The sequence below is a fragment of the Nicotiana tabacum genome, chromosome 17, assembly GCF_000715075.1.
Source record: "Nicotiana tabacum cultivar K326 chromosome 17, ASM71507v2, whole genome shotgun sequence".
Classification (NCBI taxonomy): domain Eukaryota; kingdom Viridiplantae; phylum Streptophyta; class Magnoliopsida; order Solanales; family Solanaceae; genus Nicotiana; species Nicotiana tabacum.
The window spans coordinates 62,359,437-62,431,525 of NC_134096.1; the positions used below are offsets into that span (position 1 = coordinate 62,359,437).

Sequence of the window (72,089 nt, forward strand, 5' to 3'; positions counted from 1 at the left end):
AACCAGTTGGTCATAAATGGGTTTTTGTGCGAAAAAGAAATGACAAAAATGAAGTTGAAAGGTACAAGGCTCGCCTTGTCGCACAAGGATACTCACAACGACCTGGAGTCGATTATGAAGAAACATATTCACCCATTATGGATGCCATAACATTTCGATATCTTGTCAGTTTAGCCTTACGTAAAAGTCTTGAAATACATTTAATCGATGTGGTTACAGCTTATCTGTACGGGTCACTTGATAATGAGATTTACATGAAAATCTCTAAAGGATTTAAAATGCCTGAAGCATATTCAAAATATCGGGAAATATACTCAATCAGATTACAAAGATCTTTGTACGGTTTAAAGCAATCTGGGCGCATGTGGTATAATCGCCTCAGTGAATATTTGTTGAAAGGGGGTTACATAGCAGACGAAATCTTTATCCATCAATTTGCCTATACAGAAAGGATCTTAAAACGCTTTTACATGGACAAAGCGCACCCATTGAGTACACCAATGGTTGTTCAATCACTTGAAGTGAATAAGGACCCGTTCCGACATCCAGAAGAGGAAGAGGAACTCCTTGGTCCTGAAACGCCATATCTCAGTGTAATTAGTGCACTTATGTATCTTGCTAATGCTACAAGACCTGACATAGCATTTTCTATTAATTTACTAGCAAGATATAGCTCTTCTCCTACAAAGAGACATTGGAATGAGATTAATCATATTTTGCGATATTTAAAGGGAACTCTTGATATGGGTTTATTTTATGCTAACAAAGATAGTGCAGATATTATTGGTTATGCAGATGCAGGTTATTTATCTAATCCCCATAAAGCTCGATCTCAAACCGTGTACGTGTTTACATGTGGAGGTATTGTCATATCATGGCGCTCCACGAAGCAATCTATTGTTGCTACTTCTTCAAATCATGCTGAGATAATAGCTATTCATTAAGCAAGTAGGGAATGCATATGGTTGAGATCAGTGATTCATTTTATTTAAGAAAAATGTGGTTTGGAATGTGATAAAAGATCCATATTTTTATATGAAGACAATGTTGCATGCATAGCCCAATTGAAGGGAGGATTTATAAAAGGAGATAGAACGAAGCACATTTCATCAAAATTATTCTACACACACGATCTTCAGAAAAAAGGTGACATTAATGTGCAACAAATCCGTTCAAGTGACAATCCGACAGATTTATTCACTAAATCTTTGCCAACTTCAACTTTTGAGAAGATGGTATACAAGATTGGAATGCGGAGACTCAAATATTTGAAATAAGATTTTCATGAGGGGGAGTAAAATACGCGATATACTTTTTTTCTTACTAAGGTTTTTCCCACAGGGTTTTCCTTATAAGGTTTTTAATGAGGCAACTAGCAATGCGTATTACTAAATATGTGTACTCTTTTTCCTTCACTAGAATTTTTTTCCCACGGGGTTTTTTCTAGTAAGGTTTTAATGAGGCATATTATCTTTTAACGAACATCCAAAGGGGAGTGTTATAAATATATTATATTATGGATGTTCATTTACTCCGTTGTAAATAAGCTTCCTGAAGAAATTTATCCATATGAGACTCAGCCGTACATATGTTTATCTATTTAGTACTATATTCCTGAAGAAGCTTATCATTTTGGTACTCTGTTATGTATAAACATGACCCCCGGTAGAAAACTATCTATATCTGGTACAGTAGCAGCTTACAAGCAGCTTGCAGTACTAGCTTACACAGCAGCTTGCAGTAGCAGCTTACGCAACAACTTCCTTTCTTCTATAAATAGAGGAGTTTTCAGTTCATCATGTGCAGAAGTTTGAAGTTTGAATAATATATCAGTTTCTCTCTATACTTTTATAACATAAATTACATATATATAATTATACAAATTGTATATATTATTTGTCGGATATTTTTTTTCTTAACGAAACTAAATCAACTAAAAAATCGGTTTGTTTAATCAATTTTTCATTGAACCGTGAACACATATAATCCCAACTTACATTACCTTTCTCTCTATGGCTTATTTTGGTAAATATTGCACGGGGCGCCTATTTGGTCGCCCCCATTTAACTTATACCCACTTTTTAAAAAAGTTTTAACTTGTACCCACGTTTAAATAACTTCAGGCATCTTTCTCCTCCTCTTTCGTCCTTTTCTTCTTCGGGTGACAATGATTTTATATGGTGGTTGTGAATATATTTTAATGTTGTTTATAATGTTTTACAATGGCGAGCCATTATGACGCTTTATTTATTACTATTGCTTAGGTTTTTTCTTCTTTTTCTTAATTGCAAAATGGGTTCATTAGATTTATTGATATTTTGACAAATTGATGATTGGGGTTTGTTCCTGATGATATTTGGAGGTTATGTTTCAAATTTGAGCTCATTTGGAGTAGATTTAGGTATTAAATCGTATATTGAATTGTTATAATTCGAAGAATAATATTCTATTTCTGGGCAATTTGCACTTTAGGTCAAATCACTTCAGGCCTACTTGGCCTAAAGTGCATAAAACGTTAGTTGCACTTCAGACCTTTTGGCCTTAAGTGCATCTGAAGTGTAATTTTTTACTTCAGACTTATTGATCTTAAGTGTAGCAAAACGTTTGTTGCACTTCAGACCTTTTGACCTTAAGTGCATCTGAAGTGCACCTCAGACTTATTGGACTTAAGTGAAGCAAAATGTTTGTTGCACTTTATACCTTTTGGCCTTAAGTGCATCTGAAGTGCAATTTGTCACTTCAGACTTATTGGCCTTAAGTGCATGAAACAATTGATTATACTTCAGACCTATTTGGCCTTAAGTGCATCTGAAGTGCAAATTTTCACTTCAGACTTATTGGCCTTAAGTGAATGAAAACATTTGTTGCACTTCAGACTTTTTGGCCTTAAGTGCATGAAACTATTGGTTACACTTCAGACCTATTTGGCCTTAAGTGCATCTAAAGTGCAAATTTTCACTCAGACTTATTGGCCTTAAGTAAATGAAAACGTTTGTTGCACTTCAAACTTTTTGGCCTTAAGTGCATCTGAAGTGCAAATTTTTACTTCACACTTATTGGCCTTAAGTGCATCTGAAGTGCAATTTTTCATTTCAGACCTATTTGGCCTTAAGTGCATTTGAAGTGCAATTGTTTTACTTCTGACTAATAACTTTAGGCCCGATAAGTCTGAAGTTGATCGTAATGTGGGTACGCATGCAAACGTTTTTGCAAAGTGGGTATAGGTTCAATTGTGACCCCAAAACTGGGTATAGATGCAAAATCCCCCTTATTTTGGTGTTAGCTAATTCGCTACCCGAAATTTAATAATTCTTCTAAGAAGTTTTTCACTTATGATATTCAAACTCGAAACTGTTGGTTACAGGCAGAAAATTCTAACTATTTCACTACACCCTTTGGTGTAACTATCTATAATATTTTACTTTTGTATCCCTTAAATTTCTTACAATTTATCTATTTATCTATATATCTACAACAACAATAATAACAACAAACTCAGCTTAATCTCATACACGGGGTCTAAGAAGAGTAGTGTATACGCAATTTTACTTCTACCCTATAAAGACAGTGGTTATTTTCGATAAACATCTGACTTAAGGAACAATAAAATAAAGCAACAAGCAATAATAATAGTATTGTGATGTGGTAATAGAAGCAAATGACATAATAAATAATCAAAAACCATGAATAAGAGAATACAAGAATAGTATTAGTACTACTGTAAATGTAGGAGAAACTCACAACTACCTATCAACCTACCACCTTAATCCTCGACCTCCACACCTTCCTATCGTGAGTCATGTCCTCGGTAAGGTGAAGCAATGACATGTCATGCCTAAATATAAAGAGTACTTCTCTGGCCTACCCATGCCCTTCCTCAAGTCCGCCATGGTTAACCTCTCACACCTCTTAATCGGCGCATCTATGTCTCTCATCTTCACATGCCCGAACCATCGCAATCTTGATTCCCGCAACTTGTCCTCCACATAGTCCACCCCCACCTTGTCCCTAATAACTTCATTCGTAATCTTGTTTTCCTGGTATGTTCGCACATCCATTTTAACATCCTTATTTCAGCTACTTTCATCTTCTGGACATGAGACTTCTTGACGGGCCAACACTCAGCTTCATACAATATAGTCGGTCTAACCACCATCTTGTAGAACTTGCCTTTAAGTCTAGGCGGCATATTCTTATCACATAAAATCCCTGAAGCTAGCCTCTATCTCATCCAACCCTGCTCTAATGCTATGAGTAACATCCTTGTCAATATCTTCGTTGTCTTGGATTATAGACCCAAGATACTTGAAACTATCTATTTGGGGAATGACTTGAGCATCAGTCTTCACTTCCACTTCTGCTTCATACCTCCCATCAGTGAACTTGCACTCTAAGTATTCAGTTTTCAACCTACTCAACTTGAAATCTTTAGACTCTAGCGTCTGTCTCCAAACTTCCAACCTAGCGCTAATATCAATTTGCGTCTCGTTAATCAGTACTATGTCATCAACAAATAGCTTACCTCATGGTACCCCCCATGTATGTGTCGTGTCACCAAATCCAATGATATGATAAACAAAAATGGGCTAAGGGCCGATCCGTGATGCAACCATATCTCTTACTGGAAAATATTCTAAGTCTTTTCCCACAGTCCTCACCTAAGTCTTACTTCCCTCGTACATGTCCTTAATCATCCTAATATACGTTACCGAGACATTGTTAACCTCCAAACATCTCCATAGCACCTACATCGGGTCTTTGTCATAGGCCTTCTCAAGGCCAATGAACACCATGTGCAAACCCTTTTTTCCTTTGCCTATATTGCTCCACCAATCATCTCACAAGATGAATGGCTTCTGTAGTTGACCGTCCCGGCATAATTTTGAATTGGTTATCAGAAATAGATACACCTGTAGAAGGTCCACCATTTTATATCAAAAGCTTAATGAGTATTTTATAGCAATAACAATAAAACCAGTATATTTCCACAGGTGGGGCCTAGGGAGGGTAGTGTGTATACAGACCTTACCTCTAACTAGTAAAGGTAGAGAGGTTGTTTTTAGTAAACCCTCGGCTCAGAAGAACAAGAAGAAGAATGAGAAGAAAGAGAGGAAGAGAAGGAATGAGGAGAAAAAGCATGAGAAGGAAGGGAAAAAAATAAGTAGTACCAAATAGTAATAATAGGAAAATATGATAACTGAAACGAACTAAACAACATGACGTAATATAAATCTAAGAATATAAAGGGACATGAGTGTTACTAGTGCTACATGTAAGAAAAGGAGAAACTATCAACTACTTACCAGCCTTCTACCATAATTCTCGACATCCACACCTTCCTATTAAGGGTCATGTCCTCAGTAAGGTGGAGCAAAACCATTTCCTACCTAATCACCTATCCCTATTATTTCTTTGGCATACATAGATGTCACGACCCAAACTGATGGGCCGCGACGGGCACCTTGTGCCTTACCTAACCGAGTACCAACGTAACATATTTTTCTTATTATACCGTCATGGGTAAATGGGCCAAAAGGGTCGTCATGATATAATCAGAATAAAATATAATGGAATACTCGACATAGGACGACCTAACATGATATAGAAACTTATACATGTGACATACGGGCCTATAAGGCCGACATGATCATTTGTATACACAAAACATAGGCCGACAAGGCCATACAAGTATCCATATACATGACATCTGTCTACAAGCCTCTACGAGTACATAAATGTCATAAAGTTCAAGATATGACCCCGCCATACTAATCAATACATGTCCAAATCATACTGACTAGATAGGCAACTCCGGACCAAGTGGAGTGTACCATCACCTTCCGCTAAGCTGATAGCCTACTAGGAGGACTCTCAACCTATCTATTGGCCCATGTGGGCATGAAACACAACGTCCCCAGGTAAAAGGAATGTCAGTACAAATAAAGTACCGAATATGTAAGGCATAACAATAATATATAAAAGACATGAAAAAAACATGGAGTAAAGAACTCAACCTGTAATTCTGAATAGCTCTGTGAATCATGAAAAATTTATAATGTCATGCATGTGCATATAAATGACATACCATGCATAGGTATATGTGTACATAACATCATCAAAGCCTATGATGGTCTCTCATCATATCATCTCAGCCACTTTGGGCGAAATCATCAATGTATACCACATGATCAGGTGGTGGTGCATATATAATGCCGTAACATTTTCCCATATCCTATATACATATAATATACGCGTATATAACGCCATCTGGTCATGGGTCAATGTACATATATAAATGAATGCAATGCAAAATGAAGTAAGTAAATAAGATCTCTCAATTAACGAGGAAGAGTGGTCATCACTTCACTCATAAATACACAAAAGTGACAAATTGTTTGGACCAAGTCAAATTAAGGTGGATTGGGGAGAGGCTTGACAAGTCAAACAAGGCCGGAGAAGGAACAGTCAAATGTCCAGCATGCGAAGCTTCTTTTTTGAAAATGGGGACAAGAATGAGTAACATTGTAAATTATTTGACATACAATGTTACTAGTAATTAGATGTACGGATTAACAATAACAACAAATTCAGTATAACCTATTTGTATAACCCAAAATTTAGATCTATATTTTTATACAATTAGATTTATAGAAAAAAAAGTGTTAATCCAAATTAATATTAATATCCAACTAGCAAATCTAGTGTTTTTATGAAGAGTATTAGATGTGTGCTACTAGATAAAAATGTTTTAGAGCAATAAATGGAACAAGGTTCACCCAACAAGGGTAAGATTTTTCACTGAGCTTTCTGACAATGATGAATGATAAGCAATTGAATATTCCGATTATTCTTGGATCGGGAGAGAAAGATAGAGGAAAAGAGTATAAAGGTAAACTTTGAATATATTCAATAAAGAGAGAATCTTCACAGAGAATGTTAATGTTGTTCTTTACAAATATGTTCGATCTCCTTCTAGAACTACATCTCTTCCTATTTATAAGGGTACATGGGTCACAAAACTCTAGATAGTATAATAGAAAGGAATATTCGTTAGAATATTCTCTAGGGAACCTAAATCTTTAAATTAGTCGTTACCGCATGCCGAGGTCGGATGCTCGTCCTCGTATTTTATTAGGCTACCTCGACATCGACGATAATTTGCCTTTTTCTTATGACCTCAACCTTTTGGGGTCAGATTAATACGTCACAATGTCGACGCGTCACAGCCTCCAAAGGCTTTATCTTTATTGACCAGGTCAAATGCATGACATAAAGTTTTTCGCCTATACAATTAGTCCCTCCGCTTGTCGAGGTCATCCTCGTGGATGGGCTCAATAAGCGGATAATAATGGTCGTGGTCATCATAAGAGGCGGATGATGTAGCGCTTTGAAAGTCACATATTTCGAACTCTTAATCTTCCCGGGTAACATACCTTCGGATAAACCTTATCAACTATGTGTTTTCTGAGACCCATGAATAGAAGATATATTAATAAAACACATGGGGAATCAACAATATAGGTACCCCTAGTACTTCTATGAATAAAGGCATTTATAAAAGTTGTGTGTTTGCCTGTTTTATTTGTATCATATGGATCATGCCAAAAGGAAAAAATTAGTAGCCTTAACATACCTTAACTCCATTGAGTCCTTAATACCTTCCAAGAAATTCTTCAAACAACTCAACTAAATCTACCATAGCATAAGAAGATTCAAAATCAGTGTTGAGTAAAGGCTAAGTCCGCAACTTAAACTAGTAGCTCGTTTATGTAAATTTGGGCGACATCTCCCCTGTAACAAGAGCCTCCTCCAATGCCATATACCAACAACAAGGAACATAGAAATCCAGCAATATATAATTATCAATAACAAGACACCATATAACAACAACAAGTCACAACTACTTCACGACGAGCTACAAGCCCAATTGGAATCTGTATACCCCATAACACCCCTTATAAACTTCCTACTTTAACTTACTAGTATCATTAATATGATAATGAAGTCATTCATCGATGATTCCAGCCTTATACCATATATTTATAATAAAGAAAATAATCCACAACTCCAATTATCCTCAATTAACAACTTTATTTGCTAGTTCATGCCTAGTCCATCCATTTAACTTAATAAATGTCAAGATAACCTTAATCACATGCAAGAACACAATATACATACCTCCTACAGTAACTTCAAGTCGAAATACATGTTATATTTAGCTTACAACATCCCTCAATGCCAGTACAACACCATTGAAGTGACTTAAGCTAATATTCACTTCTAATCTCAAGTTTCGTATGCTTCTTTCACCAATTCACTTGATAAACATATAGACATGCATAACAACAGAAACCATATCATAATCAAGTTATTTTTCCCATTTTCCAGCCATTTATAGTTCATGGAAATAACCTTTCCTAAACAGTCCATTAAAACCCATAACATCTCAAATTATTTCAAGTCTCCTCTTGTAGTATTTTGCTCAAATAATGCAACCAACACATAAATAACTTCAAGTGCATGTAGTAGGATTTTATACTCACCTTAAGTAGTAGAAAAAACATGAAATTTCATCCAAGCACAGCCCACAACTATCCTCAATAACACCACAACACTATAGGTGTTGTATTCTCTTCTTGAATCAACTTTTGGTGTTCAAGCTCGTGTGTAAACACTTGTAGTTCGCCTAGAAAATCTAATATATATGAAGGAGGGACTGATTATTACCTTAATAAAAAAGAACAACACGAAAACTAAGGTTACTTACCTTTGAAAAACCCTCCAAAACAGCCATAAGACAAAGAACTACGATCTAGCAAGCACCACGGAATTTCTAGCGTTGGATTCATATTTTCATCTTAGGTTCTCACCCTAGAATCATGGAGGAACCATTGGAGAGCATTTAGGAGGATTTAGGAACTATTTTGGACCATAAAAATGAGTTAAAATGACGGAGAATTGACTTAAATACAAGCTGAAATTTTCCCCCGACTTTGTGGGTCCCATGGGTGCTGCTTGCGCAGTCTCGCGAAAACGTGAATATCTCTTTACTCCGCTATCATATTGATGAACGATTATATGCGTTAGAAACTAGACTCAAAGACCTTCATTTATTTATATAATATGTCCCAACAGACATCATGAAGCTTACCAAATATATTGCTCAAAAAACTTCATTACAAGAAAAATCCTTAGTCGATTTTTCCGCAACTTAAATTCGATTTTTCCCAAATTTTATATTTCATATCCAAACATCATATATAGTTATATCATGACTTTAAACTCATTTAAATTATGATCAACATGTCTCATATTCATCTTAACTTACTTAAAATTTCGGTAAACCTTCCTTATCCTTGTAGAATGATTTCGTCCTTTTTGAGCTTATATTAGATAATCTTATAATGACAGTGACGTCTGAAGTACATGGTGTAATAACATGTCACCTTAGAAATATTTGTCCCCAAATGATAACTCTTAAAGGCTTGCGAAAATGGGATGTAACATCATTAAATAACTTTATATACTTTCAAAGAGGCTCTCATTTTCAAACTTACATCAATTGACTTACGACGTACTTTCACATATAAAAACATGAGGTGTAACATCATTTCCCCCTTTGGAATATTTGTCCTTGAATATTGACTGATGTGCTTATCATTCTTATAACCTATGGCTCTTATGAATACTTTAATATTGTTCTTTGCCATCTAGGCAACTGTTCTATGAATAAATCCAAAGGCCAAGGCATTCCCCCATTTGGGCCTCTTTCTCACGCCACGACTCGTGGTCAGAATTCTTCCAATCTCGTAACTATTTCTACCTTCTATCATGCAGTTTGTACGACTTTGTCCTTGTATGTGCGCCTATGCGACTTTTCTCTCATTTTCCTCCAGCTTTTAGCCAATCTCTAGGCTTACTTTATGAACATATACAGGACTACGACAAGCTATCCCTCTGGGCTTCTATTGGTATACTAAAGTTCTTCGTTTGGTACTTTGTTGAATGTACCATTATTGCTATATTTTGTTTCCTAGCCTTGTTTATCTGTCCTTATGGCTTTAGTGCATCTAGGTAGGTCATACCATACTATAACACTTACTTCGGTTTATTATTACCGAGGTATGCTACCCAAATCTAGGTTACTCTCTTACTGCTTGTCCCATATGTATGAATCTAAGTCCTTTAATGCTTCCTTATTACTGTTTATCTAAAGAATAGCATCATAACATCCTCTTATACTTTGGAATTTTTATCCATCGATTGTTGATTCACCTTAATGTTGATCTATATCTACCATTGATAACTTGAGACCTCTTACATAATACATAGTCCCTAGGGCTCACATCTCATCGGGGAACATCTGAAGTGATTTTTTCTGATCCACCTAGGGACAATACTATACTTCAATAACCGTATTTCATAGCATCCCAACGTGATTCATCATATGGGTTCTAATCCCGTGCAACTCATGAAATCCTTTTTCTCAAAATTGTTACTTAATCAAAGGACTAAACGACATCCTCTTATTTATCATCACTACACTCTTATTCTACTACCAGGGCAGCATTCCATCTCTTCTAACTACTACTAGTCTTAGACTCTTTTGCATTCATTAAGGCTATAATGAGCTTTCTATAACTTACAGAAACCATCAACCCTCTTGTTTTGTTGGGCTTAATCTCGAGGCCTTACCTGTTATCGCCACCTTCTCACTCATATTTTCATATCCTTACTCTTATCTACCTAAAACCTTGTCGCTTTATCATACTTTAGCTTACGACCTTCTACTCGCAATCTTCATTTAAATTGCTAGAACCATAGATTTTCTTACGTGCCTTCTCAATTGCATTTAAACATAAGCAATTACTTTTCCTAGTCGTTCTATCACTTGTTGCATGAATACATGGCTTATCTTATTGCCTACGAATGTTGGAATTTCCTGTACCTCATATGATCTCAAATATCACATTTTAATTTTTTTCTTCTTCCCGTTCATTAGCCACGATAGGTACTACTTTCTTATGGAGTACATACAATGTTGTAGTGAGACAGTTGGTACAAGACCATTTCTTCTTTATGTCATTATGCTTAAGTTGAAGCATTTTTCCTTATTTCCTCAGCTAGTCTTTCTTTGTAGTACTTAAGGGAGACCCTTTGACACCTGTAAAGCTACAAGCTTATTACATCGTATACCCGAAAGAATTTTTGGTGTTCTTACTCGCCTATAATTATCCTTAGTTACTTACCTCTGCGCCCTTGCTCTTGTAAGGTTGCTTCTGAACTGAAATTTTTGATTGTCTTCTCAATGACACCATCTTTTATTTTCGTAACACTTATATGGTACCTTTAACAACCCTAGCTCCTATCTGCATATTTCTCAAGGATCACGATGGCATCACATTTGCGAGACTGAATTCCCTATGTTGGGTTTCACTATGTTTATCTTGCACAATCTGTTGATTTGTCTGTATCTTCTTGTCTAGCCATAACTAGACTCTTCGTGAATCAACTACTAACTACTCGTTGGTCTATTCTCATATCTATATTCCTCGTAATCTCCCTTGGGATATGTCCCTTGTTTAAACTTACCTCTCGTATTGGCTCCTTATGTATCAAGTGTTTATTCGCACTTATTTATCAATAACATCGGGTGCGGAACCCTTACTGCTTCTCCTCGGCATCATGCTTGCATAATGTTCTGGAGTCATATCATATCTGTAGGATCTGAATAAATGCAATCTCATTCTTTTCACCTTTTTACCGTATTTTTCCTTTACTATTCCATAGTTTCCTCTTCATCTTTGGCATTTTCCCCCACATATTCACTGATATCTTACTCGTCTTGCGGTAACCCTTCTATACCAGGGATAATTGAATTTCTTACGCATAAGGGTGACACTTAGTGTAACTGGAATTAGTCCCTTAAGCTTAAGTCTACTCACCGTGCTTGCTTTTGGGAAGCGTATTCTTGAATGACTTTAAAGGTTATTCTTTTGTTGTCCATTCTATTATTATCGGGATGCTATCTCTGAAATTCTCACGATGCCGACTATTATAAAATTCTTCGGTCCCTAATTCATGTTCAATTTATCTTGTTCACCAGCCCATATTGATTTCTATTACTCCGAGGGTCTAACTTTTCCTTCTGGTTATCACGTTGGAGTCACCAACTCATTTCTCAAAATGGGGATATGACTTTATGGCTTATACTCTTTTATTGCCTCAAGGCCTGTCACCTATTGTCTTTTCCTTCACTTGACTATACACTATATCATCCTGTCATATTTTGATTTACCGTTATCACTCATTTATCACATCTTACTCATGATACTTTATTTACTCTCTTCTTATTCTCTGGCTAATATTTTTGTCCATCACTTTATTATGAAAACTTCAACAAAATGTTCTTTCACTTTTAGCTCCCCTTCCTTCATCTCACTGACTCTTCGGGATGCCTAACATTCTCTTTTTTTTTTTACTAGGGGTTGGAGTCATACTAAGGTAAATATTTATCTCTTCTAGGATTCCACTGCCTATCTTCTGAAATTTTTGAACATTCTGGTATTCATATATGACTATACAATTCTAGAGTGCACCATCTGGATGTCTGGCAAGGAGAACTATTACCATATTTTGCACTATCCTTCAGAAATGTTAGCTAATGATAACAATCCATCCACCATTTTTGAGTTACTCTAACCCCAACATGATCCTTATATCCTATCCTTCTATTAAACTATATTTGTTGGCTCCCATAGGACATAATTGAGATGGGTGTGGTAAATTGTATATACCTCTGTTACTGTTAAAGGTAACTCAAAATGCTTATATTTCTCTGTCTGAATTGCAAATACTAATAATCTTCATTAACTAGTTACTCGTGCCCTCATTCATCTTGCTTCTTTTACTTGCCGAAACTTGTACCTACCTTCTGATTCTCTTATTTCTTTTTACCATATGGGTGGATAGATATTCTTGACTTAGGGCTCCTTATCAAGAAGCATACACATCTTAGTATACACATGATCTGCTGAAGACCTCACATTTACTCATCATAAATATGATACAAAATCGAGTTCCTCTTACTCAACTCTTCCACAGCCGCATTCAATCTCTTACCAACTGTCTTTCTGGATGTAGGTATCGTTGTATTACGAATAAAATAATATTTAGGAGTTTGAATTCTTACAACTGGGCTCTACCACACTATCTAGAGTAAGAAGAAGGAGTGACAGTCTTAAATGCCCTGTAGCCTCCTTTTTATAAGTGCGGTGCACAACACACCCATAAATAAGACTCTAATAGACACGGCTTATAGACTCCCTAGAAAAGAACTGCTATGATACCACTTTTGTCACGACCCAAACTAATGGGCCACGACGGGCACCTGGTTCCTTACCCAACCGAGCACCAACATAACATATCTTCCTTATTATACCATCATAGGTAAATGGGCCAGAAGGGCCGTCATGATATAAACAGAGTAAAATATAATGGAATACTCGACATAGGACGACCCAACATGATATAGAAACTTATACATGTGACATACGGGCCTATAAGGCCGATATGATCATTTGTATACTCAAAATATAGGCCGACAAGGCCATACCAGTATCCATATACATGACATTTGTTTACAAGCCTCTACGAGTACATAAATGTCATAAAGTTGGAGACATGGCCCCGGCATACCAATCATACATGTCCAAATTAAACTGACCAGATAGGAATCTCCGGAGCAAGTGGAGTGCACCAACACCTTCTGCTGAGATGGTAGCCTACTAGGAGGACTCTCAACCTATCTATCAGGACCTGCGGGCATGAAACGTAACGTCCCCAAGCAAAAGGGACGTCGGTACAAATAAAGTACCGAGTATGTAAGGCATGACAGTAGTATATAAAATACATAAAAGAAATATGGAGTAAAGAACTCAACCTGTAATTCTGAATAGCTCTGTGAATCATGAAATATTTACAATGGCATGCATGTGCATATAAATGTCATACCATGCATAGGTATATGCGTACATAACATCATCAAAGCCTATGGGGACTCGCGTCATATCATCTCAGCTACTGTGGGCAGAATCATCAATGTATACCAGTTGATCAGGTGGTGGTATATATATAATGTTGTAACCTTTTCCCATATACATTTAATATACGTGTATATAACGTCATCTGGTCATGGGTCAATGTACATATATAAATGAATATAATACAAAATGAAGTAATTCAATAATATCTCTCAGAATGTCATAAGATCAATATACCTTCAGATAAACCTCATCAACTACGTATTTTTCGGAGACCCAAGAACAGAAGATATAATAATAAGACACATGGGGAATCAACAATATAGGTACCCTTAGTGCTTCTATCAATAGAGACATTTATAAAAGTGGTATTTTTGCCTGTTTCGTTTGTATCGTATGAATCATGCCAAAAGGAAAGAATTAATAACCTTAACATATCTTAACTCCATTGAGTCCTTAATACCTTTCAAGTAATATTTCAAAAAAACTCAACTCAATCTACCATAGCATAAGGAGATTCAAAATCAGTGTTGAGTAAAGGCTAAGTCCGCAACTTAAACTAGTAGCTCGTTTATGTAAATTTGGGCGGCATCTCCCCTGTAACAAGAGCCTCCTCCAATGCCATATACCAACAACAAGGAACATAGAAATCCAGCAATATATAATTATCAATAACAAGATACCATATAACAACAACAAGTCACAACTACTTCACGACGAGCTACAGGCCCAATTGGAATCTGTATACCCCATAACACCCCTTATAAACTTCCTACTTTAACTTACTAGTATCATTAACATGATAATGAAGTTATTCATCGATGATTCCAGCCTTATACCATATATGTATAATAAAGAAAATAATCCACAACTCCAATTATCCTCAATTAACAACTTTATTTGCTAGTTCATGTCTACGTTCATCTTTTGCACATGATAGGTTTTGACTGGCCAGTATTGAACCCCATACAACATAGTAGGTTGGACCACCACTTTGGAAAATTTACCCTTAAGTCTTGGCGGTATTTAATGAGTATATTACCTTTCACTTATATACTACACATTTAAAAGTATGCACTACACATTGGGTAAGCTTGACGAGAGCCCAAATTCAGACATAGGTATGAAGTTAGGCTTTAGCGGAGAAAATTCAAGTACGGCTATTTGTGCAGTTGTCCTTAACTTCAGAACTCATATATGAATTGAAATGTGTTCAAATTCAAACGTGTAATATGGCAAAAATTTTATGACATTTTTCATGACATAATACCCATTATAACAAAATTTGTGGATCATGATATTTTCCATGACATAATATCCATTATCAGGCCAAGGATTTCTTGCTATAAATTGAGGAGCTTCTCCTCATTTGCAAACACGCAAATTCAAGAGCTTTTCACTCTTGTCTTTCTTTCTCCTCCTTTATTTCATTATAGAGTATTTTGTAAGAGAGTGAGTGTTGGAAAATACTTGTGTGAACCCTTTCTTTGGAGTGATCTTGTAAGGTTATTCTCTCGGATATTTGGGATTAATTAGAGTATTTACTCTAATTTTGTACTCTCTTTTGTACTTTTGTTGGTATAGTAAAATTGCTCCTCTCTGCTTGTGGACGTAGGTCACCTTGACCGAATCACGTTAAATTTGTGTCTTCTTTATCTTCTTTAATTACCGTTATTATCAACTTACATTGTCTTTGTTATTGTCATTATAACATTGTTTGGCTAAATTTCTCACTATCCGGTAACCCAATCCTAAAAAATTGGTATCAGAGCCAGATTTAACCGGGTTAGTTTAAATAGCCAAAATGACTCTAACAAAGTCTTATGTTGAGAAATTTGACCGAAGTACAAACTTCGAAATGCGGCAATGAAAGATGGAAGCTATCCTAATTTAGGATGGCATAGATTTGACACTGCAAGGAAAGGAGAAGATGCCGAATAAAATGACAGACGAGGAGTTTGCCGTCATAGACAAAAGGGCAAAAGCAAGTATTATTTTAAACCTTTCAAATGAGGTTTTGCGTGAAGTTGCAGCAGAAAGCTCAGCCAAAGGCATATGGTAAAAACTTAAAACCCTATATATGAAAAAAAAAATAGTAGAAAACAGGCCTTACCTAAAGCAAAAACTCTACACTTTTCGTATGGCTGAAGGTACCTCTATACTTACACATCTTGATACTTTTGATTCTCTTCTTATGGATTTAAGTAACATAGATGCTGAAATCAAAGATGAGGATCAAGTTGAGTTATTGCTTGTTTCCTTACCCCAATCGTTTAAACATATAAGAGATAATATGCTTTATGGAAAGGATAATATCTCTTATAAAGATATCAAATCTATTTTGAAATCAAAAGAACAAATAGATAGAGATATTACTGGGGAAACTAGTGGGAACCAATGGGAAGGCTTATTTATAAGAGGTAGATCCAATAACAAAGATTCAAGTAGTGAGAAACCTAAATCAAGGTCAAAATCTAGATACAGAAATGTCATGTGCAAATATTGTCATAAGAAATGTCACATTATTTCTGAATGCTTTAAATTGAAAAACAAAGAAAAGCATACAGAAAATAAAAATGAGCACAAAAATACTGACACTGCCGAAGCAAGTGTAGTTGCTGATGAGACTGAGGGAATTATTTTTTTAGTAACTAATAATAGTTTCAAATCTAACAATGAGTGGATTTTAGATTCGGGTTGTTCTTATCATATGTGTACCAGTCGGGATTTATTTACCACATATGAATCAATTGGAGGTGGAGTTGTCTTGATGGGCAACAATGCTGCCTGCAAAGTTATTGGAAAAGGTACAGTCCGAATCAAAATGCACGATAGTGTGGTGAGAACTCTCACCGATGTTAGACATGTTCCTGACTTGAAGAAAAATCTCATCTATTTGGACACTCTAGAATCTCTTGGGTGCAAGTACACATGTGAAGGTGGAGTTCTGAAAATTTCTCATGGTGCTCTTATGATCATGAAAGCACGCAGATCTGGTACGTTGTATACTCTTTTGGGATCTATGGTTACAGGTGCTGCTGCAGTTTCAATATCAGATAAATCAGATTCTGATATCACCAAATTGTGGCATATGCGATTAGGGCATATGAGTGAAAAACGTCTTTCCATCCTCAGCAAAAGAGGTCTCTTGTGTGGCCAAAGTACCGGAAATATGGAGTTCTGTGAACATTGTGTGTTCGGAAAGCAGAAAAGAGTCAGCTTTAAATCTCCAGCAATTCATAGAACAAAAGGTACTTTGGATTACATTCATTCAGATCTTTGGGGTCCTTCACGTACCCTAACAAAAGGTGGTGCTAGATATATGTTAACTTTCATTGATGATTATTCAAGAAAAGTTTGGATTTATTTCCTGAAAAATAAAAGTGATGTTTTCTTAAATTTCAAACAATGGAAAGTTTTGATTGAGAAGCAAACAGGAAAACAGGTTAAGCGGCTTAGAACAAATAATGGCTTAGAATTTTGTAATGATGAATTCAATGAATTTTGCAAGAATGAAGGAATTGCTCGACATCGTACTGTGAGAATGACACCTCAGTAAAATGGTGTGGCAGAAAGGATGAATAGAACTCTTTTGGAAATGGCTCGTTGTATGATTTCAAATGCTGGGTTGACAAACGCCTTTTGGGCAGAAGCTATCTCTACAGCTTGTTATATTGTCAACCGAGCTCCTTCTGCACCTTTGAACTTTAAAACTCTAGAGGAAATGTGGTCAGGTACTCCTGCTAATTATTCTGATTTTAAGATATTTGGTTGCCATGCATATGATGGAAAATTAGAGCCAAGGGCTAAAATGTGCATTTTCCTTGGGTATGCATCTGGGGTGAAAGGATACCGACTATGGTATCCTGATCCCACAACACCAAAATTTATAATTAGCAGAGATGTAACCTTTGATGAATACTCTATGTTACATTCTAGAAAAGAGTCTTCTAGTTCTTGTAATACAGATAAAGGAAAGAGTACACAGAACCGGGTAGAGATTGAGATTGGCATTCCTTCTGAGCCAATCTTATCAACTTTGGAGCAAAATACAGTTGAAACTTCTGAAATTGAGACAAAAGCTGAAATTCCTAAAGTTGAGACTCCTGAAGTTGAACCAGAAGAAGATGAGTATTATATAGCCAAACATAGACCAAGAAGAGAAGGTAAACAACCATTAAGGTTTGGAGATTATGTTGCATTTGCTTTTTCAGTTGCACAGGAAACTAAAAAAATTGGAGAACCATCAAAATATTCAGAAGCAGTTTCTGGTGCTGACTCAGCCAAGTGGCTGATTGCAATGAATGAAGAAATTGACTCTCTCCACAAGAATGGTACTTGGTCTCTTGTGAAGTCGCCATCAGGAAAAAGAATTGTTGGTTGCAAATAGGTCTTCAAGAAAAAGGATGGCATTCCAGGGGTTGAAGATGCGAGGTATAAGGCACGATTAGTTGCAAGGGCTATAGTCAGGTACAAGGAGTTGATTTTAATGATATTTTCTCACATATCATTAAACATAGCTCTATTCATGTCTTGCTTGCCTTCGTTGCCATGTATGATTTGGAATTAGAACAACTTGATGTTAAGATAGTTTTCTTACATGGCGAACTTGAGGAACAAATATGCATGCATCAACCCGAAGGATTTGAAATTGAAGGAAAAGAAAATCATGTTTGCTTGTTGAAGAAATCCTTGTACATATTAAAGCAGTCTCCAAGACAATGGTATAAAATGTTTGATTCCTTTATATTGGGTCATGGTTATTCGAGGAGCATGTATGATAGTTGTGTTTACTTTCGAAAGTTAAATGATGGTTCATTCGTGTACCTATTATTATATATTGATGACATGCTCATTGCTGTTAAGGATTTAACAGAAATTCACAATTTGAAAAGTGAATTTGAGATGAAAGATTTGGGAGCAGCTAAGAAAATCATTGGCATGGAGATCAAAAGAGATCGAAAAGCCAACAGGTTATTTCTGACCTAGAAGAAGTACTTGGAGAGGTTTGGCATGAAAGATGCTAAACCAGTTAGTACCCCTCTTGCTGCTCATTTTAAGTTATCAGCTGCTCAGTCCCCACAGTCAGAGGAAAAAGAGAGGTACATGACACATGTTCCTTATTCAAGTACAATCGGCAGTATTATGTATGCAATGGTTTGTACACGTCCAGACATTTCACAAGCAGCGAGCGTGGTAAGCCGGTATATGACTTGCCCTAGTAAAGCACATTGGCATGCTGTGAAATGGATTCTCAGATACTTGCGAGGTACTTCAAATACATGTTTGGAGTTTGGGAGAAATACTAACACCTTGGTTGGTTTTGTAGACTCAAATTATGCAGGTGATCTTGACAAAAGAAGATCACTGACAGGTTATGTATTTTGCATAGGTGGTTGCGCTATTAGCTGGAAAGCTACATTACAACACGTAGTAGCTTTATCTACTATCGAAGCAGAATATATGACAATGACCGAGGCGATCAAAGAAGCTTTATGGTTGAAGGGTCTATTTGCGGAACTCAGTTTACACCAAGGTGGTATTACCATTTTCTGTGATAGTCAAAGTGCCATTCACTTGACTAAAGATCAAATGTATCATGAGATGACGAAGCACACTGATATAAAGTATCATTTCATCCGAGAAACCATTGTTGAAGGAAAAGTCTCTGTTCAGAAGATTAACACTAGAGACAATCCTGCTGACATGTTCACAAAACCTCTTCCAGTGTCCAAGTTCAAGCTTTGTCTGAACTTGATTGGCATTTATGAAGAATGATTTTGCCCATTGAGGCTTTTACGGAGAAGGTGGATCAAATTTACTATATATAAGCCGAAATTAGGACAAGGTGGAGATTTATAATATGGCCAAATTTTTATGAAATTTGTCATGACATAATATCCATTATAACAAAATTTGTGGATCGTGACATTTGCCATGACATAATATCCACTATTAGGCCAAGGATTTCTTGCTATAAATAGAAGAGCTTCTTCTCATTTGCAAACACACAAATTTAAGAGCTTTTCACTCTTGTCTTTCTTTCTCCTCCTTTATTGCATTATAGAGTATTTTGTAAGAGAGTGAGTGTTGGGAAATACTTGTGTGAACCCTTTCTTTGGAGTGATCTTGTGAGGTTATTCTCTTGGGGTATTTGGGATTAATTAGAGTATTTACTCTAATTTTGTACTCTCTTTTGTACTCTTGTTGGTATAGTAAAATTGCTCTTCTCCGCTTGTGGACGTAGGTCACCTTGACCGAGCCACGTTAAATTTGTGTCTTCTTTATCTTCTTTAATTGACGTTATTATCAACTTGCATTGTCTTTGTTATTGTCATTATAACGTTGTTTGGCTAAATTCTGCACTATCCGATAACCCGATCCTAACAAAACGTGAGGTCTAAAGTTAGAAATTTTACCTGGGATTGCAACTTTAGACTCGCACGTCAGAGATGATTAAACTTTATGTGCATTTTATTCAACGAGATTTATAGCTTTGAATGATTTCAAAATTGCAGTATTTTTATTAATTGTACCTATTATTTAAAAATTCGAAATCAACTTATCTTTTACCTCTACAATTTCAAGATGAATAATTTTATGCTTGAAGGAATAGGAACGAGACAGAAGATAGAATGTATTCTACCTAAGTTGTAATTAAATATTGTTCTTTCATTTCATCTTCTACTATTCCCTAATTACATGATAAAATCAATGATAAATTAGTGAAATTTAATCAAAATCGAGTTAAAAACTCTTACCCCAACAATCCTGTCACGATCCAAAATCCATTATAGGTCGTGATGGCGTCTAACGCCGCCGTTAGGCAAGCCAACGATGATTTGTCAATTTATTTACCCATTTTATTACTTTATTGTTATTAATTGTACCTAATGTTTAGAAATTGGAAATCAACTTATCTTTTACCTCTACAATTTCAAGATGAATAATTTTATGCTTGAAGGAATAGGAACGAGACAGAAGATAGAATGTATTCTACCTAAGTTGTAATTAAATATTGTACTTTCATTTCATCTTCTATTATTAATGACTATTATTTAATATTTAATTATTTTGAGAATTTATCTCTACACAGTATTTTATTCAATCTTTTTAAAAATTTCTTTATTCCCCCAAAATAAGTCTTCAACCATTAACACTCTATCAGATGTACTATTTTCTATTTGATGTTTACAATTGTTCATTATTGTTAACTTCTCTTGATTTCTCTTAGGAAACTTTTTTTTTTCAAATTGCCCAATCCGGTCATTCGATGGAGTAACTACGCGTTTGGTAAAATTAAAAGTGTTTATAAGTTAAGTGCTTATAAGCCAAAAAATAAGCCAAAAGCCATAAGTTGATCTCCCACAATTTATCAAATTTCAGCTTATAAGCACTTTAGGTTTGACCAAAATATTTACTATTCTATCCCTAAAATACTTCTTTTTAAAACAAAACTCCTCGTATAGTTTTACTCTATCCCAGTTCTTCAAAACCTAAACAGTCGTTGCCTCTGCAATTTTCCGGTCGTGCCTCTGCAACAGTAGAGGGGTTGATCTTATTTCTTCCTCTGTTACGTGGAATTCCCTTCTTTCGTTGTTCTCTGCTCGTGGGTTGTCCATTGGTGACTTTGATTCTTGCGCTCTCATTGTTGAAGGAAAGCTCTCTAAATATCTCCAGTCGTGCCTCTGCAACTATCATAAATATCTTGTGGTAACGAAATTCACTTGTCTTCTTAAGGCTGCTTTGTTTCAACAGTACTGATTGTTGTGGTAATGCTACTGGATATTGACAGTAATAAGGCTACTTTGTTTCAACAGTGATTGCTATGTTAAATAGGACATACAGTTGTGTTATATTTTTAAGCAACTTTGAAAAATCATACATATAGTCAAAGATGATGATTAAATACAATCAAATCGGATATCATTAATGTTAAGATCAACAATTATTTTGAAAAATACAAAAGGTAATTTGTAAACTTTTATTGCCACCTAAATTACATACTAGCAAGAATGAAGTAAGGCCTCTTTTTGTATCCTCTAAGTGGGAAGAGTATCAGTTAAAAGGCCCCAAAGAGGCTTCACAATCCAAGAAAGTTGAATTTATTTTGTAATACGTATTAACTTCTTGTATATTTATTTTTCTCATGACTTCTTGTTTAGAGTTGAGTATATTCTGATTAATGTTATAAAGAGGTAGGCAACACGTATCCCCTCATTCATATATTTTGTTTTGGATATTAATGTTCGAAGTAGGGCTCAAACCCTAACCACGGGCACCTAGACGTTGATTCCAGAAATTAAAGAACCTTTCTTGGTTGACTTTGATTTCAACATTTTGGATTCTAAATAAACATATGTATGGTCGACTTGATCCTGAACTGCATTGACGAAGACCAACAAACATATTTTGGATGTAATACGAAAGATACCTAGTTGTACATAAAGTTTCTTGCTTGTGAAATCTATTTACGGTCACAATACATGAAGAGAAAGAAGAAGCCGAGTAGGAACATAAATTTATTGGAAGCTACAACCCTCTGAATTTAAAATATAACAAAATATGATTTCTCTTATTTTGTTAGTCACTTGAAGTTTAAGATATTTGGTCTCATTATAATATTGAAGATTTTTTCTACTTCAAAATTATATGACATACAAAAATAAGAAGGTGTTCTTTTGAACTTTGTTGATTTTGAGTTGTGCATAAATATTATTACATGTGTACGTTTATAGTTAAATCTTGTAATCTCTTCAGATTGTTAACATTCAATTATGGGGGAACGACATAATGCTAAGTGGGATGAATATATACATATTAAATTCATTGAATTGTGTGAGCAAGAAGTTAGAAAAGAAAATAGGCCAAACACTTACTTGTCTAAAGATGGATGGAAGAATATGGTAAATGAGTTCAATAAGAAGACGGGACTACAATATACTAGAAAACAAATGAAAAATCATTGGGATCACATGAAAGCATAGTGAACTTTTTTTAAGGAGTTGATGAGAGGTGACACAGGTTTAGGATGGGATCCCACAAGAAAAATAATTATTGTAGATGATGATTGGTGAGAGCAAAAAATTAAGGTACATTGCCCTTTTCTATAATTATTTCATAACTTTTTTAATTGTTAGTTTCATTTGTTTGCTGTCACGACCCAATTTTTCCCTCCGTATGACGTCGTGACGACACCTAATCTCTATGACTAGGTAAGCCTAACATTTGCGGAATATTGAAATAAAAAATATATAAATTTAACAACTAACTGTATACCATGCCACTTGGCATGTATAATAACCAACTCCTCAATATACTACACAGCATTCCCAAAACCCGGAACATCGTGAATCACAAACTACATAAGGAAAATCTAGTATTTTTATACATTAGAATCTATCAAAAGAAAATACAGAAGATAATGGACATGGAAAAGAGTAGAAGGGGACTCCGAGGTCTGCGGACACGGCAGATATACCTTGAAGTCTCCAAAGTTGTCCCGGCTCACTGATAGTGCGACTGATAAGGAGTACCTGGGTCTGCACATGAAAAATATGTGCAGAAGAGGGCGTGAGTACACCACAACGGTACCCAGTAAGTGCCAAGTCTAACCTCGGTCAAGTAGTGACGAGATCAGGTCAGGGCCCTGCTAGTATATATATAATAAACTAGGACATAATGAAATATTACAGTAAAAATAAGTATTGAAATTTAACAAGAATGAAATCATAGCAAGTTAACAGCTCAATACACAAAAATACAACATGGGATATACCGGAATACCGTTCCGTAGTCCCAAAGTAAATATGCAGAGCATGGGATCTACCGTAGTCCCAAAGTAAATATGCAAAGCAGGGGGGATCTACCGGAATACCGTTCTGTAGTCCCAAAGTAAATATGCAGAGTAGGGGGATCTACCGGAATACCGTTCCATAGTCCCAAAGTAAATATTCAGTGCAAACAATAAAAATACAAGTACATCACAAAATCTTACGATTTAGACTAAGTACCAGTCAAGGAAGAAGCGAAAAATTCACTAAGCATGCTGCATAGAGTTCACATAAGCAATTAAGACACGTAGACATGTTGTTCTAGACTAAACATGATAAATTCATATGCTAGTGTAGTTCATTTAAAGGAATACATGTATTTTACTAAATGAAAACGGGGTTTTTTGCAATAATAGCTCGTGTACGCACTCGTCACCTCACGTACGCAGACACTCATATAACAAAAATACCAAATCCTAAGGGAGTTCCCCCACACAAGGTTAGGCAAGCCACTTACCTCGAACCAAGCTCAACCAATTGGTAAGAATGCCTTTTATACGAATATCTGACTCTGAATGGCCCAAATCTAGCAAAAAACAATTACATATCATGAATACAACCATAATAGACTCATCTAATTAATGAAATCAATATTTTAACAAAGATTTCGAAATTCGCCCTAAAAGGTCGACCTAGGCCTGCATCTCGAAATCGGGCAAAAATTATAAAATCCGAAAGCCCATTCACTCACGAGCCCAACCATACCAAATTTATCAAAATCCGACCTCAAATGATCACTCAAAACCCCAAATCAAACTCTTCAAATCCCTAGCCTCCAACTCCCAATTTTCACCTTAAATACACATTAACTATGTAGAAAAATAAATGGGGAAGTAAGATTATTGATCAAAAATAAGGACAAGGGACTTACCTCAAGAAACCCCTCAAAATACTCCCAAGAAATTGCCAAACCCGAGTTCAAAATGAGCAAAAATCGCTAACCTTTGCATTTAAGTGTTCTGTCCAGAAATCTCGCACCTGCGGACTCTCTGTCGCATATGTGATGCCGCACCTGCGAAAATGCCATCGCAGGTGCAGATTCCACTTAGAATCCCAGGTTCCGCTCCTGCGGCTATGCGACCGCATCTGCGATTATCGCAGGTGCGGAAATGCATCGCACATGCGGCTTCCCCTCGCACCTGCGCCCAACTGCCTGCATCTGCGACTCTCACAGGTGCGGGAAGATTTTCGTACATGCAGTTCCTGCCCAGCTCCTTCTTGGCCGCATTTGCGGCTCCTCCTTCGCACATGCGATCCCGCACCTGCGGTCTCCCCTCTGCAGGTGCGAAAATACCAGAAGCCAGAAAATCTTCACCAACTAGCCTAAGTCCAAATTCAATCCGTTAAGCATCCGAAACACACCCGAGGTCCCTGGGACCTCAAACAAATATACCAACAAATCCTAAAATACAATACAAACTTAGTTGATCCCTTAAATCACATCAAGCAATACTAAAAATATGAATCACCCTCCGATTCAATTTTAATGAACTTAAAACTTTAAACTTCTACAACCGATGCCGAAACCTATCAAATCACGTCCGATTGACCTCAAATTTTGCACACAAGTTATACTCAACATTATGGACCTACTCTAACTTTTGAAATTGGAATCCGACCCTGATATCAAAATTTTCACTACCGGTCTAAAATCTCCAAAAATTCAACTTTCGCCATTTCAAGACTAATTGGGCTACGAGCCTCTAAAACACAATCCGGACACGCCCCTAAGCCCAAAATTATCCAACGGAGCTAACGAAATTGACGAAACTCTATTCAAGAGTCGTCTTCATATAGTTCCAACTACGGTCAAAATCCTAAGTCTTAAACTCCCATTTTATGGACTAAGTATTCCGAAACACTCCTAAAATAAAAATGAAGCCTCCCGACAAGTCACAATAGCATAAATAGATGGGGAAAATAATAAATAGGAGATCAGGGCTATTACTTTCAAAACGACCGGTCGGGTCGTTACATTTGCTTAGAGTAATTTTAAATTCTTTTTCACATGAGAATTCTAAATACAAAAAAATTAGGAACAAAGATCTTTCGCTGATATGGTTCCGTTACGATGCTTTATTTACTGATATCATTGCCACCGGAGAGAGAGCGCGTGCAGCAAATCAAGAACAAGAGTCGGAAGTTGAGTTAGATCAAGATGATGATGGAACAAATAATTTTTATGATAATGACATAGAACAATGGAATGAGAAAGGAGCGATGAAAGTCATAACTTGCAGAATATGGATTCAATTACGTTTTCTGAGCCATCACTTAGAAAGCAAAAGTCAATAGATGGCAGTGGCAGTAGCAGTCAAGTGAAAAAGTGCAAGATAAAAAATAATTCATTATCGCTAAAAGATGAGATACACTCCCTAATTGAGTTCATGTCTAACAGAAGCACATCTATATCTTCAGAGCCCACCATTGAGAAGTGCATGGACATTTTAGATATTCTTGGTATTCTTGGAGGGAGTGATATTTTAATTGTGCTGTGAACTTATTGATACAGAAAGAGATGCGACATGTATTTTTGAAGTTGTCTACTGATGAAGCTAGGAGATCTTGATTGGAGTACAACCACCGACGATCCTTCGTGCCGAATAATCCATCTAATCCAATCTAATAAGTTGTTGATGATGCCTTACCCATATTACATTAGCATTAGACATTTTAACTTGCCCTTTAAAGTATGTGAAGAAGGTTATATTTTCTTAATGTTTTCTTTCCTGTTTAGACATAATGGTGGTTTAATCATTTCTTATTTAGACATTACGTGTTTTATTTTAATAGATGACTATACTATCAACTTTGAAGTTAGCATTTGCCATTTTTAATTTGTAAGAGTTTGTATGTCTGTTTCATTTCAGTTTAATAGAATGCTGGAATAATGACTTATTAAATGGCGAAAATGAAGAAGAGGAAACTCAAGAAAATAAGGAATAGATGGCACTATGTCGAATAGCATGTAAGAGTATATTGATATATTATGAGAAATACATTTACAAGGAACCATGTCGTACATCTAAATGCACTGGGAATATATTTATCTAAGAGATATTACATGGAAATGAGACTCGGTGTTATAAAAATTTCCGATTGAGGAAGTCAGTGTTTCTTGATTTAAGCAAAGATCTAACTGGTAAATATGGTCTTAAACCCACGCGTGGGATGTCTGTCTATGAGGAGTTAGGTATGTTCTTGATGATTTGTGCACATGGTGTCGGAAATCGATGGGTACAAGAGATTTCTCAACATTCAAGAGAAACAATTCATAGACATTTTCATAGTGTTCTAAAGGCCATTGGTAAGCTTGCAAGAGACATAATTCAACCACATCCAAGTTATAATGATGGTGCAGGAGATCACAAGTCATGTAATCAACGATATCTTCCTTTTTTAAAAGTAAGTGACATTACTTAATAATTATATTATTATATTTTTACATTTTAACTCAAAAAATTATCTAGTGTAAACTTATATTTAGTTTATGCATGTATATATTTTTAGGATTGTATTGGAGCACTTGATGGCACACATGTGAAAGCAAGATTGTCTCAAGGTTAAGAGACACCATATATTGGGCGTAAAGGTTATCCTACTCAAAATATTCTTGTTGTTGTCGACTTTAATATGTGTTTTACATTTGCATGGGCTGGGTGGAAAGGAGTAGCTCATGATAACCGTATATTTGGTGAGGCACTTCGTAGACCCGAACTGAATTTTTCACATCCATTCGAGGATAAATATTATCTTGTTGATGCAGGATATTCACACATAAAGGGATATATGGCTCCATATAAAGGGGATAATGTGAGATACCACCTTGCAGAATTTCGTCGAGGTGCGACACGACACTTGCGAGCACCAAATGGACATAAAGAAATGTTCAATTATTTGCATTCTTCTTGTAGAAACATATTAGAGCGAGCATTTGGGGTATGAAAGGTAATGTGGTCTATTTTGCGAGATATGTTTTTTTTATTTATCATATTGGCACTCAAAGAGATATCGTATTGGCTACAATGGCGATTCACAATTACATTAGAAAGAAATGTAAGGTGGACAATGCATTCCAAGAAGCTGAGAATGAAAGATATGTGCCACGTGTTGATCATGATGTTGGAAAATCCACAAGAGTCAACGTTGCAAATGAAGAAAATGTAGAAAATCAAGGAGATAATAATATTTGGATGGAAATTCGTGATCTGATTTCTCAAGATATTTATGATAGTTGAATGTTTTAATCTTATTTATTACAAACAATACATATTAAGTGCTTGTTTCTTCTCTACAAACACTGTGTGCATTATTTAACGTTTTTTTCTTAACTTTTGTTAATTTATACTCCACCCCTTTTAATTTATGATTGTATACTTATTATAGCATAAATTATATTTATAAAAAAGACATTATCTAATTATTTTTATAATTAAAATAACATGATAAATAGGTAGAATTTATGTAGAATCTAAAATTTTGAAGAAACTAACGTTTTTAGTAGTGTAAATTATTATAAGGTCATTTAAGTTATTTTAACATAAAAAGAGCTTATCATCACTTTTTAATCAAACAGTTTCAGCTGCTTATTATTAATTTCAACACTTTTATCCAAACACGTAACTGCTTATTTTTTAAATCAACTTCAGCACTTAAAAATGCTTTTCAACACCTAATGCTTATCAGCTACTCTAAATCAGCTAAGCCAAACAGGCTCTAAGACTAAGAAAACAAAAATAATAGTTTTTGCTAGCAACAAGAAATTTTATTTTAGAATTTAAATATCGTGGATCCTTATGTCGGCCTTATTTGCCACGACAAGAACTCAAAGGTAAAGAATAAAACTTAACATTATACGATAGGAATTTATTTGATAAAATTAATTAAATGGATCCAAAGTTAACTTTATTTTTGTTATTTTTATTTTATAACTCAATTATAAAATTGTAAATATAATTTAATTTTTTTAAAAAAAAATTGTTTTCATTTATATGGGTACACGCGCGATGCGCGTACCCCAAGACTAGTTTACATCTATATTTATCTATATCTATCTATATATATATATATCTATATTATATTAAAAATACAAAAGCCCTTAGCGAAATGTCGTTCGCCTTTTTATCCTTTTAAAATAAAGTTCACATTAGATAAAAATAGTCATTTAATTATTTTTTTAATATTTAAGAATAGTCATTTAATTATTTTCTCAATATATAGGCATTAAAAATTAAAATAAATTTTATGTATTAAATTTTCCTTATTTGCATTATGTGATATACCATATTTGTAAAAGAAAAGAACACCAAACATATTCAAAATAGGAAACCTACGCCTTAGAGTTCCTACTTCTAGGAGTCTTTATTCTTTATTATAAAAAGTTAATTAATAATAGCAATATTACTAATTCCACCATATTATCCCCACAAAATTAATATGCAAGGGGCGCAACCACAATTATTCAGTGTTTGTATCAATCGAGCAGGTTTGTCTAATTGCACTAATGTGTATAGTTCTAAATTTTCTTATTCATATGACGAATGTTTGATGTAAGTTTCTTATCTGCTTCCAGTGGCGGAGGTAGAGTAGAAGCTACGAGTTCGGTCGAACCCAGTAAATTTGGTCCAAACCATGTAATTGTCTTAAAAATTTCATTGAATATGTATAAATTATTAATTTTGAACTCAGTAACTTAAAAAATTTAAAATTTTGAACCCATAAATTTTAAATTATGACTTCGCCTCTGTATGCTTCCCTATCTTATTGATTTTAAACACTTATCTTGACGCCCCCATCTACTTCTATCAAGATTAAGTTTCCCAAAACCTAACGTTCTTGGATTCTTTAATCTTTGGAAGCATGGTTATTTGGCTCCAACTTAGTTTTTGGTTTCAAACTTCCAGTGATAGCGACATGAACTCTATGTTGTAATATTTAGGATTTTGAAAATTTTAATATTTAGGATTTAAAATTAAATTTTCTTTTTAAAAAAATCCTTCCAAAGATTTAACAATTTATAATTAACTAAGATTTTATAGACAAATTTGTATTAGTGGAATTTCATTGAATAATTGTGTTTGCAAAAGAATCTTTTTTCTAAATAAATTTCAATTTGAATAGAAGTAAATGTATTGGACAGTCTTCGTCTCACAAGTAAAGCATATGTTGACAGTGATGAGGAAGGGACAGCGAAGAATCTGAAGATGATTTTCATTAATGATACCAAATTTTACTCTGATTCGAACGAAAAAGAAAAAAATATTTTCCACCAATATCACCTTATTTATTTACATATTATGAAAGACCAAGATAAAGTACTGACAAGTTTGAGAAGAGAGATGAAATATGGTGGAAAATTTAAGCATAAATTTTAGGAAGAGAGGTTGCAAATTGAACGATGAAATAATCATTAAATGATAATTAATACTTATGCGATTAAATAAGGAAGCTTATATAAAAATTATAGATATATATGTAATATAGAGTCCTAAAATGAAGACACACTCATTTTTTGTCATAATAATAAGATTAATGAACATAATCCAAAGGAATCAAATTAACAATAAATTTTTGACCATTTAACACAGCTAAATATGAAATAAACTATCCACTTTAAAAACTATTTTTCATTTCAAATTTGATCTTTATCCAAAAAATTATTTTCCAGTAGTCCATAAAAGACGTGTTAATTACTATGATGAATATCATATAAAATTCTTCGTTTTCTGTTGCGTGATTTTTGTTAAAAGAATGATCAAAGTAATGAGGCTCAAATTAGATATAAGTTCGTGCATTTTTATAATCTTTATTTGAGTTGAATAAATTATGTCATTAGCCTTGTTATGAACATTTTTTTTTTTACATTCGGGAGAAACAAACACAAATCAAGAAAAAGATTTGCCTAAATTTCAATGTTAAAAGAAATTAGAATTTAGTGAGATTTAAACATAAGCCAACATGCAAGATATTAAAATACAATAAGTTTTACCCGTAAAACGTAACTGTGGTTTTTTGTCGAGATAGTTCTTACTAAAATTAGAATATTTAAATTAAATTCATTAGTTTTAAATATAATATTTTATAGATTTATATTCATGTAATTTTCTAAAATATTATAGTCATTTAGGTAGGGTACACTCGCAATGCGTGTACCACAAAACTAATAATTTTATAAACCTAGATTACTCTTTAAGCATGGGTCCTAAAAATGGCTATTTGTACACTTGTCACCTAAGTTAAGACCTCGTATCTCAATGAATTGCGTTCAAATTCAGAAGTGAGGTTTGAAGGTAAAAATTACATGGAGCGTCATATTTGATCGCTCATTTTTAATTTATACCCATTTTTTTTTTCTGTTTGAACCTGTAATCATTTTTTAAAATTAAAAACGTTTTAAAAAGATGATTTTGTCCTTCTTTAATAAAAGATTATTGACAAAACTGTAGACTACACGGCAAAACTTCAGTATGTTTTGGTATGAAATTTTAGCAAATGAACTAAATAACTTCATCATGCATTAAAAAAAATAATTAAAAAATTACATACTGCAAGACAAAAACTTAAGCAGGTTCAGTCTGAAGTTTTAGCAAATGAACTAAAAAAAACTTCAGCTTGTTTAGATTGGAGTTTCGGATAAAACTCATGACAAAACTGTAGACTTCATGACAAAATTTCAACATGTTTTGGTATGAAATTTTAGCAAATGAACTAAATAACTTCAGCATGCATTAGCAAAAACTCATTAGAAAATTACATATTGCAAGACAAAAACTTAAGCATGTTTAATCTGAAGTTTTAGCAAATGAACTAAAAAAAACTTCAGCTTGTTTAGATTGGAGTTTCGGATAAAACTCATGACAAAACTGTAGACTTCATGACAAAATTTCAACATGTTTTGGTATGAAATTTTAGCAAATGAACTAAATAACTTCAGCATGCATTAGCAAAAACTCATTAGAAAATTACATATTGCAAGACAAAAACTTAAGCATGTTTAATCTGAAGTTTTAGCAAATGAACTAAATAACTTAAGCATGTTTAGTCTGAAATTTTAGCAAATGAGCTAAAAAACTTAAGCATGTTTAGTCTAAAGTTTTAGCAAATGAACTAAATAACTTCAGCAAGTTTAGTCTCAAGTTTTAGCAAATGAACTAAATAATTTCAACATGCATTAGCAAAAACTCATTAGAAAATTACATTCTGCAAGACAAAAACTTAAGCATGTTTAGTCTGAAATTTTAGCAAAAGAACTAAATAACTTAAGCATATTTAGTCTGAAGTTTTAGCAAATAAACTAAATAACTTAAGTATGTTTAGTCTGAAGTTTTAGCAAATGAACTAAATAACTTAAGCATGTTTAGTCTGAAGTTTTAGCAAATGATCTAAAAAACTTAAGCATGTTTAGTCTGAAATTTTAGCAAATGAACTAAATAACTTCAGCATGTTTAGACTGAAGTTTCGGATAAAACTCGTGACAAAACTGTAGACTGCAGGATAAATAACTTCAGCATGCATTAACATGAAGTTTTAGCTTCAATGTGAAACAACTTCATGCTTTATTAGCATGAAGTTTTAGCTTCAACATGAAACAACTTCATGCTATATTAGCATGAAGTTTTAGCTTCAAGGTGAGAGGAGATGAGGATATCTCACACGATTAATGTGTGATGCATGTTTTATATCTTTTGTCAGGGGTGTAATTGTCATATTATTACTGATTTTTTGTCAGCTGGCTACCAAATCAATAATTTTTAAAAATAGGGTACAAGTTAAAATGTGACAAATATAGGGTACGACTACAAATGCTCCGGTTTGAAGTTAGAAACTTTTGACCCGCGATTTTAATTTTAAAGTCGCATGTCGGAAGTTGATTAAGTGATGATTAAACTTTAAATTTTTTGTAAACTCGGACTACTCTTTAAACACGGTGTCCTAGAAATGGCTATTTGTGCACTTGTCCCCATTTAAGCCACTTTCCAATTTACAGGCCTGAATAAAAGATCCATCCGTTGACATAGAATCCAGCCCAGATTTCTTCTGGCAGTTATGGGCCTATGGCGCACGAATTCCATATTTGGACCCAAAATTGAGATTCCTGCCCGTCATTCTAAAACGACAGCACTGTCGATTGCGCCACCATCACTCTTCCTCGGCCGCGAAATTCTTGTGATCTCCTTCTCCGGCGAACTTCTTGCGATCTTCTTCTCCGGCAAATATAGTTTGTACGCTCCTCTATTTTCTATTCTCATTCTATATCTCCATTCTTTTCTAACTTCCAGCTACATGTTTCTCATGTGACCAAAAAACCCTACTTTCTGTTTCATATGATTTGTAATACTAGAATAGAAATTGTATGGTTTGAGTTGCTTCATGTTAGCTCCAGCTGTACTAAATAAAGGCTCAAAATTTGATATCTGTAGCTCTTTGTTTTGCCTGCATGTTAATTTGCATTCTCATTTGTTTTCATGTGACAATTGCTACAAAGTTGTGACCTTTTATTGATCTGCTCCTAAATATTTGTAATCAATTTTATGAATATTACTCTCACGAAAGGTCAAAGTGAACAAGGCCTTAAAATATGAATTGTTAAAATTTATATTCTAACGTTTGCTAAATCCTTCAAATGTTGACTGCCAGTTTATATGTCGGTATTTGACTGGTGTCTAAATGTTGATTTGGCTTTTACATTATATTTGTGATAGTGGAAAAAATATTGAAGTATTGGTTGAAAAGTTAGGTTAGATAGAGTAAACATCACGCCACATTTACTTTCAGTACTTGAATGTTGTGAATGAGTATCATATAATTTGGACAGAGGGAATTATCACCAACCATTTATAATTTGTGTCTTGAAGTAAAAGGGGGTTGAGGGCATTGGATGGACATTTACCTGTCTTTCCAATTACCCACACCACATATTTCAAAGTTCCACCTTTTATTATTGAAGTTATCAAGATCAACTGATCTAAGGTACCACTTAAATCCCGAAACAGACTGACCAATCAAAATTTGCACCTAAGATAGAAGTTCATGCAATTAGTGCATGAAGTGTCACATATCCCTTTTTCTTGAGCTCAGGGTCAAACATGTGCAGGGTTACCGTACGTCGATTTTCCATTTCGAAATTTACATATCTCCTTTTTATAATTTTTTTTTTCATAACTTGTGGTTTGTGGCTCCCGATTAATACTCAATATCTAATCAATCAACTGCTCTCATTGTCAATCCACCTTATGTGTAATGCGCTTGAATGAAAGTTGGAGGTCTTTAAATAACTGACTCACTCTGGCTTGTTGTTGTTAGTGATCCACCAGGTGCTCTCATTAAAAGTTTCTGCATATCTAAATGGACGCAAGTTCAACTGAAGCTTCTGTTACGAAGAGTGCAGAATTGTTATTAAAGAGGAAAAGAAAAAGGGCAAGGAAGAAGGCTAACAGAAAAGAAAGACAGCAAAGGTTGGATGAAATGCTGCAAAATCTGGATGCTCCTAGAAATGAAGAAAGTTCCATTGAAGACATGGCTAGTTTAGAGAATTTTAGCGCACAATTGCTTCCTCTAGGACATCTAAAAATACAAACGGAATCGGCCACAACTCTTTTGGAAAAGAGTGCTGGTAGGAAAAAGAGAAGGAAGAAGAGAAGTGTGATGAAAGCGATAAACCAAAAGGGTGAGCCATGTAGCATGGTTCAGACCGATGTTCCCTCAAATCCAAGCCTGTTGGATAGTAAGCATGGAGAAGTAGAAAATGGCCTACTCAATCCAAACATTTCAACTCATGACTCCGTATCTTCCGAGAGGAAAGCAACTGAGGCATTGTGTATGGCTGATGTAAACTTGTCTCTTTCTGCTCCTTCATCTGATTTAGTGAATGAACAGGACGAGCCAGAGTTGCCTAATCGTGGCGGCATTGCGTTATCATCAAATGTACTGAATGTTTTCAGTGACAATTTTCATGCTAATATATCAGAAGGGGGGCTTGACTCTCTGACGGGAGTCCGGAAAAAGGAAGTGAACACAGTTGCTCGAAAAAAAAAACATGATTATTTTGCTGAGCGAGCTAAAAGAGATAATGCTAAGGTTGCAAATGATGCAATTGAAGGAGAAGTTTCATTATTTGAAGCTGGAAGAATTTCGGCGGAAAGCTGTAGTGAAAGGACTCAACTCACCGACAATTCAGGGTTAATCATGCATTTTCATTCAGCTCCCGTTAGGCCAGGTGATTTCCGCATGATTGGAGGTCCTCGTTTGAGGAGAAAGCTTCTCATCCTTGATGTTAATGGGCTACTTGCAGATGTAGTCAATCCACCGCCAAAAGATTGTAATCCTGATGCATGTTTCTCAAGACGGGCAAGTGAGACTTGATAATTTGCTTTTTATTTTATTCTGTTATCGATCTTTCAATCTTACTTCATTCACAAGATGAACAACGCATTGTTCTTACATAGAAGTACTTGTCACTTTTGTTTGCAGTATTCAAGAGACCCTACTGTGATGATTTTCTGAAATTTTGCTTTGAAAGATTTGACGTGGGCATCTGGTCTTCTAGATCCAAGTAATCGTCGATTTTAAGTGCTTATTTGAATTTCTGTCATCTTCCTGACTTGACCTTTTGTATTTTAGCCCGTTAATGATATAAGTTTTTCTAATGCATTTTATGGTTCACTTGAGCATTGGAATATATGTTTGTGCAGGAAGATCATTGTGAAGGTGGTTGATTATTTGTTGGGAAACATGAAGCACAAGTTGTTATTTTGTTGGGTAAGCGTTCTTCCTTCCACAAATAGTTCCATATCCCTCCTCCTAGTTGCACCCTTAAACAAAAGAGAAGCAAGAATAAGGAGTATGGTTTTTCCTACCATTTTCTTTCTTTGCTTGGGGGAAACATCAATTTCCTATGTGATCTTTTGGCCATTTTCTACACTGATGCATAAGGAATTCTTTGTGGTCAACCAGATTGTCAGGACTCTGATGGGTCATTGTGATTTTAAAAAGCCTTCACGAACATGGGAAAAACAGTATCAACTGCATGAACACATGGGCTGTCTTTCCCAACTTTGGACCTGTTTTTTCCCTTTTTGGAAAAGAAAAAAGGGGAGGGAAAATTATATTTGACTTCCTTCTCGTGACTATATTGACCCTACTTCATTTGTATTGCCCGTCTACGCACTTTGCCGGTTACGTTGCTTGACCATGCCCTTGTCTTGGAAAGGATATCCAATTGTGAAAGAAGCCACCTTTATTGTAAGGTAGGAGAGGAGGTTGCTGGTGAAAATTTACCTTCCTATGTTGTGTTAACTTTCTTAACTAAAGTTTAGTTCATTCTTTTCTTCCCTCTCAGCCCCACCATTAAGAAAGGTAAAAGAAAAGACAAAGAAGAAAATATGAGATTGCAGTCACAGGTTGATGCTTCTCTGTGACCATTGATGTGTGTGTGTCTGTTTAGATAGTTTGGTATATTTCATTTATTGTTATTTCCTTCCCTCTTAGAAGAATAAGCAGTTTCTATTTACTAAATTTCGCAGGATATGTCGCATAGCACTCAGACAATGTTCAAGACACTTGATAACAAGCATAAGCCCTTGGTTTGCAAGGAGCTGAGCAAGGTGTGGGACAGATATGATCCGAATCTACCCTGGGAAAGAGGGGATTATGATGAATCAAATACTTTACTATTGGATGATTCTCCGTACAAGGCCTTGCTAAATCCTGTAAGCTTGACACCACCCTCTTTTTGGCCTCAAGACTGACCCTCAAATGACCCCTTCTGACTTGGTATTTCTTCTCGTGATTGTAACTACTTTATGCATGATCTTCCTCAGGCGCACACTGCAATATTTCCTCATTCTTACAACTTCAAGGTCGAGAATGATGATTCACTAGGTGAGACCCCTATGTCTGGCACTGCTTAATACTTGATAATTGTTTTCCTTTTCATGTTTGATGTGCACCTTTTAGTGGCTATTTGAACTGATTCCCACCATCTGACTAGTGTGAGCCGCAGTGGGTTTGGACACACTTGTCGCTTGATTTCTTTCCTTGCTTGATGATGTTAGGTGTGATGCATATGAGCAACACACGAAGTTAGATTAACATAGATGGACATATGCAAGCAACAATCTGCTAGTGGTGATTCATTTGCTATGATTACTTGTAATACTAAAAGCCATTACTCTTAAAGCGGTGAAGCGGGGGTTATCGCTTCATTGGTGAAGCCATGTGCTTCAAAGAAGTGTGTGCTTGCAAAGTTATCCAAATGGAGAGCAACGATTCTTTTTGATCAGCAAAAGATAATTACTAAAAAAATGTTAGGCAAGTGTTTGCATAATTTGTTACTTTGGTGTAAGAGTAGTCTAATTGATAGTATTCATCAGACATGACCAGAAGGTGTGAATGTTGAAAATTAAGGTAGAGGGTTAGGACAGGTAGCCGAGCGTTATCCTTGTCGGTAACAGTAGCTTTAGTACGTGATTTAGTGTTATTTGTGTATTTTCGTATCTCTTGACTTCTGTGATTACTTGTTATTGCTTTTGTGTCGGCTTTCTGATTGCAGTACCTAGTGTATTCAGCTCGGTATTTTTTCTTCGGTTTTCTAATTGGTACTTGTTGTTGTTGCCCTTTCCCTTTACCTATCCTAAGCCGAGGGTCTTCCGGAAACAACCTCTCTGCCTTCTTGAAGGTAGGGGTAATATCTGCGTACACACTACCCTCTCCAGACCCTACTTGTGGTATTACACTGGGTTTGTTGTTGTTGTTTGTTGTTGATCACTACTTGGACTTCCTGGTGTTGTTAGGAAAATGTTGTAATTAACTGCATGGATATTCCTTGCATTGTTTTGTTTCTTTTTGGTACCATCTTGGTACTCAGTACCTTATCAAGAAAAAAAGATGTTAGGCTGTACCAAGATGGTACTGAAGCATTACAAAAGGTGTAAATAGCGGTGGTTTCTTTGGATCTCAACTTTGAGGAGTTGGAATAATATTGGTATTATGGTATATTGGATGCTGAAATTAGTTAGACCAAATACATAGATGGTCCCTTAAAATTTACTTTTGAGATGGTCCCTTAAAGTTGTCACTACTTTTCATTCAGATACCTCAATTGAGGCCTTTATCTATTGAGCACACCTGAGTTTGGCAGATATGTGCTATTAGGCCATCAACTAACAATTAATAAAAAAACTAGGAGCGTAAGAGCAAACGCGATTACGTGGGAAAAAGAAACCAATAACACGACACCTAGCTTTAACCCAAATTAAAAAAAATGGAACCAAGAGAAACAGAACAACCCAGTGGAACCATTTTTTTTAGGCCCATTGGAACCATTTTGATACATCATTAGTGATCACAACAAGCCACCAGCTATCTTCTTCACTTTGCATCTCCACCACCACCTCTGTGCGACCTACTCCATCCACCACCATCTACCACCTTTTGTTTCTTTTACAGACCTTTCCACAATTACCTAACATGCATTCATTTTCAAACCTCCAATATTCTTCCAGCATTCATTTTCAAACCTCCAATATTCTTCCTCCTGAGCAGCCTGTCACTGCTAGAGTGGCAGCCAGTCAACAGCTTGCCATTCTTTAAATCTCCACCTTCTCCTGTATCTCAATAAGATCCATTTCAACTCCTTGATTTCACTCGAAAATACCATCGTTGCTGCGCACAGACCACAACTGTGCACTATCTCATCTCTGTATTATTATGTCTTACCAGTTTCTTATAGCGAGGTTGTCTTTGTTTCCAAGAAGTTGAAGAGTTACGTTTACAAAGTTAATAGCTTTCGGTTAATTTTTGCAATTAGGAGCTCTTTTGAGTTATGGGGGTTTCATAGGACATAGGTTTTTCAAAGAAGCACCAAATGGTACGAAACAAAGAAGTGTAGGTAATTGTTGGAACTACTATTCTACCTCCTTTGAGATCAATTTCTACGAAACAAAAAGAGGAGTCTGAACATGATGAAAAGTGTTCAACAACTCTAACAGCGAGAGATCCAAGGATACCATAAAGATTGGAAGACAAATCTGCGCCACCATTGCCGATGTCTTTTTAAGCTCCTTTTTGAAGCCATGATCAGACTACATAAATGGGTCTCACTATCTGTTTCCTTTTGTGTGGATTTTGGTGTCTATTCGATCTTCAAAGTGAATAGAAGGTGGGAGGAGCAAAGAGAGAAATATTTATAGAAAATACACTGTATTTTGGTGACCTTGTCAGCAATTTAGTAAACTTACGTGCCCACTACCAAGTGTAAAATGCCCAATATGTCATGTCAACACTTAAGATTCAGTAGACACATATCTGGCAAGTTGAAGTGTTCAATAGGTAAAGACCTCAGTTGAAGTGTAAATGAAAAGTGGTGTCAACTTTAAGGGATGGTCTATGTATTTGGCCAATTAGTTGCTCAATTGCAATTTATTATAGTACTAAATTCATGTATGTTTGGCAATTTTTTATTTTTCATATATTGTGCGCTTCTCGTGTCTCACTTCAAGCATCATGGACCTATACACCTTTTGCTTTTAAAAACACCGATAATTGCTAATGAGTTTTTCTTAGAAACTTGTACTATATGTTGGTATAAAATTATGGAGATTATGAATCTTGAAAAGTTGCACAATGTTGTAGGCCCTGGAGGTGATTTGCGAATTTATTTGGAAGAGTTATTAAAAGCCGAACATGTACAGAAGTACGTAGAACAACATCCATTTGGTCAGCGGGCAATCGATGATACAAGCTCAGATTGGAAATTTTACTCTGATGTTCTTTGCAGTCTGCTTGGTCAATCAAGCTAGAATTCTTGATATGCTCTTGTATAATTTGCATGTGAGAGACATATTGTGATTCCAGACACCATATGAACAGAGGCTTGCTTTCAGACTTTTGACAATTTTGAAAACAGATAAACTGGTCCGAGCTGTGTAGTAATCACAATAATGTGGAATGTGGTGGCTGAAATTTCTTTGTACTCATCAACGGTCTTCCCTTTGAAGGAGTTGATTGATTATTTGCCTGTTATTTTTGAACTGTATCATGTTAACATTCTTGATTTTCTTCCTCCCTCCTTTTTTGGGGAACGTTTAGTTGCTTAGGCTTCTTTCTCCTGTTGATTATGTAATATTATCTGCTTACTTTCATGATCCATCTGTCTGCTTTCAGGGTGATGATGTTTTTGCAGTTTAGGCTTTCCTTTAGCAGCTTGTTTGGATAGTTGTTACCCATTGTATTATATTGTGTTGTTATTTTATATTCAATAGTTATTTTGGTTGTTACTTAAATATTATTATATTGTATTGTTAAAATCTGTTTTTACGTAACGATGAAAAGAGTCAATTTATATAATTAGTTTTACGTGTAAGCCGTGTCTATTAATAATAAAATTGTATGTAACAAGAATAAATTACGTATAATAGCAGTTGGCGTTTGAATAGATACAACATGCATTTAATTCTACTGATGCAATAGGTGAATTCAAGATTGTCTAAACGCGCAAACATGAACAATTTAATTAGTCAAGTTAGTTATATAGCATTTGTATATATTGTATTATATGATATAAAAGCATACACTAATGCTTGTATTATGGCAGACTATTAATATCTCTTGAGGTGCGATTTTTTCTGAACTCTGCATGAATGTGGAATAACTTATGCACCGGACTGCCCCTATGAGATAAAAGCATGTTATGTTATTATATCTTTTTACAAAAGATGTTCTTGGTGTATGTTATCTAGCTATTTTTTACCTTATCACCCCTTTTAATCTAGTTGATGGACCTCAGGAGGTTTATTTAAATAGCCTGTTAATTTGATATGTCCAAACTCATGCACGTGTCCCATGTTTATTGTGTTTCAAAAGGACTGAACCAATAGAATAAATATTATATAAGCTAAAGCAGTTAAAGTAGCCTATAATTCAAATATATTGATATTTCGAAAAACCTTAATCTCAGAGCTCAACGAGTTAAAAAAGAAAAATCGTAGCTACACTTTAACAAAGGCATATAACTTTCAAAACGTAATAAAGTCTTTTGGTGTGCAATACAATTATATTTTTAGCTTAATTTTCAAATTGTAAGTGATAACAAAAAAATAGACTGCACATTAAAGTGATTCTATAGTGATTATTTTTTATGAGATAAGGGGAATTGTTTACCTGAATCGATGAAACTGTTTACTATTCCTAAATAAATTATTTAAAAATAATAAAGGTAATCAAGTTTATCTCATACAAAATATGAGCAACTTGAATTGTTATGCAATTAGTAATTATCACTACAAAGCATTGTTTTTTCCCATTATAAAGCATAATTAAAAATTAATTTTGAATTAATAAGGTCTTTAATTGATATGAGTTAGAATGCCAAACTAATTTATTCAAACAACCTATTCAAAATTTGTAAATAAGTTAATTTTACACTGATAATCGTATATGTGATATTGTAAATAAAAATCAGAAATTTTAATTTGGAATTGTTTATCAAGAATGCATGAACTTCTATTATCACATAACTTCAAGAATAGATACATGCATGCGAGAAAGTGTAGCTCAAATCACAAGCAAAATATATTACATGTGCATACGTTGATACTGTAAGAGTTTCTGATAAAGAATATAGCATAATGGCTTCCTTTATAAAACTGGTCAGCTCCTCGTTATTCTATCAAATATTTGAGAGAAACTATGCCAATTGATTTACAAAATAACCAATAAATTTAAAAAATCTAAGTATCTAACCCTATACCTAAAGAAATACATAACATAAAGAATGTAAACAAAGAAAAACCTAAAGACTGAGAGTCCTGAACCTAAAGGAAAGTCACACGTCAGTAAAGAATTCTAATCCTAAACAAAGAAAAACCTAATCCTAAACCCTAATACAGGATTTTTTTTATATAAAAATATTATTAATGATTATAATTATAATTATATCCAATATAAAAGGTACCTATGAAGGGTAAAAAAGTGAATAACTTTTTGATATAAATATGAAAAACGAAGTCTGCTTTCACATTATGTAATTAAAGTTTATCCCAAAAAGGTGTTAACCTTTAACAAAGGATTTTTCTTTTTTGAGTTAAAAGGCATGGTATTAGGAACAACATTAGCAAACCGCAATTAAGGCGAAGTTAACAAAATAATATAAAAGGGATAAAGTTGATCAATGTACTAAATTGAATGGCAACCGAAAACATCAGAGACCTGGGCTTAACTCCAGAGCCACAACCAATCCACTATTCCACAAATTGACACAACTGGATTCGAGGGCGGTAGTGCCCAAATTCTCCTCAAAATGTTCTGATTTCCTCTTTTTTCGATCCTTCTTAGAGTCTACATCATATCTTTTGGCATTGACTATTACCGTCAGACCTCTTTATAACAAAATTCCTATATAACAACTATTCACTATAAAAGTCAAGTTTTTCTCAGAATCGATTTATTAAGTTATATTTACTTCTCTATTAACAGCAACAACTAAATTTATAGCAGAACGTTCTTCGTAAAATTACACTTCTATAACATCCATATATAATCTTTAAGATTACGAATAATCATTTTAAAAATATGCACTAATATTTTCCATTAAACAAAATTTCTATCTAGTATAAGATTTAAGATTTGAAGATTTGCACGTAATATATTTTCCATTGAATAAATTCCAAAAAATATTTAGATAGAAAATTAACTTTTAAGTTCTTAGATTGTTTTCAAGGAAATACCTTTTTGCTGAAAATTTAGACACAAATCTTTCCCAATTCAAGCATTATATCGCTAGTAAGAGAATGAAATCTACGAAACAAGCTACAATTACAAAGTTCTTCTATCATCTTGAAAACAATTATTTGTTTAGGTAACTTTAAAATGTCTGCCTTAGAGTTTAAATCTTTATACTTTTAGTTATGAATGTGAATACCTAATTTTTGCACTATTTTAATACCTCCTAAAGTCATTAGTGTATTGTTATTTTAATTATTTTTTCATTTTTTGTGTCTTTAATTGCATATTTCCTATCATAAAAATACCACAATTTTTTTTTCCATTTGTGCATTTTAGGAATTAACTAAGTATTCAATTAGTGAATTAATTTAGATAATTGATCATTTGAATAAGTTATTTAATTAATTAATTTATTTGTGTAAATTTAGTTTATGAAGTTTGATTAAGGGAATTAGGCCAAATTTGAAAGAGAAAGTGACCAAGAGTGCAAGATAAGGGGCTGCCACTGAAAGGGTCTGAAACGACGTAATTTTGCCTCAAAACTACGTCGTTTCATTAAGTGACCCAAGATCAAATCTCACCCCTTGATCTAATGGTCCATATTTGATCTCTCAAGAGTTATTTAAAGCCTAAAAAATGTAAAAATTGCCCTCATTTCCCCCATAATTCTTTTCTTCTTCCTCTCTCTTCTCTCTCCCATATCCACCCCCACCACCGCTGCCACCGCCGGAAATCGCCCACCGGTGGCGGACCACCTCCAAACACCCCCAAATTCACACCATGTAATCTCCACAACCTCCTCTTTCCATATCTCCAAACCAAATCCTTCAAAATCCCCTCAAACTCCTTGAATTTTAGATCTAGAAAACTTTAGCCGCCATTTTTAACCCAAATTCTTGAAGTTTCGGCCACTACCACCCCCACAATACCTACATCAACGGATAACGCTCATCAAGACCTATCTATTGATGTCAATTTTATCCCGAAAATCCGGCAACTAAAAATCCGGCTAAATTCCGGCGACCACCCCGAACGCCCTCATTTGTTATACCCCTATTCTTGTTTCCTTTGTCTATTTTTTCTAATTGTATTGTAGTTAGTTTATGTCTAGCATAATTTATGATTTTAATTTTAATTTTATTATTATTATTTATATTATTTATATTTTTATTATTAGTTGTGTTTAATCTATGTTAGCTTAGTCGTTCATAGTTATTAATCACTGATAATTAGTTATTCATTAGCTTTGAAATAGCTATTCGCTTAGTCATGATAGTTTATAATAAAAGTTTCAAGTGCTTAATGAATTTGTTTTTATTGAATTTGAGTATTTGAATTTTGTGTTGATAAAAGCTGAAATTAAAGAAGGAATAGTACACGTTTGGTTGTTTTTACTGTGCAAACACTTTGGTACAAAACTCAAAATTCATTGTGTGGTGACAAATACAATAATTTTTTTACAACTATTGAACAGTGTTTAGCACACAAAGTCAGTCTTTTGGACAGGCTTTTGGTGATCCAAAATATGTCCAAAAAATCTGACTTTATTTGCCTATTTAAAGGGCTGATCTTCTCCTATAAAGGGGGCTCACACTCTATCTTACACTTACACACATCTTGGAGAGTTGATTAAAGACATATATCTTTGAGAAAAATCAGCAGCTTAATACATATAGCAAGCTGAAATTTCAGAGCTTTGTGAGTATTATTTGAGTGCAAAAACTTTGAGAAAAATAGAAAAACCCCTTAGGCAATTTGTGAAGTTGATAGCTACCAGTTTCAAGCATCTTTGTCATAGTTTTTTGGGTTGTCTTAACACTTGAGTTGCTGCTCTTTCTACTGTATTCGCTGGTGAATGTTTTGTTGTTGCACTGCTGTATTTTATTATTCTACAAACCAGGTAACTTTTAAATTCTTATATTGCAGATTCTTGATGATAATAAGAAGGATTTGATCCCGATTTGGTTGATGGAACATGTTAGATCTGATTTAGTTTCAAGATGAATGTTATATTAGTGTTATTATCATATAAATCTGTTAAATATTAGTTAAATTATCGTTTTCTTCTTTATATATGTGATTGAAATTGCATTATGTTAAGTTTACTTAGTTTAAGGAAAAGATAAAGACCCCACTTTTAACCATGTTTGTTTAGTTTGGGATCTTTTCTGTGAGTTACTTTCACGGTTCATGTATAATTATCTAAGAAAGACTTCTAGTTTCAAATATTTTGATACTTTGAATTATAGTCAACATAATGTTATAATATAGCTCTTCTCTTTAGCATTAAAGTATTACCGTGTTTTGTAGTTTTTATATTTAGTCGTGATTTTTTATGTTGCTAATGTGTGTAGTTTGATTAGTGCCATATTGGTGTAGATGAGTAGAAATATTATGTTAGTCCTTTAGAAATAGTTGGTTAAGAAGATAAAAGATAATAATTAGCATGTAAGTTTTTTTTATGAAAAATAATTTTTGTTTGGACATCAATGTAAGAAGCAATTTGGGCTTAGAAGAATACTAGTTATTTTGTGTTGTCTTGGTCATCGAGGCTCTTAAGCAACATGGGCCAAATAAGCTAAAATCTATAGGTCCAATGACAATAGAAAGTAAGATGGGCATTCTTTTTAAAATCAATAATTTGTCTTTTGTTAAATAAAATAAGTGGTCCAATACCATGAAAGTTTAACATAAGCTTACTCGGGTTTAATGTCTTGCATTAGTTAGAAATTATTTTTAATAATAATATCATTTTTTTTCTGTCGAACAAGTAATAAATAAATAAAAAGCGCTTTTTAATTAATTTAGACGCTAGGCAATTAGTAGGCATGCTTTAACTTCATGGAATCACTTGCGTAACGTGATGTTTAACATTCAATAATTTAATTCAATAATGTCATACCATACTTGTTAGTTTTAGTTAATTTTTAATTTAATAAATCCATTGCTATACTCGCGGATTGGTTTGCATAGCGCGATAGTTAACTTTTAATAATTTTTAAAATTATTTTCTTCGAATGTAGTAATTTTTTCCAAAAGTAATAACGTACTAATAATCCTCGTCATGACTGCGGATTCGCTTGCGTAGCGCGGTTATGACAAAAATCAATAAAATTCATCTCGGCCACACATTCGTTTGCGTGGTGCGGTTAGGACAATTTTATTCAAATCTTTTCTTTAATAATTTTAATAATTAAAAGTGGATAGGTAAAACATGAAAATCCAAATAAAACACAGTTTATCCAAAATAAATTCAAGCCAAGTTTAAGTCAATAAAGCGCCCGTGCTAGAACCACGGGACTCGGGGAATGCCTTACACCTTCTCCCCGGTCAACAGAATTTCTTACTCGGACTTTGTTTTCGCAGACCAATTAATAATAGATTCAAACCTTTCTTTGATTAGGGATTCAAATAAAAGGTGACTTGGAACGCCGAAAAATCAATTCCAAGTGGCGACTCTGTAAATAAAATAATCTCTATTCAAATTTGTCACTTAAATTGGAAAAACTCTTTAACCCACAATCCATAAAATAACATACATATATCTTTTTGGGGTAGAAAATAGGTGTGATCGCTCTGGCGACTCTGCTGGGAAATTCAAGAATTCGAACTTGTACATTGACTTTTTTTTGGCTTTATTAATTTTGTATATACTGTGATTTATTTGGGCCTAATGCGCTACTTGTCTGCTTTTTACCGCTTTGATATTGTTGAATTGTACATATAAATTATCTTCTCACACACCCTCTCTGAGTCTTCTTGAAATTAAAATTGGGCATTTGCTTGACATAGCCTTCTTTCTTTGAGATATCCGAGGTGTTTGTCACCCGATGAAGGATTCTAGTAACACATGTTTTAGGCGGAGAGCACCACTAGCTAAGCCGGAAAGCAATGCTACCGGTACGCTGACCCTCCTCTGCTCGAGTTGTCCGCTAGAGTAAGCCAATCTAGGCACCTTCTCCACCAGGATTTAAACCTAGAAGAACAAACCTCATGCTGGATATCCCTAGTAGGTTCGCTTTGTTTGCATCACGTGCATTTGACTTTGTCTAGGATATGTGTACCCAAAAAAATTAAAAAACCATCGTGATGCATTTTACGTGCTACTTGTACATTTATTTATTTCGGTTTGCATGTTAACCGACTTCTAGAATAGGGAAAAAAAATCAATAAAACCCAAGAATGAGGTAGGAGAGAGAAAATCACCCGTTTCAGAAAATTCTGGTATCTAAAATATCTCGAAACTCTGCCAAAATTTTGAAAAACAAAACGAAGAAGAAAAAAAAGGCGTTTTCAAAATATGTCATATTTTTCTGTTGCGTCAAAACCCACCGAACTACGCAGGTCTGATTCTCACCGGATGTGAGATACGTAGGCAAACCTCATCAGTTTCGGCCCCCAATTTTTCAGAAATCCAAAAAAATATTTTCCTTTAATTTCTTCTTTAGAAGTCTTTCTTTGAGACGTCAAATCCACAAATATTTTTTTCTTTTAAAAAAAAAGTCTTTCTCCCAAAATTTAAAAATAAATTCAAAATCCATGTTGAATTTACAAAAAAAAATAAAAATCCAAAATATTTTTTTTTTAAAAAGTCGTTCTTTCGAAGATTCCAAAAAAAAAAACAATAACAAAACAAAAAAAAAACGAAATCAAAAAAACAAAAAAAATTCTTTAGAAGTTTTCTTTCAACAAAACAAAATCCAAAATATTTTCTTTGCTAGGAGGTTTCGTGGGGTTAATTATATATGAGTAAAAAAAGAGTTAGTTTATTTACTTTATTACTGATCCTTCATGAACTACGCAAGATCTGATTCATGTTCCCACATGATACGTAGGCAATCCATATCAGGTTCGATCGAATGATTTTGAATAAAAAAAAAGTAAAAAAAAAAAAGAAAAAGAAAAAAGAAGAAAGAGCAAAAACATATGTTCATTCTAACATGTTTGTTGTTTTAAAATAAAAGCTAGTTAAAGGTGGTCGGTTTGTCGGTTTGCAATGGAGAATCATGAAAACAATATAGGATCACTCTATCGTCTTCTCAACCAAGGGAATAAGCATCACTATTGTTGATTCGACTAAGGTCACAAAAAGGCAAGTGCACAGTTTGGTGGTGAAAAGAAGAGAAAAATGTTAGTTGACTTTTACCAAGTTTGAGCAATAGGGCATGCTTTGTGTGAGACGATAAACGATATATGATGTTAGAGACATGAGAATTCTTCCAAGTCTTTTGGCAAATTGGTTGCTATGAAATTTCTCATGCCGCCAGTCCTGAAATCCGATAGCCAATATTGGGGAACGGTTTGACCAAAAAGTTAAAATTTGAATGTTGATTCCAAAGCAATCTTATTTAATTCAGTAGTAATGCTGATGTGCAAATGCGTAGCTAATATGTCAAGCTTGGTAATTGGAAAGTCACTCCTTTCCTTGTCGGAAAGGAGTCTTGGTAACTTATTTTGTCATAATTTTTATCATTTGGATTACTTCGAGGTTGTGATCCAGATGTTGTTTGTTTGTCATGTCATCAAACTTCTCTATCCTTTAATCAATAAAATACAACTTTTCGTTGTGTGTCATTTTATCCATTGTTTTTAATTCTTCTTGCATATATAGTTCCTTTCACACCAATTTCAGTGACATGACATGCATGCGGAGTTTTCGGCTAGATTTTAAAAGGCATGTCAAGTCTTGAATTAAATCAAGGAAAAACATTATGAAGATAAGGAAAATGCTAAAACACTTTGATGATAAGCCTGTGTCAAGTTCACGAGGAACCAAAATAGTTATATCCGTAGAGGTTAAATATCTTCATCTCAATCTATCATGAAAATCCGGCTTAAGGATATTTGAATGGGTTAAAGTTTTGTTGGACTAATCAATAAAAAAGGTGTTTGCCACGGCGTGCCATAATCTAATCATATCGGGGAAGATGGCCCAAATCTCCATAGAAGGTACATTACAAGGAGTTTTAAATGGATTAGCTGATACTGAATTGCATCATTTCACATTAAGACAAAAACCAAGAAAAGGTGGCTCCAAATTGTCAACAGTCATTTGTTGCAAACAAGATATTAACGATGGAGCTATACGACTAACAAAACTAAGAAGAGAGTCATGTCCATCAATGTTGAACCTGAGAAGAGATAGAATGTTTGGCATTCTTGAGGCTGAGAGGCCCTTTTTCTGCTACCCAAACACTTTATATCCTTCGTCACCTCTTTTGAGCCTGCTTTATTTTCTTTGACCCCCTCTTTTGGAATCAAGTATAGAGTCTAAAAAAAAATTAAATATCCATGCCACCAGAAAATAGGAGCTAGGACAATTTGATTATACAAAAAAAAAGGGAAAAGAGAAAGAAAAAAAAAAGAAAAAAAAGAAAGATGAAAAGAAAAACAACAAAGAAATATTTCATGTTAGTTTGAACTATGTTTGACTTGATTCCTTTAAAGGATACGTAGGCGGCTCTACACTAGGGTTCAGTCTAACCTAATTAAAAAATAGGCAGATTTTTTTTTAAATGTTTTTATGAAGAGTCGATTCCAAGAGTTGTAAATATACAACCCTATCATCTTGAGTCTATTTTGAGCCTTAATGTGACCCTTTCATTCTAACCCTCTCCAAAAACCTTCTAAATAAAGATGTTCCAATTAGTCTTTAAAAATACTAAGGGAAGCACACAATAAGCAACAGTTGTCACACGACATAGAACAATGTCAAGTTGCTCGCACAAAAAGGCGGAAAAAAAAATGAATGAAAATGAGAGAGTCTTATTGGTGAAAACTCTCATGGGCACTATAAGGTGATGGTAAGTAGAGATAAATAAATGAGAGAGGCTGGTTAGTGAAAACCTTTCGGGGCACTACTAGTCGAATGTGAGCTGTGATTTGATGCAAATGATTGGTAGAAAGAGGCCAACTTCAAAGACGAAAAGGAACACCAAGAAGAAATGGTAGATTGGTTAGATAGATTCGGCCGCTCAGTCCAAAATGCACGTCATGATCATTAAAGTTGGCTACCATATTCAAATGAGCCTTTTTTTTTCTTTTTCTTTCTTTCCCCCTAAAGTGGCATTTTCAGTTAAATATTATTCCTTCTCACTTTTACATTGCGTCTTTGTGTCCATTTGCATTATTATTTTGAGTCAGTCTTTGTTAAAACAAACAAGAAATGATTTCCAAATCTGTTACCAGCTTTCTGACTATCTATCGTAGCACATCAAAGATGACATACCCAGAGAACAACATACATAATACGTTGTTGAAGTTATAAAAGATCCGAAGGTTAATGCAAACGAAAGTTCCAAAGAGAAAACTTTGTTGGTCTATTTGATTAGAAATCCAACAAAGAAAGGACCACAATATTGGTCACCATTTCCCGGAAGTGTAAACAAATGATGTGGGGAATACACTGCATTGACAAAGGTACAAATCCAACAGTGATTTCCTCTGATAAGCCGAACAAAGTGTTTCGAAGAAATAAAAAAGGTCGCTAAGAAATACTTTCTTCATGGGCAAAGCTGATAGCACCACAGACATAAACTGATACCGGGCGTAAGATAATCAAAATTGATTTTAAAAATAAAAAAAACCCACCAAAGGGTGTGTGACATCCGGGTACGAAACAGTCGGGGCCAACGATAGAAAGCCAAGGTTTCAAAAAGCAATACAGATTATCCGAGCAACTCAGTACCACGTATAAAGAATCAGTTCTTATTCAGAAGGTCACCGCGAATTCAGACTACTCAGGGCATCAAGGCCACAAACCGATCACCACTTTGAAAACTCACAAGTCCTTCTTTGTTTGAAGCAGGAAACAAAGTAGTGTAGAAATGAAGTTCTCAAAGGAAGAATGTCACCAAAGGTAAATTCTTCAAAGTCAGTGCTTTTTCTTTCTAGATATGCGTATAATCACATAATCAACCACTGCAATTTCCAGCATAAGGTACATCAGTCCTTAGTTGAGGTTCCATTTTGACATAGGGCACACCATTCCTAGTCGCATGTTTAGTATAGGGTACGCCAATCCCTAGCTGTATTTTCCAACCTAAGGTACACTAATCCTTAGTGAGGTTCCACTTTAATACAAGGTATCATATCCCTGGTTACTTTCTCTCTAAGTGATACAAGGCGTCATCCCTTGGTTACATTCTCTCAGCGATACGGGGTGCCAATCCCTAGCCATATTCTCTCTTAGTAGTTCAACCTCACTCGTAGGAGACGCACTTCCTAGTTTGGGCGCCAAACCTTGATTATATTCCCCTTTAGTGATACAAGGCGCCAACCCCTGGTTACATTCTTTGTTAGTGATACAGGGCGCCAACCCCTGGTTACATTCTTTCTCAGTGATACAGGGCGCCAACCCCTGGTTACATTCCCTCCAAGACTTTCAACCTCACTCGTTGGAGATTCACTTTCTAGTTTGAGTCATTCTAATATGAGACGCAATTCCTACTATGAACCATCAATCCTAGGAGACGCACTTCCTAGTCCAAGACTTTCAACCTCACTCGTAGGAGACGCACTTCCTACTATGAACCATCAATCCTAGGAGACGCACTTCCTAGTCCAAGCCATTCAACCTCACTCGTAGGAGACGCACTTCCTAGTCCAAGCCATTCAACCTCACTCGTAGGAGACGCATTTCCTAGTTTGGGCGTCAACCCTTGATTATATTCCCCTTAGTGATACAGGGCGCCAACCCCTGGTTACATTCTTTCTTAGTGATACAAGGCGCCAACCCCTGGTTACATTCCCTCCAAGTCTTTCAACCTCACTCGTAGGAGACATACTTCCTAGTTTGAGTTATTTTAATAGGAGACGCACTTCTTAATCTTAACCATCAATCCTAGGAGACGCACTTCCTAGTCCAAACCATTCAACCTCACTCATAGGAGACGCACTTCCTAGTTTGCGTCATTCTAATAGGAGACGCACTTCCTACTCCGAACCATCAATCCTAGGAGACAGACTTCCTAGTCCAAGACTTTCAACCTCACTCGTAGTAGACACACTTCCTAGTTTGAGTCATTCCAATAGGAGACACACTTCCTACTCTGAACCATTAATCCTAGAAGATACATTCCCTCCAAGTCTTTCAACCTCACTCGTAGGAGACACACTTCCTAGTTTGAGTCATTTCAATAGGAGACGCACTTCCTACTCTGAACCATCAATCCTAGGAGACGCACTTCCTAGTCCAAGACTTTCAACCTCACCCGTAGGAGACACACTTCCTAGTTTGAGTCATTCCAATAGGAGACGCACTTCCTACTCTGAACCATCAATCCTAGGAGACGCATTTCCTAGTCCAAGCCCTTCAACCTCACTTGTAGGAGATGCACTTCCTAGTTTGAGTCATTCCATTAAGAGACGCATTTCCTAATCTGAACATAGGAGACGCATTTCCTAGTCCAAGCCTTTCAACCTCACTCGTAGGAGACACACTTCCTAGTTTGAGTCATTCCAATAGGAGACACACTTCTTAATCTGAACCACCAATCCTAGGAGATGCATTTCCTAGTCCAAGACTTTCAACCTCACTCGTAGGAGACGCACTTCCTAGTTTGAGTCATTCCAATAGGAGACGCACTTCCTAATCTGAACCATCAATCCTAGGAGACACTTCCTAATCCGAATCTTTCAACCTCATTCGTAGGAGACACGCTTCCTAGTTTGACTTATTCCAATAGGAGATGCACTTCCTAAATCCATACCTTTATTCCTAGGAGACACACTTCCTAGTTCGAGTCTTTCAACCTCACTCGTAAGAGACACACTCCTAGCTTGAGTCAACCGTGTTCATTCTAATAGGAGACGCACTTCCTAATATGAGTCATCAATCCAAGGAGACGTAATTCCTAGTTCGAGTCCTTCAATCTCACAGTCATTCCAATGCTATCCATGGGAGATGAACCTCCTAAGTCTAAGTTTTATCAATTTTACACCTAAGATAAGAACATACTTTTCAGAGCCTTTAGTTTCATTTTTGTATCTTTCAAATAAAATAAGTTGATCGGCAGCTTTACCCAATAACTCACAAAATTTTCTCAGTGCCAAACTGGGGCAAACAATTTTGTTCGTTTTGTTCGTCTTTGATGGCTTTGCAGGCCCTGTCGTAGAGCACATGTTGTGAAGATTAAAACTTGCAGTTTTAGTTTCTCATCAGAAGAAAGAAATCTTTCGATCACAAGATAGTTGGAGTTAACTTTGATAATGTGTCACTGACCCAGCATCTCAAGATTCATCTTCTCAAATTCGAATCAAGAAGGCGAGTTACTGAGATTGAGTCATAATATTTTCTTCAAAGAGCATCAAGATCCAATCTAAGGTCAACACAAGCGAGCAAGTCAAGAATCAAGATTTGACTCCAAGAGGCACATAGATAGGAATTTTATAACTCTTAGTTTGTAGACATATGTAGTTCTTTTCTCTTTTTCTTTTGATGTAAGAAGCAAGTAACGGTAACAGCAACAACAACAGCAACAACAACAACAACAACAACAACAACAGTCTTAACTCCAGTGTCTGGTAGTCTCAACTACCAAATTTTTCCAGAACTACACTGACCTGATTCCTTTATATCTGAGGATATGTAGCCAACCTCGGAAGCAAGGTTCAGTCACCCTTTTTCAGAAAATACTTTCATTGGAGTATTATGTGAGTAAACATTAGCCATGGACTTCACTTTTCTTTGCACGAAAACTCTTCATGTTCTCGAGCAAAGAGGGGCAGCTGTGAATACCTAATTTTTGCACTATTTTAATACCTCCTAAAGTCATTAGTGTATTGTTATTTTAATTATTTTTCATTTTTTGTGTCTTTAATTTCATATTTTCTATCATAAAAATACCAACAAAAAAAGTTCTTTCTTCATTTGTGCATTTTAGGAATTAACTAAGTGGTCAATTGGTGAATTAATCTAGTTAATTGATCATTTGAATAAGTTATTTAATTAATTTATTTATTTGTGCAAATTTAGTTTAATAAGTTTGATTAAGGGATAAAAGTTGAAAGTAAAGAAGGAGTAGTACAAGTTTGGTTGTTTTTACTGTGCAAACACTTTGGAGTACAAAACTCAAAAGTCATTGTGTGGTAACAAATACAATAATTTTTTACAACTTTTGAACAGTGTTTAGCACACAAAGTCAGTCTTTTGGACATACTTTTGGTGAACCAAAATATGTCCAAAACATTTGACTTTATTTGCCTATTTAAAGGGCTGCTCTTCTCCTATAAAGGGGCCTCACACTCAATATTACACTTACACAGATCTTGAAGAGTTGATTAAAGACATATATCTTTGAGAAAAATCAGCAGCTTAATACATATAGCAAGCTGAAATTTCAGAGCTTTGTGAGTATTATTTGAGTGCAAAAACTTTGAGAAAAATAGAAAGATCCCTTAGGAAATTTGTGAAGTTGATAGATACCAGTTTCAAGCATCTTTGTTGAGTTTTCTGGGTTGTCTTAACACTTGAGTTGTTGTTGTTTCTACTGTATTCGCTGCTGAATTTTTTTTGCTGCACTACTGTATTTTATTATTCTACAAACCAGGAAACTTTCAAATTCTTATATTGCAGATTCTTGATGATAATAAGAAGGATTTGATCTCTGTTTGGTTGATGGAACATGTTAGATCTGATTTTGTTTCAAGATGAATGTTATATTAGTGTTATCATCATGTAAATCTGTTAAAAATTAGTTAAATTATCGTTTTCTTCTTTATATATGTGATTGAAATTGCATTATGTTAAGTTTACTTAGTTTAAGAAAAAGATAAAGACCCCACTTTTAACCATGTTTGTTTAGTTTGGGATCTTTTATGTGAGTTACTTTCATGGTTCATGTATAATTATCTAAGAAAGACTTCTAGCTTCAAATATTTTGATGCTTTGAATTATAGTCAACATAATGTTATAATATAGCTCTTCTCTTTAGCATTAAAGTATTACCGTATTTTGTAATTTTTATATTTAGTCGTGATTTTTTATGTTGATAATGGGTGTAGTTTGATTAGTTCCATGTTGGTGTAGATGAGTAGAAATATTATGTTAGTCCTTTAGAAATAGTTGGTTAAGAAGATAAAAGATAATAATTAGCATATAAGTTTCTTTTATGAAAAATAATTTTTGTTTGAACATCAATGTAAGAAGCAATTTGGGCTTAGAAGAATACTCGTTATTTTGTGTTGTTTTGGTCATCGAGGCTCTTAAGCAACATGGGCCAAATAAGCTAAAATCTGTATGCTCAATGACAATAGAAAGTAAGATGGACATTTTCTTTAAAATCAATAATTTGTCTGTTGTTAAATAAAACAAGTGGCCCAATACCATAAAAGTTTAATATAAGCTTGCCCGGGTTTAATATCTTGCATTAGTTAGAAATTATTTTTAATAATAATATCTTTTTTTTTCGGTCGAACAAGTAATAAATAAAAAAGAAGCGCTTTTTAATTAATTTAGACGCTATGCAATTAGTAGGCGTGCTTTAACTTTATGGAATCGCTTGCGTAACGTGATGTTTAAAATTCAATAATTTAATTCAATAATGTCATACCATACTCGTTAGGTTTAGTTAATTTTTAATTTAATAAATCCATTGCTAAACTCGCGGATTGGTTTGCGTAGCACGATAGTTAACTTTTAATAATTTTCAAAATTATTTTCTTCGAATGTAGTAATTTTCTCCAAAAGTAATAACGTACTAATAATCCTCGTCATGACTGCGGATTCGCTTGCGTAGCGCTGTTATGACAAAAATTAATAAAATTCATCTCGGTCACACATTCGTTTGCGTGGTGCGGTTAGGACAATTTTATTCAAATATTTTCTTTAATAATTTTAATAATTAAAAGTGGATAGGTAAAACATGAAAATCCAAATAAAACACAGTTTATCCAAAATAAATTCAAGCCAAGTTTAAGTCAATAAAGGGACCGTGCTAGAACCACGGGACTCGGGGAATGCCTTACATCTTCTCCCCGGTCAACAGAATTCCTTACTCGGACTTTGTTTTCGTTGACCAATTAATAATAGAGTCAAACCTTCCTTTGATTTGGGATTCAAATAAAAGGTGACTTGGAACACCGAAAAATCAATTCCAAGTGATGACTCTTTAAATAAAATAATCTTTATTCAAATTTGTCACTTCAATTGGAAAAACTCTTTATTCCACAATTCATAAAATAACATACATATATCTTTTTGGGGTAGAAAAGGGGTGTGACAATGAATTTATTAATAACGTATTAGCTTTCTTCCATACTTAACTAGTGAAGTATGCATATCTTTTGAAATTTTATATTTTAATAATTGTCTTATGTTTTATATGTAACATTAATGGAAAATAATTAATTTCTGGATAATTTTTATCTATAACAGCCAAAAACTATTTAAATGTTAGATGTTATAGGTGTATAACAATCATTCACTATAAAAGCCTAGAAATATCGGAACAAACGAGGCTGTTATAGAAAGAGTTGGTTGTACTACTAAAAATTATTTTGTTACATGTATTTAAAAAGTACTATTGTTATCTTTTAACTAAATACATTATTGGTTTCTATATGAAGAGTTATTCTTGTCATTTGGTTGTTTTAAAACCATGTATTAGCAATTCTACATTCTTATTTCATATTTTATCATACATAAAATAATAAATAGTAGTATATAAATTCCCCCGCAGCCTACGCGAGTACATTGGTTATGCGAAAGAAAAATTAGAACCAAACATTGTATAAATAATGCAAAATTTTATGTCCAAAAGAAAAATGAAATCAAACATTGTATTAACAATGTTAAATTTTATGTTAGAGATCATTTCTTCCTAATTACGAGGACCACTTTATCATTTTGAAAAAGGTGGTAATCGATTAATTGCAACTAGTTATATTTAGCGTCTAAAAAATAACTTTTATATATATAAAAGTCAGTTTTCTAACTTATTTTCTGTAAGTCATGCGCTTAATAAAAATGTGTGCACTTTCGTTGCCATATCATCCCTCAAAGGTGTATTAGCCCGTAACAAACAAGTCTAGAGGTAATAAAATCCTCCTAAAAGTATAAGTGTGTAATATAGAAAGGTATATTCTCAAAATGTTTCAACTATATATGTATACACAAATTGCATCCGTTTGTGGTGGAGTAATAGATATAGTGAGCTTGCGATTTTAAAATTTAAAGGACCAAGATTGCAAACGCAGCTGGTTTAATTTTAACCCCCAGGGGCCAGGGGAAAAAGCAAACGAAAAAGTAGTGTTGATTGGATAGGTCATAGGGCAAAGCAAGGCGCTGCTTCATTTCCAAATGAGTAGCTTAATTATACACCGACGACAATGTATTTCAAAGACTATGTATTTGTATTAAGAAATTTATTAAATATGTATAAATATTTTACTGCGAGCCCAATAATTAAAATGAGTTATGGTTCGATAGCAAGTTCAGAACTCAAATCCCAGCATTGTGACTACAGTTAATGTTCCAAATAGAAGTTCATGAACCACGACTTCTTGAAATTTGATGCATTTGGCATTTGGAAGTGATACCAGTGATTGGCACAAATACAGCTCAAAGGGTATGTTATGTAGGTGAACTTCGTAAACACAGTACGCTGCAAGTAGAACACTACCTTTTTTCTTTTAACATTTTATTCGAGTAAGTTGACCTCTGATGAGAATTTAGGATACCTTGCTTTTCGCCAACACAAGTATACTTACTTACCTCACTCTTATCATAATCATCAAAGAAAATGCTACAAATTTCTTTTGATGTGCTGTATTGACTTGGTGATAGACGCATTGGCACATTGAATGACATGGTGCATGTTATTTGCAGATGGCATAATACTGATTGACAAGACGCGAGACGATTTTGACGCGAGACGATTTTAACGCGAGGCTAGAGGTTTGAAGACAGACCCTGAAATCTAAAGATTTCAAGTTGAGCAGGACCAAGACAGAATACGTAGAATGCAAGTTCAGTAAACGTGACTCATGAAGCAGACGTGGATGTGAGGCTTGATACACAAATCATCACCAAGCGAGCGAGAGAGTTTCAAGTACCTTTGATGGTAGGCTAGAAACCCGTATTTTAGCCGTAGTATTGTACTCTTATTCTGCATTTTACGTGTGTTTGAACTTAAATGACAATAAATTATACTTAGTACGTGTTTTATGCCTTGCAGAAAGTGATTCCGAGCTAAAAAGTTAATTTGGAGTTGAATCGATCAATTTGGAGTTTTGAAGTCTGAGTAAAAACCCAATAAGTTAAGTCGGGATCGTGTTCAGAGGTCGTGTACCAAGTCTAGATGTCAAAAGAGGATGAAACAATTTTACTCTGAGAAAATAACACTGTCGCGCCGCAGGGCGGGACGCGGCAGTGAAAAAGTTGCCTGACAGGGAAAATACATGCCCGCTGATAATCTCCACAAGCGCGGCGCGGGTGTACAAACATCGCAGAGTAGTTTTCTACTTCGGCTTGGAAAGGGTAACTTCGTCCGGGTTTGTTTCTACACGGTATCAATACACCCAAAAAATATGATTTTGAGGGAGAACGTTTTTTAGAGGAACTTTTGACGAAGGGAGAGCACAGAGCCGCCGTGGAGGCCGGGTTTCATCTTTTCTTCCACCAAACTTTGTATTTTTTATGTTTCTTTGTATGATTTGTTGTTTGGCTATCATGTCTATGTGGAGCTAAACTTCACGTTCTAGGGTTGTTGTTCTTTCATGACTATTGTTATTCGGATATTGATTTTGCTTTCTTGATTCATCATATTGGTTTATTTATTCAATCTTGCACTTAATTATTTAATTGATTGATCACCAATTGAATACTATCTATAAATCTAGAATTGAACTCGAAAGTGGGAATTCTAGATAGCATATAGGATTGAGTAGAGCAAGTTTTTGAACCTGGGCATCCGAGAATGAATTCGCGGTTAGGATAGACATATACCTAATTGCCTTGTTTGGTTGATTTACAGGAATTATAAATGCGTTCTTGTTAGTTCTAATTTCATAGACATATATGCGTTAGGTTAGTTTGAATAGGCGAGTAAGAACTCGACAGATTCTTATGAGCAATATTAACCCTGGTAACCAATAAACTAGATAAATTAGTTAGTCAATTCAATTGAAGAATACAATAGGAATGTTAGATAACCCATAACCCTAGATCGTTTTCATCACATTGATAACATAAAAATATGTTCTTCCTCTATTCAAAGTTCATTATGTGTTTTTCTTTATTTTAATTAGTTTAGAATCAAATACTTCTAGTTTTAATTCTTGTTTAGATAGTTAGGATAGTCTAATTTAGTTAATAGTTAATCACAAGTCCTCGTGGGTTCGACATCCGACTTTTAGTCACTTTATTACTTGATGACCGCGTATACTTGTGTGTGCGTTTGGCCGCAATAAATTTTTGGCGTCATTGCCGGGGACTTAGAATTAGCTATTTCTCTAGATAAAACATTTATATTTTATCTATTCAAGTTTTTTTATATTTTTAGTTTAGTTAGTATTTTTTATTTATTTTAACATGCCATCTTGGAATGAAAATTGTTCGAATGATGGTTACTCTTATTTTAATGATCTTTGTCTATACTGTGGAGGACCCCATTGGTGGAAACATTGCGAGAATATTTTCGGGACCGAGTTGTGCGCACAATCTCAATCCTTCGAGTGGAATATTTGTAATATATGTGGTGATCAAGGTGATCATTGGGATGATTTTCCTAATTCTTTTTATCCTTCTATGAGCCCATATTATGATCTTTCTAACAATGTTTGTGAGTTTGATAGGGGCAATGAAGTGCATGATATGGAATGTGATGCATATATTAAGGATATTTTGAGGCAAGTAGCAGAGCAGCTTGATGAACTCAAAAAAGATATGAAAAGAATGAGGGCAACAATCACAAGAATGAAGACCAAACTGGAAGAATTGAATGAAGAGAACGAGTACCAGCAAGAGAAAAAAATTGAAAAAGAAGAGATTTTGAGCCAAACTTGGTTAGTGGAACAAGCTGAAAAATTGAAAATATATGAGGCTCAACGTGAGGAAATTACAAATGAGATGGGATACTTTATAGAAGGAAAAACTGAACTGGGACAAGAGATCGATAAATTTAGCATTGCTATTCACGACTTAGAGGCTCAATTGAATGCAAAGGTTGATGCCTCTAACGCTCAACAAAATAATAATGAGTTGTGTGAAGCTGAAAATGAGCTTATACGTCAAATTGAGGAGCTAAAAGTGGAGAGACAATCATTCGAGCATATTTTTGTTGTTAATGCCCATGTTGAGAAAAGTACACTAGAGCCATGTGAGGAAGCAAATAATGTTATATTTGATGACTCTTGTGCATGTAAATATGAGGATGTAAAGAGTAATACAATTCTAGAGTTAGGATTTGGTCCTCATTCCATACATTTTTCAACATTGTGTTTAGATGATGACATGGAAATTGAGTCATCTGAGCCTTTGGAAGAGCCAATGGACGAGGAACGGAGTGCTTACATTCTTGAATTCGTCGTGCCAGAGAGACAGAATTATGTACCTCATCTGAAGGCCAAGAAGTGTAAAATGCGATATTGGTTGCTTGGCCCAATTAAATTTGTCTCACCGCCCCGGGAGCATAACAGAAAGATTGAAACCAAATTAAGAGCTCAATTCATAAGTTCGAGGTGGAGGCAAAAAAGTGGTTCACGTCGTGCCGCGATATTAAATTAGGCGCTTGTTGGGAGGCAACCCATCTTTACTGCTTTCTTTTAGTTTTGATTCTTTTTTCTTATTGTATTATTTTTATAGTATTTATTTTTATTTTGTAAGATTATGAGCATAGGAAGAAAATCCACTAGAAGTGTGCAAAAGCGAGACAGATGATTGGAGCTAGTGTGAGGTATCCGCACAAAGGACCATCCTTGGGAGAAGTCTGAGTACCCCGTGAGCTACTAGTGCTTCGGCCTTTGGCCTTTCTCGGAGTTTCTTGTCCACCCTTTTTTTTTTACTTGATTTGTGTATTGGGGACACTGCACTCTTTTAAGTGTGGGGTAAGAGAATTCCTTTAGATCATTAGTAGTATTATATTAGTATGTTAATTTCTTATTTTTTTTAGTTTCGTATTTTTGTTTTTTATAGTAGTGTAATATTTTAGGTGATTAATTTTATAATTAAAAAATTGAAAAATATTAGACTTTTCCCGACGATGGATCTACTAGACAATTTTTTTGAGGGATTAAAGTCTAAACAAAAAAAAGTAGAAAATAGAAAAAGTCCAAAAATACGTCTTTTAATTTCTTGAGGTAGTAATAATCCCCTATGATTTTTTTTGTGACTCGGTTCTTTTTCATGTGATGTAGTTTGAACCAGGTAATATTTTTTCTTTTAGAATAGATTAGGAATTTAGGGAATAAAAGGAGGAAGAATGATGAACTTAGGCGACCTTGACTTGTTTGATAATAGCATATTTAGGCTTTGACATGTGTAGTATCTTCCCTATGATTTGAAATTATTGATGATGTCTTGCTTAGTTGGAAAGCATATTTTGTGACGCCTATGTCTCGTTTACTTGACCTATGTTCACTTTGTGCTTAATGCTTAATATCTCGTGGCTCCGTAAATACTTGCATTGTTTGAGAGTCGGAATGGGACCGTCCTTAGTGAGTCATGTGCCATATGTGGTGAGGTTTTTGTGTAGTCCATATTTTTGTGATTGAGTCTAGAACTTGCCCGGTATGTGAGTTGAAGCGAAATTATAGGTGATGCTCGGTTTGAAAAATGGTTTTAGGCTTTCTTTGATCTTTTCGAGCTTTATTGCTATCACAAATAAAATCTATCCCTATTTAACCATTTTGAGCCTATAGACTTTTATTTGGCACCCACATTACAAGCCTATACCATTTTTGTTCTTAATTGACATTGCTTTGATCCTTTTACCTCTTAAAGCACTTTAATTGTAAAATGAGCGCTAAAAGAAGTAAGAAGGGACTAAGTGTGGGGTGACTTTTGAGTGGAATTAATGAAAGAAAGAAAGGTGCACTTATTTTGTAAAATAATACACCACTAGCGGAAATTGAAAAAATAAAAAAGAAAAATCTGAAAAAAGAGAAGGAAAAATATAGGTGAATAAATTGTTGTTTTGTTCTTGCTAGTGGGGTACAAATTAAAGTAGTGCTTAAAGAAAGAGGGAATATTATTGGGGGTGATTGTAGTTGTGAAATTAAAGTGGATTGAGGAATTTGCGCTTAAGTTATCATGTGATGTGTTAAAGTGCTTAGGAGGTTGAGTCACTATTTCTAAATATATTCTACCCATCCCTTAGCCCACATTACAACCACAAAAAAGTCCTAATTGATTTTAGCTCGAGTGAGCTTACACTAGTAGAGATTTACATTAAAGGTAAGCTTGTGGTACCAATTACATGCATGTGACTTCTTTTGTGAGAGTGAGCGATTTTCTTTGATATATGTGAGTCCTTAAAATATATTTGACTATTTGATTCGAATGTGTGGATTGAACTTGCTCTCTTGTTCTTGTTGTGAGGGCACATGGTCTCATGAGGTATAGGTAACATTATTAGACTTCTCTACGATGTTGAGTGTTCAATCCATGAGTACATTGTGCCATTTAGTTAGTTTTTGAGGGTGGGAATGTTATGAGCATGTTGTTTTTTCTTGGAATACTTGTAAAGTATAGCATAAAGTGAAGGGAAGTGTGTGTTGAATGCGTGTGCTAGAGCTTATTTGTTGCTATCAACCATGGTCATAGGTATAGTGTGCTTTGAAGAGTAGGAGCGTAATTTAGTTTAGTCTATTATAGTTGTGTTTTGTTCGAGGACGAACAAAGGTTTAAGTGTGGGGTGCTGATGGTAGGCTAGAAACTTGTGTTTTAGCCGTAGTATTGCACTCTAATTACTGCATTTTTACGTGTGTTTGAGCTTAAATGACAGTGAATTATACTTAGTACGTGTTTTATGCCTTGCAGGAAGTGATTTCAAGCTAAAAAGTTAATTTGGAGCTGAATCGATCAATTTGGAGCTTTGAAGTCTAAGTAAAAGCCCAATAAGTTAAGCCGGGATCGTGTTCGGAGGTTGTGTACCAAGTCTGGATGTCAAAAGAGGATGAAACAATTTTACTCTAAGAAAATAACACTGTCGCGCCGCATGGGGCGCTGCAGGGTGCGACGCGGCAGTGAAAAACTTGCCTGACAGAAAAAATACATGCCCGCTAATAATCTCCACAAGCGCGGCGCGCGGTGCGGCGTGGCGCGCAGTGCGGCATGGCGCGCGGTGCGGCGCGACGCAGGTGTACAAAAATCGCAGAGTAGTTTCCTACTTCGGCTTGGAAAGGGTAACTTCGTCCGGGTTTGTTTCTACACGGTAATAATACACCAAAAAAATATGATTTTGAGGGAGAACGTTTTTTAGAGGAACTTTTGACGAAGAGAGAGCACAGAGCCGCCGTGGAGGGCGGGTTTCATCTTTTCTTCCACCAAACTTTGTAATTTTTATGTTTTTTTGTATGATTTGTTGTTTGGCTATCATGTCTATGTGGAGCTAAACTTCACGTTCTAGGGTTGTTGTTCTTTCATGACTATTGTTATTCGGATATTGATTTTGCTTTCTTGATTCATCATATTGGTTTATTTATTCAATCTTGCACTTAATTATTTAATTGATTGATCACCAATTGAATACTATCTATAAATCTAGAATTGAACTCGAAAGTGGGAATTCTAGATAGCATATAGGATTGAGTATAGCAAGTTCTTGAACCTGGGCATCCGAGAACGGATTCGCGGTTAGGATAGACATATACCTAATTGCCTTGTTTGGTTGATTTACAGGAATTATAAATGCGTTCTTGTTAGTTCTAATTTCATAGACATATATGCGTTAGGTTAGTTTGAATAGGCGAGTAAGAACTCAACAGATTCTTATGAGCAATATTAACCCTGGTAACCAATAAACTAGATAAATTAGTTAGTCAATTCAATTGAAGAATACAATAGGAATGTTAGATAACCCATAACCCTAGATCGTTTTCATCACATTGATAACATAAAAATCTGTTCTTCCTCTATTCAAAGTTCATTATGTGTTTTTCTTTATTTTAATTAGTTTAGAATCAAATACTTCTAGTTTTAATTCTTGTTTAGATAGTTAGGATAGTCTAATTTAGTTAATAGTTAATCACAAGTCCTCGTGGGTTCGACATCCGACTTTTAGTCACTTTATTACTTGACGACCGCGTATACTTGCGTGTGCGTTTGGCCGCAACAACCTTCGGTCAGTAATCCAAGGAAATTGAGAGATTGATGATGATCCTATTAGAGCGGGGTGGATGAAATGAAGGCGTGCATCCAGCGTTTTGTGTGATAAAAATGTGCCGCTAAAACTTAAAGGTAAATTCTACAAATTGGTGGTTAGATCGACTTTGTTGTGTCAGACAGAATATTGGTTAGTCAAGAAATTAATCTCATGTCCAAAAAATAAAAGTATCAGAAATGAGGATGTTGAGATGAATGTACGGGCATACAAGGATAGATAAGATTAGAAATGAAGTTATTCGGGACAAGGTGGGAGTGCCCCTCGTAGAGGACAAGACGCGGGAAATAAGGCTAGGATGGTTCGGGCATGTGAAGTGGAGAGGCACGGATGCCCTAGTCAAGAGGTGTGAGCGGTTGGCCTTGGAGGGTCTAAGGAGAGGTAAAGGTCGGCCAAAAAAATATTGGAGAAAGGTGATTATGCAAAACATGACACTGCTCCAACTTACCGAAGACATGACCCTTGATAGAAGGGCATGGAGGCCAAGAATTATAGTAGAAGGTTAGTAGGTAATCAATCGTTTTTTTCTTGCATACCAGTAGTATTAGTAGTCTTGAATTTTCTTATTCGTAAATTTCTATTACTACATATTGTTTCTTTCGCTTCGATTTTCTTATTATTGGCATCAACTACTTGTTGTTAATGCTTCTTTTTTCATTTTTACTTGAGCTGAAGGTCTATTGGAAACAGTCTCCTTACCTTCTCAGGTAAGGTTGCGTACACACTATCCTCCTCGGACCCTATTTGTGGGATTACACGTGATTTTTTGTTGTTGTTGTGGTGGTGGTGTACATATCGACTGTATGGCATCACCAATTCGTGAATATAGCAAATGAGGAGCAGATATTGTAGCAAGGCTACCGGAATCTTGCAAGCACTTATTTATTTGGGCGGCAAAAAAATTAATGATTCCAGCACCCGAATTCCTAGCATTTTTTCCACCTTTAACTGGTAAATACAGCAAGTAGCATCAACCGGAAAACATATTGGCGAAGCCAGAATTTCATTTACATCTTTCGATGTCAATGCACATTGACATAAGACGTTCGAATATGTCGTCAAGTGCAAACCAGACAACCTAAACAGCATTGCAGGCTCATTAAAATTTGATAGCCAACTTTATTGAAATTTCCAAATGGTAAACATTTAGTGCTAGAACCATAAACACAGTCAAGAAAAGAACGCAGCAGCCGAGTCTCTGACTAATTTAACAAGACACTTCCGACATATGCTCAGAGAACACAACATTATTCACTTCACGAAAGTCTCATTGTAAAACCAAATTGTTTCAAGAGGCATATTGAAAAACGACAAGAGCCCATAATATCATCAGGTGCATTATTGGCAGCAGGAGGACTTTGCCATGACTAGAGATCCTGGTAAAAAGGGAATTCCAGTAGTCAAGAATCATACACAATAATCTCCCTGAAGCTGAGAAAAGGAATTGCTTAGCTAATGAAGCAGAAAACAGATAAATTGACCAAATAAAACAGAAAGATCTTAGAACTAAAGAGATGGTATTTTTCCACCTAACTAAAATTGAGGCACAGTGCACTGTGCACCTTACACTGTCCTCTCATAACTTACATTTGAGCGGTCATTGACTAATAATTTTGAGCATATGAATTCAACTTTTCTCTGATTAGTTCAGATTATGGAAGCTATTTCCTACTTGGAAAGCACCTCTTAGCAGAGAATTAAAACCAAAAAGCATCTCTCTCGAGATCAATTTTCTACAAGTATATATTCCTATTATGTCATGAAATATGGTGGACCAATAAGGGGTATAGACTTATAAGTCTTGACAGAAGGTCATGCACACACCTTGTTGTGAGCTGGTCTAAAGTGGCATGGATAGTTGAACATGCAACACACTTTTTGGCCTCTCAGCCCTTTCTGTAAACTGGCATGCAACACACTATTTGGTCTTTCAGTGCTTTGTGCAGACTGGCTTGAGAATAAATTTAGCATTTAGTTAATTTCTCAGCCCAGCATCAAATAAAAGTCACAACCCCATCCCAGAAACCGTTTATAGTTCTCAGAAGGCTGCTATCCTAAATCAACTGCAAGTCTGCAATCTTCCCATTAACTTTCAGAAGCAGACCATCAGTGCATAGTTCAACAACATACTTGGACCCATTTCCCATTTTAACCTTAAAAAAAATGATATGTTATGCAATTTATTCATTCCCTTGTTTTATTGACAAGTCAAAAGTTTGTGTTAGTTCAACAAACTTGGCATAAATAAAGTGATGACAATGTAGAAAGGGATTAGAGAAATTCAGGTAGTACGCCTAAGTCATCAGATATTCCTTTTGCACCAACAAGCTGATACATTTGAACATTTCTACTTTAGGGAGTTCGCCAATACAGTTTCATTGTCGGAGCATCTAAAGTTATTTTCCTTCCTAACTAAATAAGAAGTGTTCTGGAATTGTATGCCACATCCTTCTTATATTACCTGCATCTGTCAGTCATCCCTCCTGACCATCACTACAAGTATAACAGCCTCCCCTCGGTGAGCGGGTAACACCTGCTTGGTGTTAAAATGCAAAGAAATATGTAGCATAGCTAGTCTCAATGTAACAGTGCAAAATAAGCGACCCGAGCTAAGTTAACTGGATCCACGTGTTCCTAGCCAGACCTAAATCACCAGCCAAGCCTCCTCGAATTCATGACTATAATTAGGCTGTCCATTATTACATTTCTATAGCCTAAAGAAATGCCCAATAGAGCAGATCACAAGTTCTTTACATACTTGAACAAGTAGATTTTTTGGTGTGCAACTTCCGCAATTGTAGCATCCATAGGCTTTCCTATAATCCGGGCATAAAAACAACACAGATAAATCAATAGTTCAAATCACACACTATTACAATCCATTTTCTCATAATTACCTCCATTCCCACCGTTTAGCTGGCATGAGTTTAGTTGGGTTGTGCATTCCATCTTTCCTAGCACACATACAGCATCTGTTGCAAAAACATAAAATTTAATAAATAGATAGAAAAGCATGTTCTTTTTCTGAAGTCGAACATGCGTCATGTTGCGCTCCAACTGAAGCAAGCTGCCTTAAGAGGTGCATTGTTTCTCCCAATTATCTTCAGGTCCAGTCATTGTTAGAACTCGTATCTGCTCGTAATGTGTAGACCTGACAGGAAGAGATAAACCCTTTTTTGCACCAAAGCTCAAGGAGTCAAGTTAAGAAAGCAGATCTTTAACCACCTTTAGCTCCTTAGTGAAGAGACCAAACTGCCGATATCAAATTTTGACAGTTTCTACTAAATGTTAGCTCCCATCCACATACATTTTGCATTGTAATATAATGAACAGTCCTTTTACTCTTTTGGGGATAAATGATATAGTGACATCAGTCCATAATAAAAAAAATGATATAAAAAACATCAGTCATAATGGCAAGTTAAATAAATAAAGGAACTCCTCTTTAAGGGGAATATGTCCAACCAAGATCACAACATAATTTTAATATCCTGCCATTTTCCACTTTAAAGCATATCCTGACAGAGAATTCATACATAATTTCCTTATCCGCTGAAATTGGATTGAAGACATACTATTGACATGAATCAGTCTTCTAAAACTCCTTTGATCTATAGGATATATCTTCACAACCATATATAAACCAGGCTTCTGCAATGTATTTCCATGTCTCTTACCTAGAAACTTCTCCTTTCTATCCTTTGATAACCTTCTCCCACTTCACCAAATGAAAGTTGTTTTTCTCCCTTACCTTCACACAACCCTTCCTAATTTCATCCAGCTTCTTCTCAGTTGCAGCTGGTATTTGAAAAAGAAACATTGGATAGGTAGGTATGCTGTCAAGTATAATGTTATTACGGGCTAGTGTGCCTCCCATATACAAATATTGTCTTTTTCAATTTGAAAATTGTTTCCTCAAACTTCTCTATTGCAATAGTCCATGGGGAGATGGATTTAAGTCTAACCCCCAGAAGTAAGCTTGCAGATGCAGTAGAAGATTCACCAATTATATGACCAAGAATCCTTGCCCATGATTGCATATTCTGAACTTCAATGACCAGATATAAGAAACTTTCAATAAACTAATATGCAACCCAGATACAGCCCCAGAAAACAACAGAATGAGTCTGAGAAGCATCAGTCGCTTCTCTGCTGCATCTGAAAAACATCAATGTGTTGTCAGCAATAAAAGAATGTGTGAAATGCTGTCTTGATCACTATCATGCCCAAACTCTTAAACCATAGACTTATCTCCTCCCAAAAGTAAATTCAGCATATTGCTGAGGTCTTCGATAACCAAAATATAAAGGAAGTGTGACAAAAGCTCCCCTTGCCTCCATCCCCTTTGAGAAGGAAGAACCTAAGGGGGTCAGTTATAAAAATTGAAAATTTGAGTGTGGTAATTCCATAACCTATGTCATCCAGAAGAAAATACTTACATGGATAAAAGCTTTTTCAACATCCAGTTTAATGAGGAGCCAAATTTGCCATGTTCCATTCTTCCCAAGCATTTGTTGACAACTGAAACAGCATCTGTGATTTGGCTTCCTTTAACAAAAGCCATCCAAGTGTCAAACACCAATTTGCTAATAACAGTCTTCGGGCCGTAATTAGCAGCTTTCTAATGATTTTATATATGCTGCTCTCAACTTATCAAAAACGTATGCACTGCTCTCAGGTTAGTTGATCTGAAATCTCTCAATTGTCCTATACCACATTTTTGGTGTCAAAGCAACAAAGGAAGTTGAAACACCTTTATACATCTCATACAGAAACATACGAAATTGACTGAGAGCATTAAACGCATCCTCTAATCATCCCCCAACATTCTTGAAAGAGGCTATGATGACACCATCAAGTAACCTTAATTAACTCCTTCACAGCCGTTAACAATTTTAGCTACCTCCTCCTCAGTATTTGCAGCATATACCTCTCTTCCTCAATAGGGACTCGCAGAATCTCATACTTAAAAGAGGGTCTGAGAGACTCCTGTACAAGTTTTGGTAACAATTCAATATGACCTTTTTAAATTTCTTCTAGATCCTTCATCACTTGCTTTAGCTAGTCGATGTTACTACATTTTCTATTAGCCTTTGTCATCTTTTGAAAAATGGTGTTGTCGCCACCTATTTTGCGATATAGGAAAACAGAGTTTCATCTTCATGAAATTGCTTCTGCTCTAGTAACTTTCTAGAAATTCTTTGAGCAATTCTTTTTTCTGTGCAAGCCCTTCATCTGTTAGGACTCTTTATGATCTGATTGAAACTGTTCATTTTCTACATAATCTGGGACTTTGCTCCACGCTGGAAAAAATATTCAAATTCAATTCTCTTAATCTCTTCTTTTGGAGATTTTACCTTTTGAGCCATATGAAATTTGGTTTTCCTTTTACTTCACAAACATGGCTCCTGCTTTTTACCATGTTTGTGAAGCCATCTACTTCAACTACATGTTTCCAAAGTTAAAGTAACTGGCCCTTATTTCCCCCCGTCCATATTGAGAAATTTTAAACAAGACAGTTTATCTGGTTTTGAATCAAAAATATTTATGCATGATGGATTGCTTGATAATTCTAAATGCATTGTCTCATTCGGTAGAGAACAGGAATCCATCAATTCTAGATGCTACCAAATTCTTAACTCATTTTATGTGAATTTTTTACCGTATAAGGAAGATCTTAATTGACCTTTCTTATATTGTTTGAGAAGCTGGAAATTCTAGCGTTATTCTACTTTCCTCTGAAAATTTGGTCAACTCAAAAACTTCCCCTATGAACCATGAGAATCCCCAAAGTTCTCTCACAGCTAGAATTTCAGACCATAATCTTCTCATACCTCAGACTTAGAGCATGCAGCCAGTGAAAACCCAGTGGAAATTGTGATAGGTCTAGAACTGGTAACGAAGGGTCGCCAGTTACGGAGTCTTGGCCAACCCACCATCTACAGTAGAATCAAAATCAAAATAGTAATGTGAAAGAGTAAAACCCATGAAGCAAAATATATCTAGGGTGCCATTAAGCTTGCACATTTATCCCAATGGTAGATTTTTGACTTGAAGAACTACCTTAGGATAAGCAGAAAAATCCAAGTTGTCCCAACCTCACTAGCCATATCATGCGACCTGCACACCATTAGTACCTACATTTGGTTTTGATGAGCCAGATATCTTTGCTAGGCTTGGGATCAGAGTGGGGACCTAGTCGTGGATTGCAATATGAAAGGATGATGAAATAAAGGTAACCCCTGAGGACAATGTAATATATCGAAGATTTAGGATATCTTCTGCTATCTCTATTGGTCTACAAACTTCCCATTTTTCACTGCTAAATCATTCCTTAAATTGGCAAAATCTCACTTCATCCTTCAATGAAGAATGTAACTAGTAACAAGGTATTTTGACCTATTAGAATACCAACCAATATCAGGTATCTTTCTCCACTTCTTAGTTTAATACCAACCATGCATTACCAGTTAAAGACTATTACTAATAATCGGTCTAGCAAGAAGTTCTAACTTCACAAAATGAATACACGGACTAAAAACCAATGCATAATCATCCCATTGTGTGTTTGGAACGTCAAGAATCTTTTTTCCCTGGAATTCATCTGAATTCCTATTTCATATTACTTGCTTCAATCACCACCTATACATTGCTATCCACCTTTAATATAAAAAATATCACTGTTTACCCGAAAAATGGATAGAGTTGAATTTATACGCAGTTCTGAGGATATGTGGCGTAACTTAACACAAAATGTAAGGATAAATAGAAATGTAAATATAAATTGCCGAGAATGCGAAATAGATAAGGTTGTCAGGAACAATGAATCTTAGGATTCAACAAATAGAATCAATCTAAGAAATCTGAAAGAACGATTCTTTACTGTAGAAGAATATAACGTTTTTATTACAATGTAAGCCTTAGAAAAACTTGTTTTACAAAAATGGTAACCAAACCCTTTTATAGTGGAGGAATTTGGCTCTAAGCATAATAAAATAAATATTTAGTGGGAGACCCATAATAAGTCAGTTTTTCCGCAATTTCTGCCAAGATTCTCTCTAGTGGGATTGCAACGGCTTTTGTGTGCGAGCTCGATCTTGCTTAGAACCCTCGATTTTGGTTTGAGCTTGATTTCGACTCGAGCTCTTGATCTTGGTTCGAGCCCGATCCTGGCTCGAGCCCTCGAATTGATTCGAGGTCAATGTTGGTTGGTCTCTGGATTATCAGCATGATAGATCTACTCTGCATCATGGTTCGATTTCGATTCGAGCTTGATAATGATATCGAACTCGACACGGATCGGCCTCCTCGAGTTCGAGGTTAGTTTGTTCCACCTTCGGGATCTTACTTCGATAGATCATCGTTCGAACTCGATCGGACGTGCTAAGGCCGAAATCTATTTCGACCGTATACAGATAGTCCCCTCGTTTCTTAGAAAGAATGTGGCGAGAAACGATATGATTTTTTAACGGCTCGATCATATTACAACCTGACGTTTCCATCGGGTTCGACCATGACGCATCTGGTAGTTGTCCCGTCGGTTTAGTCTTTCAAGGCATTTAATGCATGTCAGGCGGTGGTCGGCCACCGCTGATACTGAACCGCCATCGCATGAACCTATAAATAACCCTTTCTTTTATCTTTTACCACTTTTACATCTTCTATCTTCAAAATTTCCCAAGTTCTTCTTCGTACTCTCCAACTTACCAGTAAATCTGTGATTTCTTTCTGCAAAAGCCCCTCCTCAATTTTACCAAATCTTTGTCATTTTTCTCTATTCCTTGCTTCTGAACTCGAAAATGGCGAAAACGTCACAAAACCATCCCTCAGAAAGAGAAAACTTCATCTTCACATTGTGCCGCCGATGATACACCGGCAGAACCACTGCCTGAGGAGTGCGTTCCTGGGGCGTGCGTCCTTACTTCTGATTTCAAGGTCGATAAAGGATCATCGGTGCTTGGTCGGTGTGAACCGGTATCGAGGTATATATGTTCGATAACCGAGAATCACCTCCAACAACTAAAGAAAGATTGCAATTGGGATAAAAAAGAAATAATGATTCCTTCTTCTGACGAAGATATCACTTCGCACGTGAGAGGGTTTTTGAATGTGTATTCTTATCCTTTCACGTTGGGTCCCCTCGATTCCGTTATCATTGATTTCTGTCATCAATA

General features: G+C 35.2%; 1 protein-coding gene and 1 non-coding gene across 2 annotated transcripts; both read left to right on the plus strand.

The window, feature by feature from the left end:
• Positions 1 to 27,046: 27,046 nt before the first annotated feature.
• Positions 27,047 to 28,113, plus strand: LOC107783875 (uncharacterized). Its single transcript, XM_075235609.1, has 4 exons — positions 27,047 to 27,280; positions 27,386 to 27,437; positions 27,543 to 27,688; positions 27,790 to 28,113. The coding sequence occupies exons 1-4, from the start codon at positions 27,047 to 27,049 to the stop codon at positions 28,111 to 28,113; spliced, it is 756 nt and encodes a 251-aa protein (XP_075091710.1).
• Positions 28,114 to 32,959: 4,846 nt separating this feature from the next.
• On the plus strand, positions 32,960 to 40,155 carry LOC107783876 (uncharacterized). The gene is made up of 8 exons (XR_012701231.1): positions 32,960 to 33,096; positions 34,178 to 34,738; positions 34,974 to 35,225; positions 35,345 to 35,426; positions 35,566 to 35,632; positions 36,397 to 36,582; positions 36,694 to 36,754; positions 39,506 to 40,155. It is a non-coding gene; the product is annotated as an uncharacterized LOC107783876 (transcript).
• Positions 40,156 to 72,089: the final 31,934 nt, after the last annotated feature.

Bases quoted from the DNA above. Each gene is read 5' to 3' on its own strand.
- LOC107783875 (XM_075235609.1), top strand. From the start codon at position 27,047: ATGTCTGTCTATGAGGAGTTAGGTATGTTCTTGATGATTTGTGCACAT. The intron at 27,281-27,385 runs GTAAGTGACATT...ATATATTTTTAG, and splicing joins GATATCTTCCTTTTTTAAAA to GATTGTATTGGAGCACTTGA. The intron at 27,438-27,542 runs GTTAAGAGACAC...CTGGGTGGAAAG, and splicing joins GAAAGCAAGATTGTCTCAAG to GAGTAGCTCATGATAACCGT.